General features: G+C 45.1%; 1 protein-coding gene across 1 annotated transcript; it reads left to right on the top strand.

Moving 5' to 3' along the window:
• Nucleotides 1-17,992: 17,992 nt before the first annotated feature.
• On the top strand, nucleotides 17,993-52,974 carry LOC132830230 (multidrug and toxin extrusion protein 1-like). The gene is made up of 17 exons (XM_060847764.1): nucleotides 17,993-18,124; nucleotides 20,847-20,948; nucleotides 23,005-23,073; nucleotides 23,873-24,021; nucleotides 24,510-24,552; nucleotides 25,906-25,950; nucleotides 26,597-26,694; nucleotides 26,815-26,912; nucleotides 27,116-27,229; nucleotides 33,111-33,178; nucleotides 35,222-35,330; nucleotides 44,308-44,383; nucleotides 44,491-44,560; nucleotides 46,703-46,835; nucleotides 49,031-49,125; nucleotides 51,599-51,680; nucleotides 52,736-52,974. The coding sequence occupies exons 1-17, from the start codon at nucleotides 18,056-18,058 to the stop codon at nucleotides 52,972-52,974; spliced, it is 1,659 nt and encodes a 552-aa protein (XP_060703747.1). The 5' UTR covers nucleotides 17,993-18,055.
• Nucleotides 52,975-72,089: the final 19,115 nt, after the last annotated feature.

The following is a 72,089-nucleotide window of genomic DNA, read 5'->3' as shown; positions in this document are numbered from 1 at the left end:
CACCGTAGCCTGTTCCCTGGCCAACATCTCTGTCTCAGGCTTGCTACAGTGCTCCAGTGAAGGTCAGCATCTCATTGTCCACTTGGGGACCCTGCAGCCTTCAGGACTCAATATTGAGTTCAATCATTTTGGAACCTTAACGCCTCCTTCTATGTCCATTGGCCACCCCCACGTTCCCAGCCCTTGTCATGACATGGTCCTCATTCTCAGCTTTTCTTCTCTGGTTTAAGACCATCTGCCTGAATGTCTTCCTGTCTCTCTGGGTTCCATCTCCACCTATCGATCAGGATGTGTACCATCTTCTCTTAGATACAATCAGTTCTGAAGAAGGGTCACCTGACTCAAACATTAACTCTTGTTTTTCTCTGTCCACTGATGCTGCCGGACCTGCTGAGTTTCTCCAGCAATTTCTATTTTTGGCCAGGAATGCGGTGGACACCCTCAACTGGGGGTAACGGCACCTGCCAAAAGCACATGTCCAGACCCACTACATCAACACGTAAACTTTATGTGTGACGCCATATGCAAAAGCCGCACTGAGCATGCACAGAGAAGAAGCACATTTCTAAAATGGGGTTCAGTGACAGGGAGTGACGATCCAGGATGGGGGGGGGGGGACGGGGAGGGGAGGGACAGAGAAGGACAATAAGGGACGAGAGGGGAATGGGGACAGGGAGGGGACTTTACAACCCCCTCTCCTGAGCCCCTCCCCATTCTCAGGGCCCCCTTCCCCCTGAGCTGGTTCAATGTGCATGTGCTATTATCAGCAAACACAGCCTTGCAGGAATACCAACGTAAACAGGAGGAACATTTTATTCCGTTTGAGATGAGACTTCTGATTACTCTTCTCATACAACAGAAACCATTGTCCCCCTTCACATTGGGATTCTTGTAAACCATCCTGATGAGCACAAGATGAAAAACTTTGACAAAATGACTCCTTTTTCAGTAATACTCAGCCTTGATCATAGCTACTAAATGGTTGATACGTTTGTGATATTATGAAGATATACAACTGAAGGGTACTGTTTGATTAAACCCTAAAAGACCTGGGATACAGGAGGAGGAAGCAGCCTATATTCTGTAAATAAGTCTATTAGCAAGAAAAAAATGAGTGTTTACTGGAGCGTCAAATTTAATACTTCATCACCTCACTTTGGATGGAAGTAACAGGAAGGTGCCAAGAATAGACCTGTGAAGGACCCCAGAGGTAACCATCCAGTAACTGGGAGAGAAGCCATTGAGGATGGGTGTCTTGCTCTGATGAGATCCGTATGAATGGCACTGACTGAGGTTGGGTCCACATGACCAGGTTGGTAAAGATTACAGGAGGCTTTGACATACGAACTGGCACTGTTGTTTTATTTAACTGTGGTAAACACTAACTACATATGGGTTAAGACCCCGCATCTATGATGAGGTTGCTAAAGAATCAGCTCCCACTGATTATGTGATCATACATCATTTGCGAATACTGATTTGTTCCATATTCATGTAAACCCATCCCACTGCATCTCCATCCTGAATGAATGCTCTCTACCTCCAAAAGTGCCCCTCAAGAGGACATTAAATTCCACCCTGGGAATGGAGGTAGTTTCAGCTCAATGACTACCAACTGTCACCGGGAATGTCATGTTAACTTGTTCAGTGTTTGATTATGTTTGTCTGTTGTGTGTTCTCTCTATGAGTGATTTGTTGGGCCTGGGATGGTGACAGGAAGAAAACTATGGGTGAGCAGACATTTGAAAGCATTAAGTAAAATGTCTTGTGCTCACATAGAACCTGGAGGGCCTCGTCCCTGCAGGTCTCTGAGGAAGGTAACAGGAACTGTGACAATGCACTGTCAAGAGAAGCAGTGAATCACTGAGAACACGTTCTGGAGGTTGGTGTGTAGCTGCACATGTCACTGTCACATTCAGAGGGGCAATGGGAGCAGATACTGATCACTCAGGGTGGTTTAAAATGAGCAAAGGGGAAACTAGTCATCGTTTTCACTCCTAATTCCATTAACAAGAGTTGGGATAAGGGGATGTTTTCAGGATAATGACCTGTGACTAGTGGAATACTACAGGGATCAATGGGCCACAGTTAGTTACCAGATAGATCATATAACACAAGAACCTATCGAGGAAATGGTCAGGTAGGTGGGACAATTACAACATTTAAAAGGTTGGTTATATGTATAGGAAGGGTTTAGAGGGATATGGGTCAAATACTGGCAAATGGGACTAGGTTAACGTAGGTCAGCATGGACATGTTAGACCAAGGGCTCTGTTTCTGGTCTGTACAACGCTGTGAGTCTGTGAGTGAACTGAAGCTTGCCAGATGGAATGTATTGTGTGAAACTGGGAGGTTCTGCACTTCAGCAGGAAGAATAGAACAGCGAAATATTTTTATTTTAAACTTGGAAATACTGGAGAAAGCTGCAGCTGAGTGAGATTTTGGGGTTCTAGAGCATCACTTTGGCAGGTGATAGTGAAGGTAAGTGGAATGTTGGCCTTGAATTCAAAGGGAATGGAGTGTAAAAATAAGAATGTTAAAACTCTACAAGGCACTGGCCAGACCACAGCTGGAACACTGAGAACAGATCTAGTTCCCTTCCCGAAGGAACGTTGGACTGGTATTGGAGGCAGTCCAGGAAAGGTTCAGTCAGTAAGTAGTTATCAAGTTAAAACAGAGATGAGGATGAAGTTCTTCTCTCAGAGAGGAGTGAATCCATGCAATTCTTTACCACAGTCGGGGTGGGGAGTTACGTATTATCAAGGCTGAGATGGAGGGCATTTAATCAATGAGGGAACTGAGGGTAATGGGGAAAAGGCAAGAAAGTGGCGATGTGGATTATCCGATCAGCTACAATCTCATTGAATGTTGGTTTGGACTTGATGTGCTGGATGTTGTATTTCTACTCGTACATCTTATGGTCTTATAAATAAAGCAGACGGAATACAGATGGTTTGACAAAAATATTCTGAGTTGAAAAAGGAAGACAGGGAAAGTGATTTCTGTGGATCATTCATCCAGGCACCAGAGTAGGGAGGTGTTTCTGGTAGTTTTTTGATCTCAGCAACGATGACATGCTGTTACCCTTTTACTCAATAACAGCTCAGTGGGAAATAGGGCTCCTTTTTAATTAGTATTCTTTCTTTTGAGCCCCTTTGTTTTCACGTGCACAGAGAGATGGGGGGAGAGAGCTGGGTTCTGTCTGCTGAGTCTGGCTGCACTGCACTAACATTTCTAGTAAACTGTAGCTGGACCAATCCGAGAGTTATCATCAGGCAGTTTTTCCTTAACTCTAACACCTGAGCTGCTCTGTCTCTGTAACACAACAATCTCATTGCTCCAATAGCAACATTGCCTTGTACAGCGAAAAATGTGCGCCACTTTATTTTTCAAGTTACCAAGCTCCTTTGATATTTTAGTGATATATACGGTGACTGATCTCCTATAAACTCCAATCTATTAAGCAAGAAGATGAAGTTCCTTACATTACTTTGTAAACCACGTGCAGCTGAGGTTTAAAGGCTTGTAGAAATTTTTTAAATCCTCAGCTTCAAGTGTTGCATAAAGCACCAACGCACGGAACAAATAATTGGCATGCTTCAGGCTCACTACCTTTATTCCTGATGAAGGGCTTTTGCCCGAAACGTCGATTTCGCTGCTCGTTGGATGCTGCCTGAACTGCTGTGCTCTTCCAGCACCACTGATCCAGAATCTGGTTTCCAGCATCTGCAGCCATTGTTTTTACCAAATGTACAAAACATTCTGACCAAATAAACTGTTATAAATTCCACAAAATCCACCTAAAAAGAGAGCCAGCAATTCATTGATGTATAGAGTAGGTATGGTACAGAATCCAAAGTGCTCTCAATATTTGATTTGATTTGATCTATTATTGTCACATGAACCTAAGTACAGTGAGAAGTTTTGTTTTACATGCTGTCCAGGCAGATTATACCAGACAAAGATCATAAAGTGAACAGAGTGAGGAATACAATGTTATGGTTGCAAAGAAGGTGCACAAAAAGCAAGAACAACATTTGATTTGAGATTTGCGAGGTGCATTCAGAAATCTAATATCAGCGGGGAAGAAGCTGCTCTTGAACCTGTTGGTTTGTGTGTCTGAGCTTTTATACCTTCTACCTGACGGAAGACAGTGGGTGAGATTATAACTGGGGTGGGAGGGCTCTTTGATGAAGAAGACCTGCACAGGTTCACAATCTACATCTTGAGAATAATTCACCATCCCCAAACTTTTCTCCACTATCCATGTCAGTCTACACCTCCTCCCACCCTGCCCCCTGTACTACACCTCCTCCCACCCTGCCCCCTGTACTACACCTCCTCCCACCCTGCCCCCTGTAAAAACGCCATCCCATATTCCCAATTCCTTCGTCTCCGCCGCATCTGCTCCCAGGAGGACCAATTCCAACACCGCACAACCCAGATGGCCTCCTTCTTCAAGGACCGCAGATTCCCCCCAGACGTGATCGACGATGCCCTCCACCGCATCTCCTCCACTTCCCGCTCCTCCGCCCTTGAGCCCCGCTCCTCCAACCGCCACCAAGACAGAACCCCACTGGTTCTCACCTACCACCCCACCAACCTGCGCATACAACGTATTATCCGCCGCCATTTCCGCCACCTCCAAACGGACCCCACCACCAAGGATATATTTCCCTCCCCTCCCCTATCAGCGTTCCGCAAGGACCACTCCCTTCGTGACTCCCTTGTCAGATCCACACCCCCCACCAACCCAACCTCCACCCCCGGCACCTTCCCCTGCAACCGCAGGAAATGTAAAACTTGCGCCCACACCTCCACACTCACTTCCCTCCAAGGCCCCAAGGGATCCTTCCATATCCGCCACAAGTTCACCTGTACCTCCACACACATCATCTATTGCATCCGCTGCACCCGATGTGGCCTCCTCTATATTGGTGAGACAGGCCGCTTACTTGCGGAACGCTTCAGAGAACACCTCTGGGCCGCCCGAACCAACCAACCCAATCACCCCGTGGCTCAACACTTTAACTCCCCCTCCCACTCCACCGAGGACATGCAGGTCCTTGGACTCCTCCACCGGCAGAACACAACTACACGACGGCTGGAGGAGGAGCGCCTCATCTTCCGCCTGGGAACCCTCCAACCACAAGGTATGAATTCAGATTTCTCCAGCTTCCTCATTTCCCCTCCCCCCACCTGGTCTCAGTCGGTTCCCTCAACTCAGCACCGCCCTCCTAACCTGCAATCCTCTTCCTGACCTCTCCGCCCCCACCCCACTCCGGCCTATCACCCTCACCTTGACCTCCTTCCACCTATCCCACCTCCATCGCCCCTCCCCCTAGTCCCTCCTCCCTACCTTTTATCTTAGCCGGCTTGGCTCTCTCTCTCTTATTCCTGATGAAGGGCTTATGCTCGAAACGTCGAGTTCTCTATTCCTGAGATGCTGCCTAACCTGCTGTGCTTTGACCAGCAACACATTTGCAGCTGTGATCTCCAGCATCTGCAGACCTCATTTTTTACTCGAACAGTTTAGAATATAATCCAGGCAGACACTCCAGCCCAGTCTGTAGGGAATGCTGGAATGTTGTAGGCAGCAAGGAACTCACTCCTGACTCCCCAAAGCCAACGGTGTTACCATCACTAACTCCCCCACTGTCAACATCCTGGAGGTCATCATTGAGCTGAAACTTAACTGGACTTGCCATATAAATACAATGCCTACACAAGCAGGTCAGAGATGAGGAAGACTTTAGTGAGTAGCTCATTTCCTGACTCCCCAAAGCCTGTCTGTTATCTACAAGGCACAAGTCAGGAATGTGATGGAATACTCCCCACTTGCCAGGATGGGTGCAGTCATAACAACACTCAAGAAACATGGCACCGTCCAGGACAAAGCAGCCACTTTGTTTGGCACAACTTTCAACATCCATTCCCTCCAGCTCTGACACACAGTAGGGGAGTGTGTACCACTGGTGGGATACACTGAAGCAACTCACTCTGACTGTTTCAACAACATATTCCAAACTTGCAGCTTCCACCAATAAGAAGGACAAGGGAGCTGGCATTCCTAATGTTATTAAACTGGAAAGGGGCCAGAAGAGACTTACCAGGATGTTGCCAGAAATGGAGGACTTGAGTTATAAGGAGAGGCTGAATAGGCTGGGACATGTTTCTCTGGAGCGTAGGAGGTTGAGGGGTGACCTCATAGAGGTTTATAAAATTGTAAGAGGTATAGATAAGGTGTCTTTTTCCTAGGGTGGGGGATTTCAAGACTGGGGGCATATTTTTAAGGTGAGAGGAGGAAGATTCAAAAAGATGTGAGGGATAATTTTTACACAGAGTAAGAAATGCTTGGAAGGATAGGGGCCAAGTGCAGGCAGGTTTGACTAGTATAGTTCGGGATTCTCGTTAGCATGGACTGCTTAGACCGATAGGTCTGTTTCCATGTTGTATGACTCTATAACTTTCCAACACCACCACAAGCATGTTCCCCTCCAAGCTCCACATCACCCTGATTTGGAATTCCATCATCATTCCTTAAGGTCAGGAGATCAAACTCCTGCACACCCCCTCCCTAACAGAACTGTGGGTGCTCTGACACCAGGTTGGACTGCAGCAACTCAAGAGGGTCAATTCACCCGACTTTCTGAGGGTAACTGCGGATGAGCTATGGATGCTGGCCCAGCCAGTGGACACCCACACCTTCTGAATGAATAAATAAAATGTCATCTTTGAACGGAGATGTTCACCCGAGACCCTAGGCTCTCTCAAATGCACACAAAGTCGCAAGGGAGAGGTTAGATTCTGTACAGTTTGGAAACAGGCCATTTGGCCCATCAAGTCCACACTGACCCACTGAGAAGTAACCCACCCAGATCCATTTCCCTCTGACTAATGCACCTATCACTAGACAATTTAGCATGGCCAATTCACCTGACCTGCACATCTTTGGATTGTGGGAGGAAACTGGAGCACCCAGAGGAAACGCTCGTCGACATGGGGAGAATGTGCAAACTCCACACAGACAGTTGCCCCAGGATGGAATTGAACCCGGGTCCCTGGCGCTGTGAGGCAGCAGTGCCAATCACGGAGGCACCATGCCAGCCCTTGACCTTGGTTCCCTGGCCAATACTCATCCCTCAGTCCACAACCCCCATAACAAATGAATCCCACATCATGAGCGTGCTGTGTGGGATCTGGCTGTGCAGTCATTGGCGGCTGCATCTCAATAGTAACTGCACGTCTGAGAGAGAAAAAAACAGCACCAGTTTATTGGCGAGCCTTTCTGTTATTTACATGTTGGCTTCAGGACTGATTAAACAATAAGTTAGATCATGCATTTCGTGGCAGAGGTTAAAATTCAATCGATAACAAGAAACGGTTAACTATGCGTGACACTGGACACCGTTTGAATACTCTGAGGACTGAGTTGGCTTCTCAAGCGATTAGTTGATAGGAATCGAGTAACTCAGGATCATAAGTGATCACTTTCCAATCCAGCTGCTCCCCCACTGTGCCCACAGACAGCAATACATCTGCTGCTGCAGTTGTAACTTTGGACAGTCCCAGGCATCTCCAATTACTGCTCCTAAATATATCGAGCTGGAGGGATACAGGAACCTGCTGAACTCAGGAGCAAGGAAAAGGTAAATTGCAAGCAGGGTGGTGTATAATGCACAATGGAGAGGCAGAGCTGATGGCCGGGTGGAGACACAGATGGAGGGGACCAGTATGCTGGGGAATTCCTGCAGAATCAAGAGGAAAAGTTCCACTTGTGCCTGCCCTTGGACGCCGCGCCCGAGATTCCTCCACGTTTGTCCCCTTTCCTTAACAGACCGGGTCAGTGCGAATTTCCTGCACTTACCCTTGAGCGGGGGACCGGCGGAAACTTGCGCCTGAAATTTGCACACACTGCTCATCCCTCAATTTCGGCGGCACTCACCTGGGAGCAGCAATGCACTGGGTAGATGAGGACACAATTAATTCAAGATTTAAATGCAACTGCGTCGTATTATTTCATGCATTGTATTTCAGATGTCTATTCACGAAATCGCGGGTTTCTGAAGGTGATGTAGATTTGGAAATCCCTGAGTAAAACGCTGAAACGAGTCATTGTTTCACTGTTAACACTGCAATTTGTTTATTGCCTTGGCTTTGAGGTTCAGTAAAGGATACCCAGTGCTTAGCGTAACATGCATTGTTCCAATTCACAATTTCCTCACTGCTTTAGGCTCACGGACAGTTCGCCCAAGTGAGGGATTTGAGTCTGAGTTGAGCCACACGCTGAAGGTGCTGTGGACAATTTCACCCAGCACAGAAGTTCCAGTCACGGCTAGTTAGAGCCCAGAGTGTCCTTACAAAAACTTGGACACTCTCTGGGAGGGGAGGGGGTCCAGTTAGTGTCTGCACTAACTCTCTGACTTATTTTTCTGTTTATGCCAACACAGATTCCTTGTCCATGTAACCTGGAACAAGCACAGAGAATGCTGGAGAAACTCAGAAGGTTTGGCAGCGTCTGTGGAGGAAGAAAGTTAGGGCTAATCAGAAAGAGAAACAGGGTTAAGCAGAGAGAGAGAGAGAGAGAAACAGTTAATCAGAGAGAGAGAGAGAGAGAAATGGGGTTAAATCAGAGAGAGAGAAATAGGGTTAATCAGAGAGAGAGAGAGAAAAACAGGGTTAATCAGAGAGAGAGAGAGAGAAACAGGGTTAATCAGAGAGAGAGAGAAACAGGGTTAATCAGAGAGAGAGAGACAAAAAAGGGTTAATCAGAGAGAGAGAGAAATGGGGTTAATCAGAGAGGAAGAAACAGGATTAATCAGGGAGAGAGGGAGAAACAGGGTTAATCAGGGAGAGAGAGAGACAGAGAGAAACAGGGTTAATCAGAGAGAGAGAGAGACAGGGTTAATCAGAGAGAGAGAGAGAAACAGGGTTAATCAGAAAGAGAGACAGACAAACAGGGTTAATCAGAGAGAGACAGACAGACAGAGTTAATCAGAGAGAGAGAGAGAAACAGGGTTAATCAAAGAGAGAGAAATGGGGTTAATCAAAGAAAGAGAGAGAAACAGGGTTAATCAGAGAGAGAGAGAGAGAGAGACAGGGTTAATCAAAAAGAGAGAGAGAGAGAGACAGGGTTAATCAGAGAGAGAGAGAGACAGGGTTAATCAGAGAGAGAGAGAGGCAGGGTTAATCAGAGAGAGAGAGAGAAACAGGGTTAATCAGAGAGAGAGAGAGAGAGAAAAACAGGGTTAATCACTGAGAGAGAAACAGGGTTAATCACTGAGAGAGAAACAGAGTTAATCAGAGAGAGAGAAACAGGGTTAATCAGAGAGAGAGAAATGGGGTTAATCAGAGAGAGAGAGAGACAGGGTTAATCAGAGAGAGAGAGAGAGACAGGGTTAATCAGAGAGAGAGAGAAACAGGGTTAATCAGAGAGAGAGAGACAGGGTTAATCAGAGAGAGAGAGAGAGAGAGACGGTTAATCAGAGAGAGAGAGAGAGACGGTTAATCAGAGAGAGAGAGAGAGACAGGGTTAATCAGAGAGAGAGAGAGAGAGATAGGGTTAATCAGAGAGAGAGAGAGGCAGGGTTAATCACTGAGAGAGAAACAGGGTTAATCACTGAGAGAGAAACAGGGTTAATCACTGAGAGAGAAACGGTTAATCAGAGAGAGAGAGAGAGAGAAATGGGGTTAAATCAGAGAGAGAGAAATAGGGTTAATCAGAGAGAGAGAGAGAAACAGGGTTAATCAGAGAGAGAGAGAGAGAAACAGGGTTAATCAGAGAGAGAGAGAAACAGGGTTAATCAGAGAGAGAGAGACAAAAAAGGGTTAATCAGAGAGAGAGAGAGAAATGGGGTTAATCAGAGAGGAAGAAATGGGGTTAATCAGGGAGAGAGGGAGAAACAGGGTTAATCAGGGAGAGAGAGAGAGAAAAACAGGGTTAATCAGGGAGAGAGAGAGACAGAGAGAAACAGGGTTAATCAGAGAGAGAGAGAGACAGGGTTAATCAGAGAGAGAGAGAGAGAAACAGGGTTAATCAGAAAGAGAGACAGACAAACAGGGTTAATCAGAGAGAGACAGACAGACAGAGTTAATCAGAGAGAGAGAGAGAAACAGGGTTAATCAAAGAGAGAGAAATGGGGTTAATCAAAGAAAGAGAGAGAAACAGGGTTAATCAGAGAGAGAGAGAGAGAGAGACAGGGTTAATCAGAGAGAGAGAGAGGCAGGGTTAATCAGAGAGAGAGAGAGAGAGAGAAACAGGGTTAATCAGAGAGAGAGAGAGAGAGAAAAACAGGGTTAATCAGAGAGAGAGAAACAGGGTTAATCACTGAGAGAGAAACAGGGTTAATCACTGAGAGAGAAACAGGGTTAATCAGAGAGAGAGAAACAGGGTTAATCAGAGAGAGAGAAATGGGGTTAATCAGAGAGAGAGAGAGAGACAGGGTTAATCAGAGAGAGAGAGAGAGACAGGGTTAATCAGAGAGAGAGAGAAACAGGGTTAATCAGAGAGAGAGAGACAGGGTTAATCAGAGAGAGAGAGAGAGAGAGAGACAGGGTTAATCAGAGAGAGAGAGAGAGACGGTTAATCAGAGAGAGAGAGACAGGGTTAATCAGAGAGAGAGAGAGAGAGAGAGGCAGGGTTAATCACTGAGAGAGAAACAGGGTTAATCACTGAGAGAGAAACAGGGTTAATCACTGAGAGAGAAACGGTTAATCAGAGAGAGAGAGAGAGAGAGAAAAACAGGGTTAATCAGAGAGAGAGAAACAGGGTTAATCAGAGAGAGAGAAACAGGGTTAATCAGAGAGAGAGAGAAATGGGGTTAATCAGAGAGAGAGAGAGAGAAACAGGGTTAATCAGATAAAGAGAGAAACAGGGTTAATCAGAGGGAGAGAGAGAGAGACAGGGTTAATCAGAGAGAGAGACAGGGTTAATCAGAGAGCGAGAAACAGGGTTAATCACTGAGAGAGAAACAGGGTTAATCAGAGAGAGAGAGTGAAAAACAGGGTTAATCAGAGAGAGAGACAGGGTTAATCAGAGAGAGAGAAACAGGGTTAATCAGAGAGAGAGAGAGACAGAGTTAATCAGAGAGAGAGAGAGAGAGAGACAGGGTTAATCGGAGAGAGAGTGAGAGAGACAGGGTTAATCAGAGAGAGAGAGAGAGTGAGAGAGACAGGGTTAATCAGAGAGAGAGAGAGAGACAGGGTTAATCAGAGAGAGAGTGAGAGAGACAGAGTTAATTAGAGAGAGAGAGAGAGAGAGAGACAGGGTTAATCAGAGAGAGAGAGAGACAGGGTTAATCAGAGAGAGAGAGAAACAGGGTTAATCAGAGAGAGAGAGAGAAACAGGGTTAATCAGAGAGAGAGAGAGAGAGAGAAAAATGGTTAACCAGAGAGAGAGGAAGAGGGAGACACAGTGTTAATCAGAGAGAGAGAGAGAAAAACTGGGTTAATCAGAGAGAGAGAGAAAAACAGGGTTAATCAGAGAGAGAAACAGGGTTAATCAGAGAGAGAGAGAAAAACAGGGTTAATCAGAGAGAGAGAGAAAAACAGGGTTAATCAGAGAGAGAAACAAGGTTAATCAGAGAGAGAGGGATACAGGGTTAATCAGAGAGAGAGAGAGAAACTGGGTTAATCAGAGAGAGAGAGAGAAACAAGGTTAATCAGAGAGAGAGAGATACAGGGTTAATCAGAGAGAGAGAGAGAAACTGGGTTAATCAGAGAGAGAGAGAGAGAGAAACAGGGTTAATCAGAGAGAGAGAGAGAAAACCAGGGTTAATGAGGGAGCAAGAAATAGAAATAGGGTTAATCAGAGAGAGATAGAGAGTGAAAACAGGGTTAATCAGATGCTGCCAGGTGCTATGTTCATGTTTTTCCCTCACAATCTGCCCTGGTACATTCAAAAATCTTGTGAAAAGTATCCACCACTTTCTCTGCTTTCTCCCCCGGCCCAGTCTCCCTCAGCTCTTGTACACTTGTACATGCCTCCCATCAAGTGGATATTCACTCCTCCCTTGTGGACAGTGAGCAGAGTGAGTGTTTGCACATCTTCATGCGGGATGTCTGAACTTGGTTGCCATGGTGATGGGTTGGTGCACCATGCCAAGCTCAGGGCAAGATCAGAAATCAAGGCCAAGCCATGTTATTGAAGAGAGTAGCTGCTGTGACCAACCCTCCATCACTGACATGTAATACAGTGCTTCAATGTTCCTGAATGCAGGCATGAATCTATGAGATTAGCTTTCGTAACTGTGGGTGCTTTCCCCTGTGACAGAAGGTGACATTGTTTTCAACTTAGCAAAAAAAAAGTTCCTTTGAAACCAAAGATCATCTCAATTGCTGAGTATGGAAATTAAGCTGCTTAGACCTGTTTGAACATACCAAGGGGGAATGGGGGAAAGGGGGGAAGTATTTGAACCCAGACTTCCCGAGGCCATGATCCCAAAAGAACTCTCACTTCAAAGTTTGTGCGAAGATTTGTAGCTCGGGTGCTTGTTGTAGTGGTCTGTTCGCCGAGCTGGAAGTTTTAGTTGCAAACGTTTCGTCCCCTGGCTAGGAGACATCATCAGTGCTGTGGAGCCTCCTGCGAAGCGCTTCTTTGATGTTTCTTCTGGTATTTATAGTGGTCTGTCCTTGCCGCTTCCGGGTGTCAGTTTCAGCTGTCCGCTGTAGTGGTTGGTATATTGGGTCCATCAACAAACACATCGACCTGGACCCAATATACCAACCACTACAGCGGACAGCTGAAACTGACACCCGGAAGCGGCAAGGACAGACCACTATAAATACCGGAAGAAACATCAAAGAAGCGCTTCGCAGGAGGCTCCACAGCACTGATGATGTCTCCCAGCCAGGGGATGAAACGTTTGCAACTAAAACTTCCAGCTCGGCGAACAGAACCACTACAATAGAACTCTCACTTGCTGAGTGGATACTGTTGAGCAATGTGCAATATTGTTTCTCCCTCCCCACAAACACACAAGGGATTTGATCTGAGATCCCAGTCGTGAAGGGGCCGCAGGGATCTGTCCCTGACTCTGTCCTGAACTGATTTAGCACGGAACACTCGCACTGCGATGGCTCAAGACCTGACATTGGACTGTTGGAGCTTGTCACAAGAAACTTATGACTTCACATGTTTCACACTTCAAGGCTCGAAGATGTCTGCTGCTCCATTCGGGGCACTGAATTGAAATGTACTCATTCATGGAGATGTAGGTGTCACTGGCCGGTCAAGCATTTAGTGCCCATCCCTACTTAGCCCTTGAGAGGATGGGGGTGAGCTACCTTCCTGAACCACTGCAGTCCCCCTGCTGTGGGTGGACCCACAATACCCTTAGGGAGGGAATTCCAGGATTTTGACCCAGCGACAGTGAAAGGACAGTGATGTATTTCCAAGTCAGGATGGGGAGTGGCTTGGAGGGGAACTTGCAGGTGGTGGTGTTCCCATGTATCTGCTACCCTTGTCTTTCTGAATGTAAGTGACGGTGCTATCTATGGAGCCTTGGTGAATTTCTGTGTGCATCTGCTACTGTCGTGCTGCGGTGGAGGGAGGGTATACTTGAGAATGTGGGACCATGTAGGCTGCTTTGTCCTGGATGGTGTCAAACTTCTTGAGTGTTGTTGGAGGTGCACCCATCCAGGCAAGTGGGGAGTACTCCATCACACTCCTGACTTGTGCCTTGTAGGGAGTTTGAAGGTGAGATACTCACGAGAGAATGCTTAGCTTTTGAATTGCTCTTGTAGCCACTGTATTTATTTTAGCAATTTTTGAGAAGATTTGTAGGTCAAGTTGATGATAAGTATGTAAGTTTGCTCACTGAGCTGGAAGGTTCATTTTCAGACGTTTCGTCACCATACTAGGTAACATCAGTGAGAATCTCTGGCGATGCACTGGTGGCATGGCCCGCCTCTCTACTTATAGTCTTAGTTTCTTAAGGTGGGTGATGTTATTTCTGGTTTTTTTTTCAAAGGAAGGTAGATCGGGTCTAAATTGATGTGTTTAATGATGGAGTTCTGGTTAGAATGCCATGCCTCTAGGAATCCTCGTACTTGCCTTTGTTTCACCTGTCCTCAGAAATGCGTGTTGTCCCAGTCAAAATGGTGTCCTTCCTTGTCTGTACGTATGGAAACTAATTAGAGTGGGTCATGTCTTTTGGTGGCCAGTTGGTGTCCATGTATCCTGGTGGCAAGTTTCCTGCTAGTTTGGCCGATTAGTGTTTTTTACAGTTCTTGCATGGTATCTTGTCAATGATGTTTGTTTTGCCGGCAGTATCTAAAGGATCCGTAAGTGCGTTGGTAGGTTTGTGGGCTATCATGATGCCAAAAAAAAGAAAAAACCCAGAAATGACATCACCCACCTTAAGAAACCAAGACCTATAAATACAGAGGCGGGACATATCACCAGCATTTCACCAGAGACTCTGACTGATGAGGTTACCTAGTATGGTGATGATATGTCTGAAAACAAACCTTTGAGCTCAGCGAGTTAGCTTACATACTGTATTTGTATGGGGAAACCACTTCAGTTTCTAGTCAATGGTAAACCCCAGGAATTGGACTGTGTGGTGTTCAGTAATGGTAATGTAAATGAATGTCAAGAGCTCTTGGTTAGATTCTCTTTTTTTTTGGAGATGGTCATTGCCTGGAACTTGTGTGGCGTGAATGTTACTTGCCACTTGTCAGCCCAAGCCTGGATATTGTCCAGGTCTTTTTGTATTTGAGCATGGACTGCTGCAGTATCTGAGGAGTCATGAATGACACTGGACCTTTGAGTCATCAGCAAACACCCCACTTCTGACTTAATGATGGAGGGAAGGTCATTAACAGAGCAGCTGAAGATGGTTGGGCCTAGGACTCTACCCTGAGGAGCTCCTGCAGAGGTGTCCTGGAGCTGAGATGACTGACCTCCAACAACCACGACCATCTTCCTATGTGCCAGGTATGGTACTGGAACAGTTTGCTACAGGAATGACACAATCTGGATCACAGGGTCTTCAGTGCTACTGCCAGAATGTTGTCAGGAGCTAAAGCCTTTGCACAATTCAGTGGCTTTAACCATTCCTTGATATCGCTTGGTTGCAGGCTGATATCTGCGATGCTGGGGAAGAGGCTGAGATGGATCATCCACTCAGCACTTCTGGCTGAAGATTGCTGTGAATGCTTCTGCCTTACCTGTTTCAGTGATGTCTTCAGCTTGTCGAACATTGACGATGGGGATATTTGTGATCCTTCCCATTCTGTGAATAGTTTAGTTGTCCTCCAATATTCACAACTGGACGTGACAGAACTGCAACTCTCAGATCTGATCCATTCGTTGTGTGGTCACTTAGCCCTGTCTATTGGTAACTGCCGATGCTGACTGGTATGCAAGCAGTCCACTTTGGCAGCTTTACCAGATTGGTACTTGTTGCTTCAGTCAGGCCCTCCTGCATTCTTGATCCCCTGGCTTAATGGTAGAGATGGAACAGGGGATGTGCCAAGCCGTTAGGGTGCAGACTGTGTTTGAATACATTTCTGCTGCTGCTGTTGGCTCCCACATCTGATTTAAGGCCAGTCTTGAGTTGCTAGATCTGTTTGAAATGTATTCCATTTAGCAAGGTGCCACACAACACACTGGAGGGCATCCTCCACGGGAAGGTGGGACTTTGCTTCTGCAAGGACAATGCAGTAGTCACTCTTTCCAAACCTGTCACGGGCAGATGCACTGGGGAGTGAGGCAGATTGGAGAGGGTAAGGCCAAGCATTTTTATCTATCCTGTTGTTCCCCATACCACCTACTGCAGACCAAGGCGAGACAGCAGTATGTGGGTTGACCTGGTCACAAGGGTACGGTTAGTGAGGGAATGCACGGATATTCACAAGCACCTTGTGAGTTTTGTCAGCCAGTGGATCTGGTGGAAAGATGTTGTTTGCTAAGATAGGAAAGCAGGAGAGGGGTGTTGAGCAGGTGTGGTGCATATTGTCACATTCATTTTGTGTGTGATGTGAATGTGACATGAAGTGTGTGTGCTGAATGTTGCCAGTGATGAAAGTTGCCAGAAAGTTGCAGTGTATGATAGGATATGTGCTGAATCCATGAGGCAATAACACTCCATGTAGATTAGCTGGCAGCTGTGGAATAGCTCTTAAGACAAGTGTTCACTTACGACCCACAGCTTCTCTGCTTTATTAAACTGGTTCACTTAAAATGTACTTGAATTCATGGACAAGATGTTTCAGTTTGAAAAGCTGCTATTACCAAAGTGCCACCCACCCACTGACAATACCAGTTACTTATTAAATCTTCGGCTCTTTAGCTCACTAATGCATCACCTAAAGTGTTGTTTGAAGTGTTTAATTCATGACTAAATCGTCTTTTTCCTCATGCGGGGGAGTCCAAAACTAAAGAGCATAGGTATAAGGTGAGAGGGGAAAGATTTAGAAGGGACCTGAGGAGTAACTTGCTCACGCAGAGAAAGTGGTGGAGGCTGTTGCAATGACAAAATTTAAAAGGCATGTGGCTGGGTATATGAATAGGAAGGATCTAGAGGGATATGGACTAAATGCTGGCAAATGGGACTGGGTCAGATTCGCATATTTATTCGGTGCAGGTGAGCTGGACCTAAGCGAGTTTCCATGCTGTATAACTCTATGACTTTATAGTTCAACAAGAACATTTTTTTAAAAACTCTGGTCAATGTACTTTTTAAATTGTAGTCCCTATTGACATGTGGTAATTGTATTCTGGATTAGTGGTGCTGGAAGAGCATAGCAGTTCGGGCAGCATCTGAGGAGCAGCAAAATCGACGTTTCGGGCAAAAGTTCTTCAGTGTTCCTTGGATGCTGCCTGAACTGCTGTGCTCTTCCAGCACCACTAATCCAGCATCTGGTTTCCAGCATCTGCAGTCATTGTTTTTACCTATGTGGTAAATGTAGCAATCAGTTTCTGTCCAGCAAGATCCCACTATAGCAATGTTATGATGAGAGATAATCAGTTTTTGGGCTGTTGATTGAGAGAGACACAGTTGCTAGGGAACTGAGATATTCCCCTGCCCTTCTCCCACTTGCTTGCCACACCCACCATCACCTGCTTTGAAATGGTGCATCTCTTCCTTTGACCAGAGAGAGATGTAACATCATAGCTGAAAGACTGCACTTAAAGCAATGCAGCACTCCTTGGGTGCCTCACCAGATTGTCGAGACAAATAAACTGCAGATGCTGGATTCCAGGGTAGACAAGCAAGAGGCAGGAAGGACACAGCATCAGGAGGTGGAGGAATCAATCCTGAAGAAGGGTCACACTGAAATGTTGACTTCTCCACCTCCTGATGCTGCCTGGCTTGCTGTGTCCTTCCAGCGTCCTGCTTGTCTCACTGGATTGTCAGCCAGGATTTTGTATTCAATTCACATGGACCTTGGACAAAGACAGGAAAACAAGAGAGATAAGACGTAAAGTCTTTGCTAGGAAATCAAATAGGGCAATAGCTCTAAAACAATGTTTTGCACATTGCGAGAGGATCTATGAGGAATTACAAGATTTTGCAAAATATGGCCATCAAACCTTGCATCCCTTGAACAGATATAATGCAATAGCTCGGCTTCTCAGTGCAGTTGACATGCTATATCCTTCACCTTGATTGTACCTCAAAGCAGACACAAGTCAAAAATACAGCATTAAAGGATCGATCATTGATTAAGTTTTAATATCTATTGTGATGAAAATTTCACAAAATGACATAATTAATATGCAATCATTTACATGAGCAGTTCTGCAAAAATATTAAACCCTAAATGTTGACAGTGCAACTCCTGGGCAGTGAAGGGAAAGTCGATAAAAATTAATCGATGAACAAAAGTCAAAGGGTGGAAATCAATTTGTTTGTAGCCATATGTTACAGAAGGGGCTGGTTCAACTCAATGGAGAGGGGCAGTGGAGGAAGTTATATGAGAAACCTAAGAGAAATGATTTACTCTTCCTTTGCAGTGAAGGTTTTGAAAAATGGAGAATTCAGTCCAATTTAACTCTGACAATGCTGCCCTGGCACATGGAAGCTGCAGTAACCGATTTCTCAGGAAGATGAGGGGATTGAAACCCAACAACTTCTGGCAGGAAGCAAAGCGTATTTCCAGACTGGCTGGCCCGCTGGTGAGTTTACACCCACCTAATGGCCTCATATTTTGATGGTCAGGGAGTTGTTGGAGCATCATAGACTGGATTGTGCGTTGGATCTATGCAGGACCCCAGACACAGAGGACTCTGTGAGAGTTGCTTGGGCCACTGAAGATTCCAATGAGCTATTGCCATCCATCTGAAACCATCCAGAAGAGTCCATCTAAGATGGAAAATTTGGACGCCCCACTTTTGTTCGTTAATAAACAAACCTAGTCTGATTCCTGAGGAGCTACTACGTTGACCTCCGAACTTAACAATCTACCTCATCTTACCCTCCCAACATCTGACACCCCAGTACCTTATATCCCCTCTAACCCAATATGATTCACTCTGCTGGCCCCAATAGACCCTTTGGCTGCAACTGGTTATGGAACCTCCCCCCACCACCCACCCATCACCTGCTCCACAAGAACATAAGAACCAGGAGCAGGAGTAGGCCATTTGGCCCCTCGAGCCTGCCCCACCATTCAATAAGATCATGGCTGACCTTTTAATGGACTCAGCTGCTTATACCCACCCGTTCACCATAACCCTTAATTCCTTTACTGTTCTCAACTCTATCTTTGCCTTAAAAACATTCAACGAGGTAGCCTCAACTGCTTCACTGGGCAGGGAATTCACAGATTCACAACCCTTTGGGTGAAAACGTTTCTCCTCAATTCAGTCCTAAATCTGCTCCCACTTATATTGAGGCTATGCCCCCTAGTTCTAGTTTCACCAGCCAGTGGAAACAACCTCTCTGCTTCTACCTCATCCATTTCCTTCATAATTTTATATGTTTCTATAAAACTGCCTTCCCCACCCCCCAATTCTTCTAAATTCCAATGAGTATAGTCCCAGTTCACTCAATCTCTCGTCTTAAGCTAACCCTCTCAACTCCAGGACCAATCTAGTGAATCTCCTCCGCATCCCCTCCAGTGCCAGTATGACTTTTCTCAAGTAAGGAGACCAGAGCAGTGCATGGTACTGTAGGTGTGGTCTCACCAGCAGCCTATACAGCTGCAGCATAACCTTCCTGTTTTTAAATTCCATCTCTCCAGCAAGTAAGGACAATATTCCATTTGCCTTCTTCACTACCTGCTGCACCTGCAAAACAATTTTTTGTGACGCATGCACAAGGACACCCAGGTGCTTCTGCACAGCAACATGCTGCATTTTTTCACCATTTAAATAGCAGCCCATTTTGCTATCATTCCTACCCAAATCCACTCACATCCACCTACCCAACTCCACCCACATCCACCCACATCCACCTACCCAAATCCACTCCCATCCACCTACCCAACTCCACCCACATCCACCCACATCCACCCACATCCACCTACATCCACCTACCCAACTGCACCCACATCCACCTACCCACATCCACCCACATCCACCTACCCACATCCACCCAACTCCACCCACATTCACCCACATTCACCTACCCAACTCCACCTACATCCACCTACCCAACTCCACCCACATCCACCTACCCAACTCCACCCACATCCACCTACCCAACTCCACCCACATCCACCCACATCCACCTACCCAACTCCACCTACATCCACCTACCCAACTCCACCCACATCCACCTACCCACATCCACCCACATCCACCTACCCAACTCCACCCACATCCACCCACATCCACCTACCCAACTCCACCCACATCCACCTACCCACCTCCACCCACATCCACCTACCCACATCCACCTACCCACATCCACCCACATCCACCTACCCACATCCACCCACATCCACCTACCCACATCCACCCACATCCACCCACATCCACCTACCCACATCCACCCACATCCACCTACCCACATCCACCCACATCCACCTACATCCACCTACCCACATCCACCCACATCCACCTACCCAACTCCACCCACATCCACCTACCCAACTCCACCCACATTCACCTACCCAACTCCACCCAAATCCACCCACATCCACCTACCCACATCCACCTACCCAACTCCACCCACCCACATCCACCTACCCAACTCCACCCACATTCACCTACCCAACTCCACCCAAATCCACCCACATCCACCTACCCACATCCACCTACCCAACTCCACCCACCCACATCCACCTACCCAACTCCACCCAAATCCACCCACATCCACCTACCCACATCCACCTACCCAACTCCACCCACCCACATCCACCTACCCAACTCCACCCACATCCACCTACCCAAATCCACTCACATCCACCTACCCAACTCCACCCACATCCACCTACCCAACTCCACCCACATCCACCTACCCAAATCCACTCACATCCACCTACCCAAATCCACCCACATCCACCTACCCAACTCCACCCACATTCACCTACCCAACTCCACCCAAATCCACCCACATCCACCTACCCAGAGTAACCTTGTCTGCTGATGTATTCTATACCTCTCTATCTTAAAAGTGACAATCCGCTGCTTAACCTTGTCTGATTACCTCAAAGACCATTATTTTGCATTCATAAATCGTGATGTTCGAATCCTTCATCAATGCATGAGATTCCTCATCATCCTGAAACGCTCGATGAAACACTTCTGTTACTATTATGGAGAAATGTGATTATTGTTTTCAATAAGAAATTTGATCTGTTGAACTAGTTTATAAGTAATTTTCAATGTTTAAGACCATGATAAACATTCATTTGCCAGTGTAAACTATTTCTCATTCATTTCTCTTTGACAGTTTTTGTCACAGCTGATGATTCTCCTAATAAATATTGTCAGCTCTGTGTTCTGTGGACATTTAGGGAAAGTTGAATTGGGCGCTGTCAGTCTTGCCATAGCGGTAAGTTTTGTGTTGAGAATGTGCACATTTATTGATGCTAACATCTCCTGTATAAAATCGTGATGAAGGTGCATTGCTTCCTATCAGTGTCAAGCTCAGAGCCGTTACCAGCTGATGAGCTGCTCCTTGTGAAAAAGCCTGGTCTTTACCTGCTGCTCTCAATGGAAGGGCAACTGGAGCCCAGCAGCTGCTTCAGTGCAAAGACCAGGAACATCAGCTCGGCATTCCAGCTCATCACTGTTCTCCATGAGCCATCCTGGGAGTCCCATGGGTGTTGGGGTCATTGGGTGAGGGTGAGATTGGGCTCCATCTTAATGCCCTCCATGGGGAGATCACCCTCTGGCAGTCACTTGGCTGACACAGGAGGATGGGTCACTTGTAAACTGTGCAGATTATCATGGTCTGCTGAACACCGTGGAGCTATATCAACATTAAATTTTCCTAACATCTTTAACATAATGTAACGTCCCCAATGTCCCAAATATTAAAACATATTATTTACATCTAGCTTTGTGAAGCTTGAATGCCACCCAATTTAGCTGAGGCCCTATTGATATACACAGAAGATGTACTTTACGTTTGACAATTATGACCAACTGTGCAATATCTGAGCATATTTTGATAGATCACACCAGCTTTGGCACTGTGACTAAACCTGTGCACCAGCTTTTTGGTTCTGTCACAGGTGAAAGATCCTTTATTTCAACAGAGTCCATTTCCTTCTTTACCTTTAGCAGGAATGGATGAGGAAATGTTCTGGTTTTAACCAGACACTCTGGCTATATTTCAAGACCTGGAATGATGTGGTCTTCTCTCTCCAGCTTTCTTAACCTGTGAACGAGCTGTTGAATGATCATCTCAGCTTTCTAGTTACTGTAGTCTGCAAGGATTGTGTTCAGTTGCCTCTTAATTAGATTAGATTAGATTAGATTAGATTTCTTACAGTGTAAGTAACAACAAGTCCACACCAACCCGCCGAAGTGCAACCCACCCACACCCCTACATTTACCCCTTACCTAACACTACGGGCAATTTAGCATGGCCAATTCACCTGACCCACACATCTTTGGACTGTGGGAGGAAACCGGAGCACCCGGAGGAAACCCACGCAGACACGGGGAGAACGTGCAAACTCCACACAGTCAGTCGCCTGAGTCGGGAATTGAACCTGGGTCTCAGGCGCTGTGAGACAGCAGTGCTAACCACTGTGCCACCGTGCCGCCCATACTCTGTGACCTTGAGTTCTGTATCTCCTGGCCCATTTGGTCTTTTGTATAATGATAGAATGGAATAATATGTGAATGGCTATTACCCAACTGCACACATCCAACCTGCAAAATGTGCCACCTACTGTGCAATATTAGATCAAATGCTGCAATTGGAAATCGTTGCTGGATAACCCCAAGTGTGTTAAGAAGTAGTCCGACAATCGATTTAGGATTGTCCGTTAGACTTACAGTGTGTCACATCTACATGTATTGAAAGTTGTATATAGTAACACATGGGATCATGTTCTTTACACACAGAAAGAACTGATACACACACTGTGACTATTTTAATACAACCAAAAAAGTGACAGCTGTTTGTTAGTCCATTTCTCAGGGAAATGGTCAGAGTTTAGGATTGAAACAATCCATTAGTATCATCAACTGAGCTTTCTCCTTGGTTCACAAGTCCACCTCCAATCAGCATTCTCAGCACAGTATAAATGTTGATTCTCCCCGAAATTGATGTTCTTGCAAATTGTCCTGATGAGACCAAAATGGCAAGCTTCACCAAAATGTACCTTTTCTCAGCAACACTCAAATTCTTGGTCTTGTTGTGATAGTGCAGAATGTTTATGGAGTCTGCTGAGGTAAGGCACACACTGAATTGGTTAAGGAACACCTTACAGTGGGTTCATCTTGTCAGCAGGCTTTTCAAAAGACAGCAAGATCATGTGACATTGCATCACTTCCTGTGCAGTTTTATTAGCATATTACAAAGTTAGAATTAACTCCTCTGATCACAGGATGATATTTCTAAAGGTCTCCTATTTCTTATTTCTTTTGGACAGGTAATAACTGTATCAGGTATCTCCATAGGTATGGGCCTGTCGACAGCATGTGACACTCTTATATCTCAGGTGGGTGCAGAAAACTGCAGTCTGTATAAGGAACAGTAGATATTGTTCCATCAAAGGAATAAATCTTTCATCAAGCTGCATTGAAAAACACAGGACATTGTGTGAATATGAGCCAGGCAGAAATGCTAGATCCAATTCCTGAATTAGCTGTTCTCAGCTAGCACCAGGCAGCTATAATTTGCCTCAGGAGTTGAGGATAGGAACTGGGATTTAGTGATTGTGAAGAGACAAGAGTTTTGGATATGAATTTCACTTGGAAGGAAACATAGAATAAATTTCACTGAAATAACACTGGGAGAAACATTAACCTGCGTTCTGAAAGGTTCAGCGGAATAGATGCGGCAAACACCAGCACATTATTTAACTAAACTGTGAACTGAAAGTTAAAGGTATTGAAATCAACAAGACTTGTTTTAAAACTAGCTCTCCCACCCTGCATTGGAGAGAGTATCCAGAATAGATTCTCATTTAAGTTGTTCATAGTTTGTGGGTTGACAGCTTTGGAAAAGAGTCTGATGTGTCGATTGATAATTGAATATCAAAGTACCTGTCACGATAAGTAAAATCTCTGATCAGTGTGATCGTGGGTAAGAAATAACTAGTTCATACGCACTTGTGATTTGAACATGTCCAATGCTAAGCATAAATGGTATCCCATCATGATGCATTTATTATGAGAGAGAAATATTACATTTTTTTTATAAGTTGTGGCAATTATATCTTTATAAAGAGACAATGGAATAGAATGCACTGGTCAATATTGATCCAAATCATTTAAACATTTTGTCCTGATTTCCAGACGTATGGCAGTAAGAACCTGAAGCGAATTGGAGTGATTCTCCAAAGAGGGATTCTCATTCTCCTGATCGCCTGCTTTCCCTGCTGGACTATCTTCATCAACATTGAGCACATTTTATTGGCTTTCAAACAGTCTCCTGCAGTAGCCAAGTGAGAACCTTATCCATTTCCTTTTGCCATTTTATTCCAACATGGAGGTGCACTGGGTCGTCACACTGAAAGGGATCTCCACTCCTTAATGTATCAATGAGACAGTGAAATTAATGTTGATTTCCTGCATGTATGAATGTTATACCAGACCAGAAATTAATAGAAACATCAGAGTTGCCTGGGGCGAGCAACTCTATGATACAGTGTATTTTTTATATTACGTTCCCATATGAGTTTGATAGACTTTGTTATGTGTCAGGTCTTAAACACCAGCCTTCATTGAGTCAGAGAGATCTACAGGACAGAAAAAGGCCCCTATGCCCATTGTGTCTGCGCCAGTGGAAAACAACCACCTGACTATCTGCATGGTGTGGTATGTTTGCATATCACTGTATTTTATATCATTGCTACTGCAGTTTGGGTTTAACCTTTGTATTCAGGTAATGATGTCCTCTGCCATTAAGAGCATTGTATTTTTTTTCTTGCAGATTAACACAACTCTATGTGAAGATATTTATTCCTGCTCTTCCTGTAAGTAAATTATTATAGGTAGCGTTGATGCATACAGACAGGTTGTTAGACAGCTGAAGTCATTCATTAGCTGAAACGTAGACAGACCAAAAGGATTCAGTCTGCAAAATTTGCATTGGATCCACCTGTGTGTGACCTTATAAATCCAACAAAACGCTCTGATCAAGTAATGCATTTGAAGTGTGCTTTAGTTTTTAATGTAGGTAACAGAGCAGGCAATTTATACGCAGTGGAATTCAACAAAGGCTATTGAGAAAAATTGCTACTTTACCTTTCTTTCAATTGTTCTGATTTTGTCCTTTAATATGACGTGCACCCAGCAGTTACAATAATCCCGAGTTAGCCCTGAGAAGGTGGTGGTGAGCCACGTTTTTGAACCACTACAGTTCATGTGGTGCAAGGACATTCAGGCTATTGCTGTGATGTTGATTCCCAGCACTTTGACCCCATGAGGGTGAGATCTTGGTAAAATCTTGGTGAGATCTTGAGATCTTGCAGGTGACACCGTGGCTCATTGGTTAGTATTGCTGTCTCAAGTGCCCAGGACCCAGGTTCAGATCCAGCCTAGGGTGACTGTCTGTGTGGAATTTGCACATTCTTCTCATGTCTATGCAGGTTTCCTCCGGGTGCTCTGGTTTCCTCCCAGAGTCCAAAGATTTGGAGGTTAGGTGAATTGGCCATGCTAACATTGCCCATAGTGTTCAGGGATGTGTAGGTGCATTAGTCAGGGGTAAATGTAGAGTAGTAGGGGAATGGGTCTGGGTGGGTTACTCTTCAGAGAGTCAGTATGGACTTATTGGGCCGAATGGCCTGTTTTCACACTGTAGGGATTCCATGAAGGATAACTTGGAAGGAATGATGATTCTCCCTTGTGTCTGTCGGCCTTATCCTTCTAGATGCAGGTTTAGAAGGTGCTAGGGAAACACCTTGGTGATTTTCTGCTGTGGTACACATTGCTGCCACGATGCACTGTGGTGGTGGAAGACAACATGAAAATTGGCGGAAGAGACACTGAACAGCTTTCTCCTGGATAGTGCCAAGTTTCTTGGGTATTGGAGCAGCACTCTTCCAGTTTCCCATAACATTCTTTACTTGTGGAAGGAGGACAAGCTTTGGAGAGTGAGGGGTTGAGAAACCTGAACGGAATTCCTAGCCTCGAACCTGCTTTTGTAGATGCTGTTCAGGACAGTCAAAGCTTGGGTCGTACAGCGTCTGAGTAAATTGTCTCTAGTTATGTTGGACAGAACTAAACAGCAGCTGTGGTTCAAACATTTTAAGGGCTGTATGAATGCAATTCCTTCTTCTATTTCAGCAGTGATTGCTTCCCTAATTATTTTCAATATTTTCTCTTAGGCAGCATTTCTTTATGACTTAGAGGTCCGATACCTTCAGAACCAGGTAAAGTCACTGAATGTTGGAGTGTGCATGAGATTCAATACAATATTATTTTTACAATGAGATATAGTTCCTTATTGCATGTCCTTATTTTAATGGTCAGCGGCAATTGGGTATTAGAGTCGAGGGTGTGTTGCTGGAAAAGCACAGCAGGTCAGGCAGCATCTGAGGAGCAGGAGAATCGACATTTCAGGCAAAAGCCCTTCATTAGGAATGAGGCTTTTGCCCAAAGCATCAATTTTCCTGCTTCTTGGATGCTGCCTGACCTGCTGTGCTTTTCCAGCACCACACTCTTGACTCTAACCTCCAGCACCTGCAGTCCTCACGTTAGCCCTGCAGTCCTCACGTTAGCCCTGCAGTCCTCACGTTAGCCCTGCAGTTGGGTTTTAATAACTATTGCAGGGATTAATTTGTGAAATGTGGAGAGCAAACCCGAAATTACATTTGATGATCCAATTGCAAAAGTGGGCAAGTCATCCACACCTCCAGTCAGGAAATCTCCAGCAGTGAACCTGATCCAAGTGAGGAGAAAGGAGTCCCCAAATGGGCATTGTGAGAGTGGTTACACCTTATCTTCCCTCCACCTCAGCACTGTGCTTGATTGACGGACAATGCCAGGAATGACTCTATTGCTTTGTTCCCATCATAGGGGATCATCATGCCTCAGGTTTTTGCTGGTTTTATTGCCAACATCTTCAACGCTGTCGTCAATTACCTCTTGCTCTACGTGCTGACGCTGGGAGTGCCGTAAGTAGTCCACTACATTTAAACATTCTCAATGTATAATTTGGTACTAGTTCTGAGAAATGGACAGTAACCCAGGATTTCTGCAAAGCCACATTTAATTTGCAGACTTTTGTTTTCCAGGGGCTCGGCTGCTGCCAATGTTGCTTCTCAGTACTGTCAGCTTCTCCTCCTGTTCGGGTACATTCGATGGAAGAAGTTACATGTTCAGACCTGGGGAGGTAGGTTTCAGGGAGGGTCACTTACACTTTGGGTCATGGTGTGAAACGGATGATGTCTAATTGGACAAAGAACCCAGAGGGAACCCCTGCTCCAGGATGAAAGAGGAGGTGATCTGGATGATCAGATGGTTTTCAGACTGTCCTCACTTTTGATACATTCTCTGTAATGCGTTAATCACTTGTTTGTTTGGTCTTTTCTGCAGGTTGGTCCACTGAATGCCTGCAGGAGTGGGGGAGCTTTGTACGCCTGGCGATTCCCAGCATGTTCATGCTCTGTATTGAATGGTGGGCATTTCATATTGGAACGTTCCTCGTAGGTAAATAAACTAGCACACTGCTATGAAAAACACACCTTCCAGTGATGCTATGTCAGTGACACGCTGAAAGGAGCTGGTCATCAAAATATACAACAAATGAGTGCAGCAAAGATAGGTCACTCTCCTTATGGCAATGGAGTTTACAATGCTTCATAGACACATGTACAATATGGCAGTGGGGTGAGCTTTATCTTGATAGGAATTGATTTGGAGGTGCTGGTGTTGGCCTGGGGTAGACAACATTAAAAAGCACACAACACCAGGTTATAGCAGCGCCTCGAAAGCCAGTGCTTCCAAATAAACCTGTTGGACTATAACCTGGTGTTGTGTGATTTTTAACTTCGATAGGAATTATAAACCAGGCATGAGTCAGTCCACACAACTGTCTTTTCTCATAGAGTCATACAGCACGGAAACAGACCCTTCGGGCCAACCAGTTCATGCTGTTACGAAATTGTGGGTGTACTGTATCTTTAAGAGAGTTGCAAGGACTTAGCAAGTACACAGAGTACTGGAAAATTTAAAATGTAACATTTGGTCGAACAGCTAGCAGTAGCTGGGTTGCTATGAGACAAAAATAAATTCAAATTCGACCAATCAATTTAAATTATGCCCCAAGATACCAAACTCCAATCAAGTTTGAAGTTAGTATTTTGATCATATTAAAACCAATAAAATGATCCGATGTTTTGGGGTATAAATATAAGACATTTTGGGCTTTTAGCCAGAATGGGAGAACTGCGAAGCCACCAAGCAGTACCGACTGCCAGTGGAATAGTCCAAAGATGTGTAGGTCAGGTGAACCAGCCATTCTAAACTGCCCATAGTGTTAGGTGCATTAGTCAGCGGGAAATGGGTTACCCTTCGGAGGGTCGGTGTGGACTTGTTGGGCCGTAGGGCCTGTTTCCACACTGGAGGGAATCTAATCTTTCAGAATAACTCTCCGAGAGGTATCTGTCTATGAGTTTGTGCAGCAGAACATTGAGGCCAACCCGGGAGAGAGAATCTACAGAGGAACAGCTACAGAGGACACTCAGCAAAGCTGACTGGTCTTGAAACATGATTTTCCTTTTTGTAAATTGTAATCAGGATTTTTTATCGGACTAGAATTGTAGAGTGGGGAGGTAAAAGGTTTAAGAGAAAGGAGTTATAAATAGTTGTTAGTTAATATTCTCTGTTAGACTTAAAGAATAAAGTTCTTAAATTTTTATTTTAAAGTAGTGATTTTTGAGGATAGTTCTGTGCCTGTCGAATTTTAACAGATTACAGCATTGAGTGAATTGTGTCTGTGTGGCTGGCATAAATTAACAGAGGGTTTTACCCCGTGTCGTAGCAATACTGGACATCATCCCAACTAAACTAGTCCCACCTGCCTGCTCCTGGCTCACATCCCTCCAAACCTTTCCTGTTCATGTACTTATCTCAGTGTCGTTTAAATGTTGTAACTGTACCCCCATCCCCCACTTCCTCAGAAAGTTCATTCCGCACGTGAACCGCTCCCTGTGTAAGAAAATTGTGTTTCATGTCTTTTCTAAATTTCTATCCTCTCAACCTTAAACATGTGCCCTCCTTTCTTGAAATCCACCACCCTAGGAAAAGACACCTACCATTAACACTATCTTTACTCTCCCATAAATTTATAAACCTCTATAAGGTCACCTTTCAACCTCCTATGCTGCACTGGAAAAATGTCCCAGCCTATCCAGCCTTCCTGTATAACTCAAATCTTCCATACCCAGCAGCATCCTGGTAAGTATCTTTTGAGCCTATAACAGGATGGCTGGAACTGGACACAGTGCTCAGAGGACGCCTCACCAATGATCTGCATAATCTCAACATGACATCCTGACTCCTATACTCAAAAGGGCTAAGCAACGAAGGCAAGCCTGCTAAATGCCTTTTTAACCACCTCCTGGGGATGTAAAGTGTGCTATTGGATCATTCTCATGCTTTCCGTGAAATCACAAGATAAATTCTGTCTCTGCTGCAGTTGAATCACAATTCTCCGTATGTATCGCTGTACAAAGTGATAGATCACAGCAAAACAATATCAAAGGACCTCTACATCAGTTAAGAGGAAATAACCAGGGAGACTGAGACTGAACTGCAGCTATGAACTCATACAATGTCTCTTTTGTGGAATTTAAGTTAGTCATAAATACAGGAATGATCAAAGGTACAAACAAATCAATATGGAGTTTAATGCCACTGAACTCATTAGTAAAACATGTCGTGAATCATATAGAGTTTTACAATATATTAAGAAGCCTTTCTGCCTATCTTGTTCACGCTGGTCAGAAAGCACCATTTTCTAGCACTTGGCCTCTAGCCTCGTTTCTTATAGCATTTCAAGCAGTCACCGAAATACTTCCTCAATGTTGCCAGGTCCCCCCTTGTACCATCCTTACAGGCAGTGAGTTCCAAATGCCTCCATCCTCTCGTTTTCTCTCAACTCACCCCTAAACCTTTTCATCTGTTAACCTCATGGACCCCGCTACAAAGGAGAAAATAATTCTTCCCCTCGATCCTATCTATGCCCCTCATGATTTTGTACTCCTCATTCAGATCCCCTCTCTGACTTTGTTTTAAAAAAAGACTGTCCCAGCCCATCTTGTCTTCCTTCAGAGCTGAATCACTCCAGCCCAGGTAATATCCTGTTCAAACTCCTCTGCACACTCTCCAGCGAAATCACATCCTTCCTAGAATAAAACTGCACACACAGTCCTCCAGCTGTGGCCTAACTAACATTAAATACAACTCATTCATAATCTCCCTGCTCTGAATTGAATACCTTGACAAGTGAAGGGAAATATCTCAGTTGACCTCTTAACCACCTTAAAAATGTGTTGCTGGAAAAGTGCAGCAGATCAGGCAGCATCAAAGGAACAGGAGCATCGACGTTTCAGGCATAAGCCCTTCTTCATGAAATTGCTTTGATGCTGCCTGACCTGCTGCGCTTTTCCAGCAACACATTTTTAAGCTTTGATCTCCAGCATCTGCAGTCCGCACTTTCTGCTCTTAACCACCTTGTCTACCTGTCCTGTCACCTTCAAAGACCCAGTGGATATACACACCAAGGTCCCTCTGATCGTCTGAAATTTCTTGTGCCCTACCATTCATTGTGTATTTTATTGCCGTGTGAGCCTTCCCATAACATACTCAGAATCAGAAACAAAGTAACGTCAAAACTAGAAGCAGGAGTAGACCATTTGACCCTTTTAGCATGGCCAGTTCACCCTAACCTGCATGTCTTTGGACTGTGGGAAAAAACTGGAGCACCCAGAGCAAACCCACGCAGACACGGGGAGAATGTGCAAACTCCACACAGATCCTATTGAGGTGGAGCATCAGCCATGATCTTATTGAATAACGGAGGAGGCCGGAAGGGCCAAATGGTCTACTCCTGTTCCTATTTCTTATATTCTCCCCATTCATAATGATCATGGCTAATGCTCTATCTCAATGTCAAATTCCTCCTTTCTCCTCAAACCCCTTGATGCCTTTAAAATCTAAAATGTACCCATCTCAAATTAAGTTGCATTTGTACTGGTTTGCCTCTGAGCAGTTGCCTATATTTTCCTGTAGTCTATGGCTTTCCTCCTCCCTATTTACCACATCACCAATTTCATGTTGTCTGTGAATGTTTTGATCATACCTCCTACAGTCATGTCTAGATCATTAATGCACGCCACTAACCGCAAGTTGACCTTGTCAGTTGTCTCATTGGAGTCCGTTTACACTATATCAACTGCACTACCCTCATCTACCTACCCCTAACAACCTCAAAAACCTCTGTCAGAATTATTAGATGTGATCTCCCCCTGACAAACACATGCTGCTCAGTCCTGATTAATCCTCACCTCTCCAAGTGAAGATGAATTCTCTGCCTCAGACTTCTTTCCAGTAGTTTCCCTTCCACTAATGTTAGACTCACTGGTCTGCAGTTTCCTATTTTATCCCTCGCAACCTTCTTGAATAATTAGCTGCCCTCCAGTCTGATGATACCCCTCTTGTGGCCAGAGAGGATTTGTAAATGAAAATCATAGCCCCAGCAATCACCTTCCTTACTTCCCACAACAATAGCTCATCTGAGCCTGGGGATTTAACCAGTTTTAAGTCTGCTAATAGCTCCTTGCTCTCTCCCGATTGTAATTTGTTCGAATATACCTTCCTGATTTCTAAACCTACATCATTCATTTCTGTGGTGAATACAGATGCAACATACTCATTTAAAACCTCACCACGTCCTCCACACTCCACACACAGACTGCCACTTTAGTCTATAATAGTGCTTACGCTTTCCCTAATAATCTTCTTGCCCTTAATATACTTGCAAAACACTTTTTGATTTTACTTGTTTTCTTATCCCTTCATTCAACATCTTTATACAATCTCTTCTATAAGCAACCTTCTGCACTTTCTATACTACTCAAAGGCCTCCAATGTTTCAAGCCCTCAGAACCTGCCATAAGCATCCCATTATTCCTTATCCTTGTACATCCCTCAACATCTATTTGGGAAGTCAAGGATTCTATTATGCCATCACTTTCAAGATTGTAAGTCCACACTGAACATTAAAATTTAGTAAGTGATATGATACAATAATTAGTGTGTCCAATAATTCATGTAACCTCATTGCGAAATGGTTACCCTGACCAGTGTGGGTGGCTATTTAACTCCCTTTTGTCAAAATTGACTCATCCTCAATTTCTCCCCACCTTTAGTCAATGGGAGACATGACATAGAGAACCTAAAGATGAACTGGTGATAACATTCCTTCTCAATTGATTTTGATTCCTATGTTACTGCACTGCACTGTATTCTAGATTGCGTCCGTCATAAGTCAAATAAATCTTAAATAAACATCCTTTTCAGAAGATTGTACTAGAGAGTTCAGATCATTTTTTTATTTAGCTGAGCACCAGGGATCCGGGTTTGATTCCAGCCTTGGATGACTGTCTGTGTAGAGTCTGCACCATCTCACCATGTCTGTGTGGGTTTCCTCTGGGCGCACCAGTTTCCCCCCACATTCCAAAGATATACAGATCAGGTGGATTGGCCATGGGAAATTGCCCCATAGTGTCTATGGATGTTCAGGTTAGGATTAGCCATGGGAAATGCAGGGTTACAGGGTTAAGATGGTGGGTATGGGTGGGATAGTCTTCAGAGAGTCGGTGTGAACTCAATGGGCCGAAAAGCCTGATTTCACACTGTAGGGCTTCCATGATTCTATACGACTACCTCTTCCACTCGACTACGTTGACACAGCTTGACTCAATGCCTGACCTAAGAGTAACTCTCCCGAATATCCGGTTACCTTCCCAACATCACCCAATTAACCTTGATCCAACCTGACTAACACCATGAACCTACTACCCACTAACCTCTAACTACTTATCAATTTCCACCACCTTGCCATTTATGCACTAAAGAACATCATTAACCTCATCTACCTCACCCACCTACACCACTCGCCCCCCCACTTGACCACCTCACCTTCCTACTCGCTCGACCCACTGTCCCACCAACCCATCTACTTAGCTATTCGCTCACTTGCCCACTTCCTCTGCCCACTGACATTCAAATTGCATCTTTAAACTTAACATATACTGCAAGACATTGGCCATGTCTTAAACCAACTGTATCCTGCTGTGATGAGTAGATCCACAGGAGCAGTTGCAACTGGAGGATCATTCTTCCTTAGAAATAATTTCCTTCAGTAAAGATTGATTTCCTTTTTGGATCACTTGACCTCAAACATGTATTATTTATCCTTCTCCACAGGTACTGCCAGCCAGACCTGCTCAATAGTGCCAGCCGTTTCTGTTTTACTTTGCCTCCAGTCTCTGTAATAGTTTGCTTTTCATTTACTTGTTCACAGGGTTACTTAATGAAGTTCAACTTGGAGCCCAGACCATCATATTTCAGATTATTACTGTACCATACAGGGTAAGGCTAAAGATTCAATAAAAGTACAGTATTTACATAAATACATGTCTCAGCAAAGAATAAAAGTTCTAAGAAAACAAAAAACACAAGCTACTTAACTGTTGGGATTTTAGCATCAAATGAAAATTAAGATTCTCCTCTTCCTACTGCAGTCAAACTGAGGTGTTCAGACTGAATGCAATATTTCAATCGTAACCTAACTGGTGTTGTTCAGAAATTTAACATTAATCCCTAGCTTTTGTGTAAAACTCACAAGTTCGTTTTAAAGCCTTTTACCATACACTGATTTTTCTTTTCTCTCTGAAATATTCAATGGCCATCTTTTGCAGCATTAAACTGCATTTGCCACAGCTCTGCCCAGACTCCCGTGCCATTCTCTATCTCCTTCCTCAATTTGCCATGTCTCTTAACCTGGGTACCCTGAGTGTCAATGTTATTTGATGAAACTACATACCTCTGCCCTCTCATTTAGATAAATTATAAAAACACAAAGAGCATTGATGTCTCTGACAACCATGGTAACTCCAGCTCCTGGCAACAAGCGAACTGTTTATCTCACATGGAGGACTTTTGCAGCCGTTGAAATGCATCGTAAATTTGTTCCAAAGCGGCTTTCAAGTACTTCATTTAGAATCCCCACTGTTTGGAAGCAGGCCATTCAGCACATCGAGTTCACACTGATCCTCTGAAGAACATCCCACCCTGCATTTCCCAGGGCTAACCCACCTAGCCTGCATCACTGGACACTGTGGGCAATTGTGGCCAGTTCCCCCAACCCATGCATCTTTGGACTGTGGGAGGACACAAGAGAGAACATGCAAACTCCACACAGACAGTCAGTCTGAGGCTAGTATTGAACCCAGGTCTCCAGCACTGTGAGGCAGAAGTTCTAACCACTGAGACACCACGTCGCCCAGTCATTGCACAGCAATTGCAACACACTACTACAGCACTTCAATCCTGGTATAGTATCACGAGTTGGTCCCACTAGAGTGTTGCCAGACAAAATTCATGAAGGAGATACCAGGATAGTTGACCAAAAAAGCTTGTTTACAGAGAGAAGCATTAAGGAGAACTTAAAAGGATAGAGAAGTCATAGGATTGAAATTAATGAGTTTCAGACACCTATGTAGCTATGCTGGAGGACTGAACATCGGGAATGTTCAGCAAAGGAATCAGCGGAGTGCAGGAATTTTGGAGGGTTTAATTTAGATGAGGTTGCATAGACAAGAGGAGTTCAGGCCAAGGAGTGATGAGTGTCATAAGGCAGTTTGAAGACACGAGTGGGGACACGAAAGAATAGAATAACAACCAACATGGATCCTGTACACCATTGACATCCGTGCTTGGGACATTCTGTTAACAGTCAGAATTTAAAAACAGAAACTCAAGATATTTTTACTCCTCCCAGAAGCCCTGAGGATGATGAGGGGAGCTGGGGTTGGGGGCTGGTGGCTAATGAGGTTAGTTGTAAAATCAACCAATTGGCAAACTGAATTCACTGTAACTCAGCACCAATACAGCACGAAACCTTTAACCTTACTGATCTGTTTGTAGATATGTCAATATGTTGCATAATACAATGAAGGGGTAAATGATCATGTTACGTTGGCTCCACCCATTCTATTAATCCCACACACGGTCTGATGTTAGAGGAAAGGGGTTCTACTCTAACTTTCAGCAGGAGCAGATACCAACTCTCCAATGCCCTCTTATTTATGCCTGACCAGATATAATTGTACTTACTGCTATCATGCAGTAAATCTTCTCATTAACTCAGAACAGTGTCTCTTCTATAGGTAATCTTATGGTGGTGTATTCTTTCATCACTAGATAGACAAAGCAAAGATAAAGGATGATTTCTTTAAACAGCCCTTATCCAGTATCACATAGTGGTACAGATATTAAATGGCACAAGACACCAGCAGTGGAAAAGTATCTCACCAACACTGCTAGAACAGTAATTTGCAGCAACAGGTAAAAAGGGGAGAAGAAAGTAGAGAATAATGCACACATAACTGTTTATCTTTATTTCTCCTGCAGATTGCTATAGGATACAGTGTGGCTGCAACTTTTTATGTAGGTAATGCGCTGGGTGCCAGAAATCCTCAGCAGGCTGTAAACTTTGCCAAAGTCGCTATATATTGCATTGGTAAGTCCAATTCTTTCACCTCATTAACCAAAACTGTGATCATTCTCTCAAACATTCACCCCTTTTAAAACTCCTGAGCAGTTTGACTTCTCATTGGGATACAGTTTCCTGGATATCAGCATCCTCCATGACCTTCCCAATTGGTAATTCTTTGATTGTGAGACTAGATACATGCACAAGAATTCCTAGAAGCATGACATTCCAACCGGAACTCTGTCAACAAACACACTGACTTGGATCCCTGAGAAAAAAAAACAGAAAATGACATCACCATAAGAATTGATGTCACCACAAGAAATGACATCACCAACCCAAATAAACCCAAGCATATAAATTGAAAGTGGGCTACATCACCACTGCTTCATCCGGAGGCTCACTGATGATGTTACCTAGTATGGTGACGAAAGTCTGAAAATGAAGCTTCCAGCTCAGCGAGCAAACCTAAGTCCAAGACTTCAATCTGAGCAACAAATCTTCTCAAAATAGATGGTGATTTTTGCTAGGCTATTTGACTGCAGGAGTTATAATAGCTGACCTTGATTCTGTCCGAGCCTGATGTCTGCACACTAAACACTTCCACTGAGGTTTTGAAATCAATCCTGTTATTTTAGGATTTGTGGATTCCATTAATGTTGTATCTATTGCCTATTCCTAGTGTCCCTGAGAAGGTGTTTTTGGTGGTGGGTGCCCTTATTTCAGTTCCTCTGGTGCTGGCCCTTCCACAATGGTGACAGGAATTCTGATCCAGTGTGCACTTTGGAAAAGCAAATATTAGCAGGACTTATACACTTAATGGTAAGGTCATAGAGAGTGTTCCTGAACAAAGAGACCTTGGAGTGCAGGTTAATAGCTCCTTGAAAATAGAGTCGCAGATAGATGGGATAGTAAAGAAGGCATTTAGTATGCTTTCCTTTATTGATCCGAGCATTGAGTACAGGAGTTGGGAGGTTATGTTGCAGCTGTACAGGACATTGGTTAGGCCATTGTCAGAATATTGCATGCAATTCTGGTCTCCTTCCTATTGGAAAGATGTTGTGAAACTTGAAAGGGTTCAGAAAAGATTTACAAAGATGTTGCCAGAGTTGGAGAATTTGAGCTACAGGGAGAGGCTGAACAGGCTGGGGCTGTTTTCCCTGGAATGACGGAGGCTGAGGAGTGACCTTATAGAGGTTTATAAAATCATGAGGGGCATGGATAGGATAAATAGATGAAGTCTTTTCCCTGGGGTTGGGGAGTCCAGAACTAGAGGGCATAGGTTTAGGGTGAGAGGGGAAAGATATAAAAGGGATCTAAGGGGCAACTTTTTCATGCAGAGGGTGACATATGTATGGAATGAGCTGCCAGAGGAAGTGGTGGAGGCTGGTACAATTGCAATAATTTAAAAGGCATCTGGATGGGTATATGAATAGGAAGGGTTTGGAGGGATATGGGCCAAGTGCTGGCAGGTGGGACTAGATTGGGTTGGGATATCTGGTTGGCATGGATGAGTTGGACCGAAGAGTCTGTTTCCGTGCTGTATATCTCTATGACTCTATGACCATGATGACATGATGATTGATGTTCAAGGTAAGATGGTGTAGGAGATGGATGGCCATTTTCAACATTGTCCCCAGTCTCTCTCTGTGGGAGCAGGTAAAGCCGACAGCCTGTGAATGTCCATGACATTCTTGATTTGAGATATTAGATAATAGAGAGGCTCTGGGTGATCAGGCTGCCCATTCTCTGCTCTGTTCTTGGAGCCAAGGGGGTGCCATAGTTATGTTTTCAGGCAACTGTGATTCCCCAGGAATGCTTGGACTATTTGAACTCAGTGGTTAAATGCTCTCTTTGAAATAGTGATTAATCTTTTTAATTCATTTGTGGGACTTGGGTGTAGCAGACTGGCCAGCGTTGATAGCCCATCTGTATTTGCCCTTGAGAAGATGGTGGTGAGCTGCCTTCTCGAATTGCTGCAGTCCACTTGCTGTGGGTTGCTGTAGGAAGGGAATTCCGGGATTTTGAACCAACAACTATGAAGAAACAGTGGTATATTTCCAAGTTAGGGTAGTGAGTGGCTTGAAGGGGAAATTGCGGGGAGTGGTGTACCCATGTATCTGCTGCCCTTGTCCTTCTAGAAGGAAGTGGTCGTGGGTTTGAAAGGTGCTGTCTAAGGATCTTTGGTAAATTTCTGCGGTGCATCTTGGAGATGCTACTGAGTGCCGATGGTGGAGGGAATGGATGTTTGTGGAACAAGCGGGCACAGATGGCACAGAGATGGTGCAAATATCATCTGTTATTTACCATCACAAGACTGGAAATTAGCAAGATCCTCGTTACTCTGCTTTGTTATTGGAGGACATAGAAATGGAACTGTAAACTGTAAAAATAATTAGCAAAGAGTTCCCGTTTGGTTAGAGGGAAGGCTGTCAGTGAAGCAAATAAGGATGCCTGGATTACAATCACTGTGTAAGGATCAGGAGGTGAAACTCTGGAAGTTTTTCCCTCCCTCACCTAAGGGTGCTGAGACCAATGTTATAATTTTATAAAAAGCACAAGAACTGCAGATGCTGGAAATCAGAAACAAAACCAGAGATTGCTGCAGAAGCTCAGCAGATCGGGCAGCGTTTGCGCAGAGAAATCAGAGTTAACGTTTTGAATCAAGTAACCCTTCCTCAGAAATGTTAACTCTGATTTTTCTCTGCAGATGCTACCAGACCTGCTGAGCTTTTCCAGCAATTTCTGTTTTTGTTATAATTATAAACCCCATTTCGTATCACACACCGTACCCCAGAGCCCAGCTGGGATTAGCTAATTCAGAGCAGGCGGGAATGGAAGCTGAACCATTCCTTCTTTTTGCAGCTGGTTCCTGTTATTCTGAGGAGGTGGTGTAAATCCTGCCTCATCATGCCTGAACTGTCAGTGTGCGTTGTTCTCTGATCAGCACATTATGTTCGGAACTTCTGTCCCAATCCCTTTATGAAATTTGACAGCTTTATGAAGTTTTTCGGAACAGCTTGTCCCACAAGGGAGCAGGCTATTCTGGACCCAGTGCTATGTAATGAACCAGACTTTATAAAAGATCTTAAAGTAAGGGAACACTTGGGAAGCAGCGATCATAATATGGTAGAGTTCAGTCTGCAGTTCGAAAGAGAGAAGGCAAAATCGGATGTAATGGTGTTACAGTTAAGTAAAGGTAATTATAAGGGCATGAGAGAGGAACTGATGAAAATAGACTGGAAGCAGAGCCTAGAGGGGAAGACAGTAGAGCAAAAATGGCAGGAGTTTGTGGGTATAATTGAGGACACTGTACAGAGGGTCATCCCCAAGAAAAGAAAGATTATCCGGGGAGGGATTAGACAGCCATGGCTGACAAAAGAAGTCAGGAAATGTATTAAAGAAAAAGAGAGATCCTATAAAGTGGCCAAGAGCACTGGGAAATCAGAAGATTGGGAAGGCTACAAAAACAAACAGAGGATAACAAAGAGAGAAATAAGGAAGGAGAGGATCAAATATGAAGGTAGGTGAGCCAGTAATATTAGAAATGATAGTAAAAGTTTCTTTCAATACATAAGAAACAAACGACAGGCAAAAGTTGACATCGGGCCACTTCAAACTGATGCTGGAAGCCTAATGATGGGAGATAAGGAAATAGCTGGAGAACTTAACAAGTACTTTGCGTTAGTCTTCACAGTAGAAGACTTGAATAATATCCCAACAATTAAAGGGAGTCAGGGGGCTGAGTGGAGTATGGTTGCCATTACAAAAGAGAAAGTGCTAGAAAAGCTAAAAGGTCTTAAAATTGATAAATCTCCTGGCCCTGATGGGCTACATCCTAGAGTTCTGAGAGAGGTGGCTGAGGAAATAGTGGAGGTATTGGTTGAGATCTTTCAAAAGTCACTGGAGTCAGGGAAAGTCCCGGATGATTGGAAGATCGTTGTTGTAACCCCATTGTTCGAGAAAGGATCAAGACAAAAGATGGAAAATTATAGGCCAATTAGCCTAACCTCGGTTGTTGGTAAAATTCTAGAATCCATCATTAAGGATGAGGTTTCTAAATTCTTGGAAGAGCAGGGTCGGATTAGAACAAGTCAACATGGATTTAGTAAGGGGAGGTCGTGCCTGACAAACCTGTTGGAATTCTTTGAAGAGGTGACAAGTAGATTAGACCAGGGAAACTCAGTGGATGTTGTCTATCTAGACTTCCAAAAGGCCTTTGATAAGGTGCCACACGGGAGGCTGCTGAGCAAGGTGAGGGCCCATGGTGTTCAAGGTGAGCTACTGGGATGGATTGAGAATTGGCTGTCTGACAGAAGGCAGAGAGTTCTTTTTCGGAATGGCAGCCGGTGACAAGCGGTGTCCTGCAGGGTTCAGTGTTGGGGCCGCAGCTGTTCACGTTATATATTAATGATCTGTTGTGGTTCTTCTCGCCGAGCTGGAAGTTTTTGCTGCAAACGTTTCGTTCCCTGGCTAGGGAACATCATCAGTGCTGTTGGAGCCTCGTGTGAAGCGCTGCTTTGATGTTTCTTCCGGTATTTATATTGGTTTGTTCTTGCCGCTTCCGGGTGTCAGTTTCAGCTGCAGTGATTTGTATGTGGGGTCCAGGTCGATGTGTCTGTTGATGGATGTTCTTGCCGTTTCCGGGTGTCAGTTTCAGCTGTAGTGGTTTGTATATGGTGTCCAGGTCAATGTGTCTGTTGATGGAGTTTGGGGATGAATGCCATGCTTCTAGGAATTCTCTGGCTGTTCTCTGTCTGGCTTGTCCTATGATAGTGGTGTTTTCCCAGTCAAATTCATGTTGCTGGTTGGCTGAGTGTATGGCTACTAGAGATAGCTGGTCGTGTCGTTTTGTGGCTAGCTGATGTTCATGGATGCGGATTGTTAGCTGTCTTCCTGTTTGTCCTATATAGTGTTTTGTGCAGTCCTTGCATGGTATTTTGTAAACTACGTTAGTTTGGCTCATGCTGGGTATTGGGTCCTTTGTTCTAGTGAGTTGTTGTCTGAGCGTGGATGTTGGCTTGTGTGCTGTTATGAGTCCTAAGGGTCGCAGTAGTCTGGCTGTCAGTTCTGAGACGCTCCTGACGTATGGTAGAGTGGCTAGTCCTTTTGGTTGTGGCATGTCCTCGTTCCTCGGTCTATCTCTTAGGCATCTGGTGATAAAGTTGCGTGGGTATCCGTTTTTGGCGAATACCTTGTATAGATGTTCCTCTTCCTCTTTTCGCAGTTCTGGTGTACTGCAGTGTGTTGTGGCCCTTTTGAATAGTGTCCTGATGCAGCTTCGTTTGTGTGTGTTGGGGTGGTTACTTTCATAGTTTAAGACTTGGTCTGTGTGTGTTGGTTTCCTGTGTACCCTTGTGGTGAATTCTCCATTGGGTGTTCTCTCTACTAACACGTCTAGGAATGGGAGTTGGCTATCCTTTTCCTCTTCTCGTGTGAATCGGATTCCTGTGAGTGTGGCGTTGATGATTCGGTGTGTTTTTTCTATATCTGTGTTTTTGATGATTACAAAGGTGTCATCAACATATCTGATCCAGAGTTTGGGTTGGATTTGTGGTATGGCTGTATGTTCTAACCTTTGCATAACTGCCTCTGCTAAGAGTCCCGAGATTGGTGATCCCATGGGTGTTCCGTTGATTTGTTCGTATATCTGATTGTTGAATGTAAAGTGTGTGGTGAGGCACAGGTCCAGTAGTTTAAGTATGCCGTCCTTGATGCCGGAAGAAACATCAAAGCAGCGCTTCACACGAGGCTCCAACAGCACTGATGATGTTCCCTAGCCAGGGAACGAAACGTTTGCAGCAAAAACTTCCAGCTCGGCGAGCAGAACCACAACAACGGATACCCGAGCTACAAATCTTCAATCAGATTTTAAACATTAATGATCTTGATGAAGGGACTGGGGGCATTCTAGCGAAGTTTGCTGATGATACGAAGTTAGGTGGACAGGCAGGTAGTACTGAGGAAGTGGGGAGGCTGCAGAAGGATCTAGACAGTTTGGGAGAGTGGTCCAGGAAATGGCTGATGGAATTCAATGTGAGCAAATGCGAGGTCTTGCACTTTGGAAAAAAGTATGGACTGCTTTCTAAACAGTGAGAAAATTCATAAAGCCAAAGTACAAAGGGATCTGGGAGTGCTAGTCAAGGATTCTCTAAAGGTAAACATGCAGGTTGAGTCCGTGATTAAGAAAGCGATTGCAATGTTGTCATTTATCTCAAGAGGGTTGGAATATAAAAGCACCGTTGTGCTATTGAGGCTTTATAAAGCTCTAGTTAGGCCCCATTTGGAGTACTGTGTCCAGTTTTGGTCCCCACACCTCAGGAAGGACATTCTGGCACTGGAGCGTGTCCAGCGGAGATTCACACGGCTGATCCCTGGAATGGTAGGTCTAACATACGAGGAACGGCTGAGGATCCTGGGATTGTATTCATTGGAGTTTAGAAGATTAAGGGGAGATCTAATAGAAACTTATAGGTAATACATGGCTTGGAAAGGGTGGGCGCTAGGAAATTGTTTCCATTAGGCGAGGAGACTAGGACCCGTGGGCACAGCCTTAGAATTAGAGGGGGTAAATTCAGAACAGAAATGCGGAGACATTTCTTCAGCCAGAGAGTGGTGGGCCTGTGGAATTCATTGCCGCAGAGTGCAGCAATGCTAAATGTCTTCAAGGCAGAGATTGATAAATTCTTGATGTCACAAGGAATTAAGGGCTACGGGGAGAATGAGGGTAAGTGGAGTTGAAATGCCCGTCAGCCATGATTGAATGGCGGAGTGGACTCGATGGGCTGAATGGCCTTACTTCCACTCCCATGTCTTATGGTCTTATGGTCTTAAGTTCGAGAAATAGCACCTCAGCATTCATCTTGGCACTCCACAGCCATCCAATCCCTAACCATCGTGTTCAGCAACTTAGATCATAATCACTGCTTCCATTTTCTTCCTGCTGTCAGTTGACTCTTTCACAGCTTGTCAAGGGTAACCTCTTCAGTCATTACTTGTTCTGATATCACCTATTCTTTTCACTTGCCCCATCGACAGTATTGAAATATTGCGTGCAATTCTGGTCCCCTTCCTATTGGAAAGATGTTGTGAAACTTGAAAGGGTTCAGAAAAGATTTACAAGGATGTTGCCAGGGTTGGAGGATTTGAGCTACAGGGAGAGGCTGAACAGGCTGGGGCTGTTTTCCCTGGAGTGTCAGAGGCTGAGCGGTGACTTTATAGAGGTTTACAAAATTATGAGGGGCATGGATAGGATAAATAGGCAAAGTCTTTTCCCTGGGTCCAGAACTAGAGGGCATAGGTTTAGGGTGAGAGGGGAAAGATATAAAAGAGACCTAAGGGGCAACCTTTTCACACAGAGGGTGGTACGTGTATGGAATGAGCTGCCAGAGGAAGTAGTGGAGGCTGGTACAATTGCAACATTTAAGAGGCATTTGGATGGGTATATGAATAGGAAGGGTTTGGAGGGATATGGGCCGGGTGCTGGCAGGTGGGACTAGATTGGGTTGGGTTATCTAGTCAGCATGGACAGGTTGGACCGAAGGGTCTGTTTCCATGCTGTACATCTCTATGACCCTTAAACATAATTGAATCACTCCTGGCCTTGCATGATATGACAGACCTTCTTGTGCGTTGCATCCACTCCACTCACCTCCCCCACCCTCCACCCCCATCTTGTTCCCCAGCTTTTCAAATCTTTCCACCTTTAATTTTCACCAGACCTGACCGTAGGTCAATGACCCCGAAAGATTGGCTCCATTTCACACTCCGGAGTTGTTTCCACGTTCTGCTGTTCTTATTTTGTAAAGTTTTGTCCACATCGGGCTGTAGCTGAGGTCATTCCAGTGATGATACAAGTCAGGTGGATCGGCCTTGGTGAATTGCCCCATAGTGTCCAGAGAGGTGTCGGCTAGTCGTCTAGGCATGGGAAATCATTCCTTCATCGGCAGTCTCTCACAGACACGGATGACTCTCTCCTACTCTCAGGGGGAGTCTGTAGGCAGCTGGACAGACCAATGGGGCTCCCACAGGATCTGTTACACTTGGGGTAGGTGGTGGTCGTGGGAAGGGGTGGGTGGGCCATTGGTGTGGCAGTGTGCTCCTCACACTGATTTCTCCCCCTGCCAGCTTCTGCTCTTTCCTAACAGCAAGTCTCAAGGTGATTGACACTTTGCTGGATGCTCCTCCTCCACTTTGGACGGCCTCAGGCCAATGGTTCCCAGGTGTCGGTGGGAATGCTGCACTTCACCCAGTGAGGCCTTGAAGGTATCTAGGATAGGGTAGGGATCTGTGTGGAACACTCTCCAGAGAGTCAGCGCAGACTCAATGGACTGAGTGGACCTCTCTCTGCACTGTAGCTTTGAATTAGTAATACTCTTGCCTCTGCTTCCAAAGGTTCTTGGTTGAAGCTTCACTCCAAGATTTGAGCACAAGTAATCCCAGTTGGACACTCAAGTGATTGTGCGCCACACGGTCAAAAGTGCCAGCTTTCAGATGGGACGTTAAATCAGTTACCTCACCTGCTTGATGTAAAAGATACCACAGAATTATATTGAAGACAAGCTGGGACATTGTCACAGTGAGCTGGCCAGTATTAATCTGTCAATTGGCCTCATTAATACAGATAGCTGGTCATGGTTGTATTGCGTTTATGGGAGCTTACTGTGCTGCCATTTGCTGCCATTACATTCCATCGATGACAACACTTCATAATGTGTTTGTTGTTAAGTGCTTTAATACCTTCTCCACCATACTCAGTGAGGCGATATTCACTTAACCAGGAGGATGGTTCCTGGAGGGAATGGTGTGAAGTGTGGTTGAGTCCATCAGATTGTATTCAGGCGGGGAATTGACAGCCTGTACACCAGGGGGCGATGACAGGAATGGATTTGAAAAGAGCACATAACACAGTAACAATGAATGGCAACTTCCTTCAAAAGGTTGTCAGAAACTTTGATGAGATTATTTGATGGGAATTCTTCACATTTTAAATTTGCTTCTGCAGGTTGCATCTCCTTAATAAATGCTGTGATAATTGGAGCAATAAGGAACGTGGTGGGTTATATCTTCACCAGTGACAGGCCAGTAAAACATAAGTTCGACAAGCATGAAAACTTCATAAAACCCATTTACAAAATGGATTCTGAATCATGTGAAAGCTCGCTCATGTCCCTCTTTCATTTTGCAGAGAAATTCTCAAATTGGTTATTGAAGTAGTTCCATTATGTTCTGCTTTTCATATCTTCGATGCCACAGCGGTGAGTATTTTGGTATCTGTGATATCAGTGCAGGGTCATGTGATTATTTCTGCTTTAAATGTTTACTTTAGACTTACTCTCTCATTTCAATTCAAGTGTCTTATCCAACAGAAAGCTGTCAAATAACATTATTGTCACTGAGTGTCTACTTTTAACTTCTTTCGGAGTCACCATTGAACAAAAGGTGAACTGGACTGATTATATAAACACTGTGGCTGCAAGAGCAGGACAGAAGCTGGAGATTGTGTAATAAGTAATTCAGCTGCTGACACCTCACAGCTTGTCCACCAACTATAAGGTAAAAACAATGACTGCAGATGCTGGAAACCAGATTCTGGATCAGTGGTGCTGGAAGAGCACAGCAGTTCAGGCAGCATCCGAGGAGCAGTAAAATCGACGTTTCGGGCAAAAGCCCTTCATCAGGAATAAAGGCAGAGAGCCTGAAGGGTGGAGAGATAAGCTAGAGGAGGGTGGGGGTGGGGAGAAAGTAGCATAGAGTACAATGGGTGAGTGGGGGAGGGGATGAAGGTGATAGGTCAGGGAGGAGAGGGTGGAGTGGATAGGTGGAAAAGGAGATAGGCAGGTAGGACAAGTCCGGACAAGTCATGGTGATAGTGCTGAGCTGGAAGTTAGGAACTAGGGTGAGGTGGGGGAAGGGGAGATGAGGAAACTGTTGAAGTCCACATTGATGCCCTGGGGTTGAAGTGTTCCGAGGCGGAAAATGAGGCGTTCTTCTTCCAGGCGTCTGGTGGTGAGGGAGCGGCGGTGAAGGAGGCTCAGGACCTCCATGTCCACGGCAGAGTGGGAGGGGGAGTTGAAATGTTGTGCCACGGGGCAGTGTGGTTGATTGGTGCGGGTGTCTCGGAGATGTTCCCTAAAGCGCTCTGCTAGGAGGCGCCCAGTCTCCCCAATGTAGAGGAGACCGCATCGGGAGCAACGGATACAATAAATGATATTAGTGGATGTGCAGGTAAAACTTTGATGGATCTGGAAGGCTCCAGGCCCTAAAAGACTACACCGCCCCTCTTACTCCCTTGTTCCAAAGTATTTTTTGTAACTAGGTTCCTCGGTACCTAAGATGGTGATATTATACTCTGTACTTCTGTGACAATAAAATGTAAAATCAAATCAAATCAAATACAAACTGGTCATTTAGGACTGAGATGAAGAAACATATATGAGGAGAGCTTGAGTAGATGGGACTATATTCATTCGAATTTAGAAGATTGAGGGGGGATCTTATAGAAACAGATAAAATTAGGAAGGGAGTGGATAAGATTGAAGCAGGGAGGTTATTTCCGCTGGCGGGTGAAACTAGAGCTAGGGGGAGCATAGTTCTGTCCCTGCTCCTTGTTCTTATGTTCTAATGCCTTCACCCGGAGAGTGGGGAGCCTGTGGAGTTCTCTGCGACAGGAAATGGTTGAAGCCAAAACATTCTTGAGAAGGAGACTGACACACTTCTAAAGGCTAAAGAAATCAAAACTTCTGAAGAGAAAGTGGAAGCAGGTACTGCAATTAGGGGATCAGACATCGTTGTATTGAATGGTGGAGTGGGCTCGAGGGGCTGAATGGCCTACTGCTATTCCTGTTTCCTACATCTCCATGATGTCGCTGAATGATTTATATGTTTCTGTTTTGGGGTCCCTGTGACTTCAGGAGTAATGAATTTCTTTAAGCTGGAGTTTTATGAAAGATGTTGAGAACAGAGTGAACCATGCAGCCTGCAACAGAGAAACACGGCTCTCATGGGGAAAAGGTGCCACCATCTTATCACATTCTAATGGAGTCTGCAGCCAGAGAGTCAACAGCCTCATCAGTTTGGATCATAGGAGCAGGAGGAGACCATTCAGCCCCTACAGAACTACTCTGCCAACCAGTTAGATCATGGGGCTGACATTTGGACTGCAGACATGGCTTGATATCATTAGTTCATTACCATTTGGTAAGTTTACGCCAACTCTGCAAGAAAGCAGCTTCATCGCGCGACCTGTTCCCTAAATGACATTGATGACCATTTCCAAAATGTCCTCCATTAATTGTGAACTATTTGAGAAATGGCAGTTTGCTAGGTTTTGTTTCTCATCTGTAGAAGCCAAGTGTGGTATGATCACTGTGATTATGTTCTGTGTGTCTATTTTGCAGGGTGTATGTGGTGGAGTGTTAAGAGGAGCTGGGAAGCAAAAGCTAGGAGCTATCGGTAACCTGATTGGCTACTATCTAATTGGGTTTCCCATTGGAATCTCTTTGATGTTTGCTGGAAAACTCGGTGTATTTGGTATGAATTTCATTCGTTTTCTCCTTTGTTTTTCTCTGTCAATTATCCACCCACTCTGATAAGGCATGAGGAATGCTGTTCTATCACAAGGTCAATACTGGACAGTACCTGTGAATGGAAGTTCTACCTTTGACATGGAGCACAAGTGAATACAATGCACATAAGTTTTGGATTGCCTTCAGCACTTTACTAATGATTGGCTGACCTCGGGTTTATCATCTTTGTGGTTGCAAATTTTCAGTTAAAGCCAGTATCATAGTTGGACTAAAACAATATGAACATAGGAGGGAGGGTTAGTAAGTTTGCAGATGATGCCAAAGTTGGAGGTGTAGTGGATAGTAAAGAAGATTACCTCAAAGTACAATGAGATCTTGATTAGATGGGCCAATGGGCTGAGGAGTGGCAGATGGAGTTTAATTTAGATCAATACGAGGTGCTGCATTTTGGAAAGGCAATTCAGGGCAGGATTTATACACTTAATGATAAGGTCCTGGGGAGTGTGGCTGAACAAAGAGACTTTGGAGTGCAGGTTCATAGTTCCTTGAAAGTGGAGATGCAGAAAGATAGGATAGTGAAGAAGGTGTTTGGTATGCTTCCCTTTTTGTTCAGTGCATTGAAGTGCAGGAGTTGGGAGGTCATGTTTTAGCTGTCAGAATGTTGGTTAGGAACTTATGGAATACTGTGTGCAATTCTGCTCTTCCTGCTATAGGAAGGACGTTATTAAACTTGAAAGGGTTCAGAAAAGATTTACAAGAATGTTGCCAGGGTTGGAGAATTTGAACTATAGGGAGAGGCTGAATAGGCTGGGGCTGTTTTCCCTGGAGCATCAGAGGCTGAGGGATGACCTTATAGAGCTTTACAAAATCATAAGGGGCATGGATAGGGTGAGTAGACTAAGTCTTTCCCTGGGGTTGGGGAGTCCAGAACTTGAGGGTATGAGGTTAGGGTGAGAGGGGAAGATTTTGAAAGGGACAACTTTTTCATGCAGAGGGTGGTGTGTGTATGGAATAAGTTGCCAAAGGAAGTGGTGGAGGCTGGTACAATTACAACATTTAAAAGGCATCTGGATGGGTATATGAATAGGAAGGGTTTAGAGGGATGTGGGCCAAATGCTGGCAAATGGGACTAGATTAATTTTGGATATCTGGTCAGCATGGACGATTGGACCGAAGGGTTTGTTTCCATACTGTACAGCTCTATAAGTCAGAAAATTCTGTAATTGAGTTGGGGATGGTGAGTACAGATCTTCAGGACTGGAGGGCCTCAATTGTATCCCATTTTAATATGTGTATGTTTGAGGCCAATTCCAATCACTCTGTCCCAATATACATGGTACTTTGTGTCAAATTCACATGCAATACCAACGAACAACAACATGTGATTGGGAAATGCATTTTTAGGAAGCGCTTAAGAGTCAGAGAATCCGGAACTCTATCAATAAACACATCAAGTTAGACCCCATCTACCACCCCCTGAGGAAAGGAACAAGATGTGACTTCACCACAGGAAATACCATCACCACAGGAAATGACATCATCAACCCAAAGTAACCCCAATATATAAATGGAAAGCATGACTTTTCAGCAGTGTTTCACCTGAGGCCCACTGAAGATGTTACCTAGAAATCAACCTTCCAGCTCAGCGAGCAAACCTACATCCACTCTATGACTCTATATGGTTTATTGCATGGTAGCAACTGAGTACAAGTTGCATTAGTAAGTTCAACGTTATTACTAAAGCTATCAAGAAACACATGGTAACAGGTCTAATCCCCTCAGAATCTTGAGGTATTCTGCCTTTCCACACCCAAGTCTTTGATATTATTAGTTTGGGTAAAATTTAAATATAATCTTCAGCATTGACCCTTTCAGAGCAACACCTTGATCCCGAAAGCATTTTTCACTGAAACTGTAGACACTGGAATATCGACAGGAGGTGAGTGTCACAGCTCACCCAATCTGCACACACGTACATTTCCATCACAGAACTGTTAGATATTCATTAGGAGTGAGATCTCTGGCTGAATTCCTCATGTCCCGAATTGAGCAGTGCTGACGCCAAATGAGAGCAAAATAATGTCACACAGACTGACACCAGCCATCTGATGCAGGCAGAGGGTTTGTTAAAAGAGTAGAATTGAAAGGGAATCCCAGCTGCATTCTCTCGGTACTGACTGCACCACTATTATTTTGCAGGTCTCTGGTGTGGAATATTGCTTTGTGCGTCTGTACAATCCATTATTTTTTTGACGGTGATTTGCTGGATCAACTGGAAGAAAACTGCCAATCAGGTAAGAGTAGGGAGTACAGTCATTGCGCCATTTTCTTTGGTAGAATTTTCATTTCTCCCACCGCCCCTTCTTTCCTCAGACCATGCCATGAGCCCATTTAGCAGAATGATCAGAACAATGTTCAACTTACTAATGCAACTTGTACCCTTTTGCTATCATGCAATAAACCATATAGAGTCATAGAGATATCAGTGCCCCATGCAATGCCCAGGAACTCGCAAAACACTGTGCCATCTCCTCAGGTGATAAAGTTGGCATATCTATTATAGAGCTTTCATAATTTCAACTGAGATCAGACCAAGATTTGATTGACTTGTTCACCTTTACAACTTGCTTTTGAAGATATCTTGAACTGTTGGGACAAGAGACTTCTGTCGCTAAATTGAATGATGAATTGTACCGATCTCCAAACTGCTGTGAATCATCACTTTCTGTTAAAATAAAGAATTCCCTCCAATCTGCTTGGAGCTTTGCATAATAGATCACTACTGAAAATGTGTTGCTGGAAAAGCGCAGCAGGTCAGGCAGCATCCAAGGAACAGGAGATTCGACGTTTCGGGCATAAGCCCTTCTTCAGGAATGAGGAAAGTGTGTCCAGCAGGCTAAGATAAAAGGTAGGGAGGAGGGACTTGGGTGAGGGGCAATGGAGATGTGAAAGGTGGAAGGAGGTCAATGTGAGGGTGATAGGCCGGAGTGCGGTGGGGGCGGAGAGGTCAGGAAGAAGATTGCAGGTTAGGAAGGCGGTGCTGAGTTCAAGGGATTTGACTGAGACAAGGTGGGGGGAGGGGAAATGAGGAAACTGGAGAAATCTGAGTTCATCCCTTGTGGTTGGAGGGTTCCGAGGCGGAAGATGAGGTGCTCTTCCTCCAACCGTCGTGTTGTAATGGTCTGGCGATGGAGGAGTCCAAGGACCTGCATGTCCTTGGTGGAGTGGGAGGGGGAGTTGAAGTGTTGAGTCACGGGGTGGTTGGGTTGGTTGTTCCGGGTGTCCCAGAGGTGTTCTCTGAAACGTTCCGCAAGTAGATGGCCTGTCTCCCCAATATAGAGGAGGCCACATCGGGTGCAGCGGATGCAATATATGATGTGTGTGGATGTGCAGGTGAATTTGTGGCGGATATGGAAGGATCCCTTGGGGTTTTGGAGAGAAGTAAGGGAGGAGGTGTGGGCACAAGTTTTGGATTTCTTGCGATTGCAGGGGAAGGTGCCGGGAGTGGAGGTTGGGTTGGTGGGGGGTGTGGACCTGACAAGGGAGTCACAGAGGGAATGGTCTTTTCGGAACGCTGATAAGGGAGGGGAGGGAAATATATCCCTGGTGGTGTGGTCCGTTTGGAGGTGGCGGAAATGACGGCGGATGAAACGCTGTTTATGGAGGTTGGTGGGGTGGTAGGTGAGAACCAGTGGGGTTCTGTCGTGGTGGCAGTTGGAGGGGCGGGGCTCAAGGGCGGAGGAGCGGGAAGTGGAGGAGATGCGGTGGAGGGCATCGTCGATCACGTCTGAGGGGAATCTGCGGTCCTTGAAGAAGGAGGCCATCTGGGCTGTACGGTATTGGAACTGGTCCTCCTGGGAGCAGATGCGGCGGAGACAAAGGAATTGGGATATGGGATGACGTTTTTACAGGGGGCAGGGTGGGAGGAGGTGTAGTCTAGGTGGCTGTGGGAGTCAGTCGGTTTATAGTAGTTGTCCGTGTTGATTCGGTCGCCTGAGATAGAAATGGAATGGTCTAGGAAGGGAGGGAGGAGTCTGAGACGATCCAGGTGAATTTGAGGTCGGGGTGGAAGGTGTTGGTAAAGTGGGTAAACTGTTCAACCTCCTCGTTGGAGCACGAGGCAGCGCCCGTGGAAGTCCGCCTCTTCCGCCTAGGAACCCTCCAACCACAAGGGATGAACTCAGATTTCTCCAGTTTCCTCATTTCCCCTCCCCCCACCTTGTCTCAGTCAAATCCCTCGAACTCAGCACCGCCCTCCTAACCTGCAATCTTCTTCCTGACCTCTCCGCCCCCACCCCACTCCGGCCTGTCACCCTCACCTTGACCTCCTTCCACCTATCACATCTCCATCGCCCCTCCCCCAAGTCCCTCCTCCCTACCTTTTATCTTAGCCTGCTGGACACACTTTCCTCATTCCTGAAGAAGGGCTCATGCCCGAAACGTCGAATCTCCTGTTCCTTGGATGCTGCCTGACCTGCTGCGCTTTTCCATCAATACATTTTCAGCTCTGATCTCCAGCATCTGCAGACCTCACTTTCTCCTCCATAATAGATCACTACAATGGGTAGCTCATGAAGCAAGGCTCAAAGATCTCTAGAGAGGGCTAAATATACAATTAATACGACACGGAATTCTAATAACTGGCATGAATGTCATGTTTAAAGCTATTTGTAAATCTACAGATTGAAGAGTGTTTTGATAAAGGAAGAATTCTCTCTGTTGCATCCATCCTTCACTGTCTATGACAATTTTTTGTTTCGTTCAAAGGCCCAGGTTAATGCAGGGATGATGGGAGGACTGAGTATCTCAAACAGCACCTCTGGTGGTCAAACCAGGGATCTCTCAACCGGTAAGAAAGGAATGATGCTTCGTAAAAGTTGATTGAGAAGATTCTTGGATACTTTTCATTCAATTAATCAAAGTTAGTAATTAGCACACCTATCAACCTTAATGGAATAAAACATTTACTATCATTAAGTCCTGATTCACTGCCAAACTTAAAGTTCAATCCGTATTGGAGATCACTGAAGATAGTGAAAACTTTAACTAAATGATCTGTGATTTACACAGAGATCATGTGGAGGTGCCAGTATTGGACTGGAGTGGACAAAGTCAAAAGTCACATGACACCAGGTTATCGTGCAACAGGTTTATTTGAAATCATAAGCTTTCAGAGCACGACTCCTTCATTAGGTGAAGTCAGGTGAACACAGAGATATAAGGGAGTGAACATTGTATAATCTGTAGAAAACTGGCAACTGTGACATATAAGTGAGGTGAGAGGCTATTTCTGGTTTGCTGCTGTCTCACAGAATTGACTATTGGTTAGAATTGACTAAGGAGAAAGTCCACCACCTTCTCAGGGCAAGCATTGGTGGGCAGTAATGACTAATTTGCCAGATTGCTCAATCCCTGAGGACAAATGAGACAAAAAACCGGAAATTTCTGTTCAGGTGTCAATAATCCACCAGCGATGTGGTCTCTGAACATTGGGTAGACCTTGCTCTGCATGTGGCTGCATGGTTTTGTGGTGATAGTCCTCAGTTAACATCCTCCTTGAGGCAAAAATTGAAGATGAATTAACAGTCGGTAGAAATCCAGAGGAAGGCTGTGTCTTTGTGTATTTTGGTTAATCTACTGGGTTGGGCTGGTTCCTTTGACTATCTCAGAAGGGCTGTAGAGCCGTCGGTCTCTCTAGGCAGTGAGAAGGTGGACTCTTTGTTGAAGGAGTCAAAAACAAGAAGGTTGGGCGTTAAGGTGAGTCCCTATGCTTTTGACAGGACGGTTCCTTTTATGTAGATCATGTGGCATTAGCAACAGAAGATCAATGGGGTGCTCCTCAGAAAATGGACTAAACAGTGCCATCATGTGCTTACAATGTCTCACTGTGAGTTTCCTTCACAGGGGAGGACACAGCAAACAACACAGTGGCTCTGATGTCCAACGTTTCACAATTGGAACCAAATGTGGACAAGGACCGGGTGACGGATGAATCCTTATTTTTGGAAACTGGAGTTACCACAGTCGGAGAAATCTTGTCGACAAAACAACTGATCATTCGCCGTGGGCTAGTCTTCCTCTCAGGACCCCTGATCCTGGGCATTGGACTGGTCGTACACTTCACTCTCTCAATAGGCTCATAGACCCCAGGGAACCATGGAGAGACAGAGCACTGCAGGAGGAATAGTGAAAATGTGACCAAAGGTCAATGAAAGCCAGAGTTCAGATAAATTCTAACAGCCACTAACAAGAAAATTCACTCATCCAGAAAATAATAATAAATACTATCTTAATAGCATAATGATATGACTATAATTAATTGGACATACAATAAAGAAAGCGGATTAATGCTGAGTAGTTTGAATTGATTTACAATTTTTTCCCAGTCAGTGGTTTTCTCTATTGGATATTGTAAAGCTATAGGGTTGGAGAAGATCGTTTCCAATTTCTATCTCCAGAAATGCTAGGTGATACATTTTGGGAAAGCAAATATTAGCAGGACTTATACACTTAATGGTAAGGTCCTAGGGAGTGTTGCTGAGCAAAGAGACCTTGGAGAGCAGGTTCATAGCTCCTTGAAAATGGAGTCGCAGATAGATAGGATAGTGAAGGCATTTGGTATGCTTTCCTTTATTGATCAGAGTACTGAGTACAAGAGTTGGGAGGCCATATTGCGGCTGTACAGGACATTGGTTTGGCCACTGTTGGAATATTGAATGCAATTCTGGTTTCCTTCCTATTGGAAAGATGTTGTGAAACTTGAAAGGGTTCAGAAAAGATTTACAAGGATGTTGCCAGGGTTGGAGGATTGGAGCTATAGGGAGAGGCTGAACAGGCTGGGGCTGTATTCCCTGGAGCGTCGGAGGCTGACAGGGGACCTTATAGAGGTTTACAAAATTATGAGAGGTAATGGATAGAGTAAAGAGACAAAGTCTTTCTCCTGGGTGAGGGAGTCCAGAACTAGATGGCCTAGATTTAGGGTGAGAGGGTAAAGATATAAAAGAGACGTAAGGAGCAACTTTTTCACGCTGAGGGTGGTACATGTATGGAATGAGCTGCCAGAGGATGTGGTGGAGGCTGGTACAATTGCAACATTTAAGAGGCATTTGGATGGGTATATGAATAGGAAGGGTTTGGAGAGTTATGGGCAGGGTTGTGGCAGGTGGGACTAGATTGGGTTGGGATATCTGGTCGGCATGGACGGGTTGGACCGAAGGGTCTGTTTTCGTGCTCTACATCTCTATGACTCTATGACTTGAGGCTGTTTTCACTAGAGAGAAGGTTTAGAGGTGACTTATTTGAGACATATGAGTTACTCAGAGGGTTCAATAGGGTGAACAGTGAGAGCCTTTTTTCCTTGGATGGTGATGGCTAACACAAGAGGACACTGCTTTAAACTGAGGGGTGATAGATATAGGACAGATGTCTTTACTCAGAGAGTAGTAGGGGCGTGGAACACACTGCCTGTAACAGTAGTAGACTCGTCAATTTTAAGGGCATTTAAGTGGTAACTGGATAAACGTCTGGATGAAAATGGAAAAGTGTAGGATAGATGGGCTTCAAATTGGTTCCACAGGTCGGCACAAGATCAAAGACCAAAGGGCCTGACTGCGCTGTAATGTTTAATGTTCGATTGGGCTAGATAGAAGCAGCCCGATTTATTCAGACTAATGAGTTAATATCCTTGACTTGTTGATCACTCTCATTGGAAATGTTTTGTTCCACCAGAGGAGAAATCCTACAGAGGCGAGGTTATGATCAGTGGGTGTGCTGTCCTTGGGAGTATTTAGCAATATCTCTAACCCCATGATATGTCCTAGTTTCTGGTGAAGTCTAATCAAGGAAATACCCCACTGATTCCCATTGACCACAAAGTGTGGCTCAGTGGTTAGCACTGCTGCCTCACAGGGCCAGGGACCCAGCTTCGATTCCTACCTCGGGTGATTGACTGTGTGGAGTTTGCACATTCTCCCCGTGCCTGAGTGGGCTTCCTCCAGGTGCTCCGGTTTCCTCCACAGTCCAAAGATGTGCAGTCAGGTGGATTGGCCATGCTAAATTGCCCATAGTGTCCAGGGATGTGTAGGTTAGTTGCATTAGATAGGGGAATGGGTCTGGGTGGGTTACTATTCAGAGGGTCGGTATGGAATAGTTGGGCCAAAGGGCCTGTTTCCATAGTGTAGAGATTCTGTATGATTTTGTGGAAGGTTTCAATGCCAAGAGCTTATTGGTACTGCCATTGATTAAACCAACTGTGTCCTGAAGGATGTAGCTGGAATGCAGTCTAGAATGGAATGATTTGGAAATGCCGATGTTGAACTGGGGTGTACAAAGTTAAAAATCACACAACACCAGGTTATAGTCCAACAGGTTTAATTGGAAGTACACTAGCTTTCGGAGCGACGCTCCTTCATCAGGTGATAGTGGAGGGCTCCATCCTAACACACAGAATTTATAGCAAAAATTTACAGTGTGATGTAACTGAAATTATACATTGGAAAATTGATTGTCTGTTAAGCCTTTCATCTGTTAGAATACAGTGATAGTTTCACTTCTTTCATGTGTAAATCATAAAACCTTTTTTAAAAATGGTTGCATTTTGGGTTAGCTGTTAACAATGGTGATAGCTAGACAATATGTTGAAGGTGTTGGCCCCCTGTGTTCTCAGTATATGCCATGATATTTTGATTGGCAGATTCTCACTTTTTAGATTAGAATCAATCTCCAAACACCATGCTACAACTCATCTGCTTTATCTTTATCACAACATCTTCACCTTTGACAACCAGTTCTTCATCCAGACACACTGAACAGCCTTGGGGACCAAATTTGCGCCCCAATATGCCAACATTTTCATGCACAGGTTCGAACAAGACTTCTTCTGTATGCAAGCTCTCCAACCAGTATTATACACCAGGTACATTGACGACATTTTCTTCCTCTGGACCCATGGCGAGGAATCACTGATAAAACTACACGGTGACATCAACAAGTTTCATCCCACCATCAAACTCACCATGGACTACTCTCGACTGTCTGTTTCATTCTTGGACACATGCGTCTCCATCAAGGATGGACACCTCAGCACCACACTCTACCGCAAACCCACAGACAATCTCACAATGCTACACTTCTCCAGCTTCCACCCAAAACATATTAAAACAGCCATCCCCTATGGACAAGCCCTACGCATACACCGGATCTGCTCAGATGAGGAGGAACGTGATGGACACCTGGAAATACTCAGGGATGCCCTCACAAGAACGGGGTATGATGCTCAATTCATTGACTGCCAGTTCCGACGTGCCACAGCAAGGAACCGTAATGACCTCCTCAGGAGACAGACACATGCTGCAACCAACAGGGTATCCTTCGTTGTTCAGTATTTCCCAGGAGCTGAAAAATGATGCCATGTTCTTCGAGACCTGCAACACATTATCAATGAGGATGAGCACCTCACCAAGACCTTCCCCACACCTCCACTACTTTCCTTTAAACAACCGCCAAACCTCAAACAGATCGTTGTTCGTAGCAAGCTGCCTGGCTCTCAGGACAACTCCATACAACCCTGTCATGGTAGGCGCTGCAAGACCTGTCAGAGTGTGGACATAGATACCACCATTACACGTGGGGACACCTCCCACCTTGTACATGGCAGGTTCTCATGTGACTCAGCCAACGTTGTCTATCTTATATGTTGCGGGCAAGGATGCCCGGAGGTATGGTACATTGCAGAAACCGAGCAAAAGCTACGACAATGGATGAATGGGCACCGCACAACAATCAACAGACAGGAGGGTTCCCTCCCAGTTGGGGAACACTTCAGTGGTCCAGGACATTCAGCCTCGGACCTTCGGGTGACCATCCTCCAAGGTGGGCTTCGGGACAGGCAGCAGAGAAACGTGGCCGAGCAGAGGCTGATAGCTAAGTTCCATACCCATAGGGAGGGCCTTAACCGGGACCTTGGGTTCATGCCACATTACAGGTGACCACCATTGCACTCTACAAACACACAGATACTCCTATACACACACATACACACACACACAGACACACACACAGGCACTCCTATACACACATACACACGGACACACATACACACAGACAGCAACACGGACACACATACACACCCTTACAGATACACACACTCCCACATGCACCCCCTCACAGACTTAAGACACTGCACTCACTACACACACACACATACACGTTCTTACACTCACAACCCCCAACCCAGAGAGACACACACACACACACACAGACAGACAAAGACCCACATACACATATATTTTGTGGGGTGAATTTGTACTTGCAGGGTTAAATTGTACTTTGCTCAAAAACTACATGAATTCATGTAAAACTCCGTTATCTCACTTTTTAGATTAGGATCAATCTAAACATCATGACATAGACAGAGAACACAGGGGGCCAACACCTTCAACATATTGTCTAGCTGTCACCATTGTTAACAGCTAACTCGAGAATGCAACTTTTAAAAAAAGGTTTTGTGATTTACACATGAAAGAAGTGAAACTACCACTGTATTCTAACAGATGAAAGGCTTAACAGACAATCAATTTTTCAATGTATAATTTCAGTTACATCACACTGTAAATTTTTGCTATAAATTCTGTGTGTTAGGATGGAGCCCTCCACTATCACCTGATGAAGGAGCGTCGCTCCGAAAGCTAGTGTGCTTCCAATTAAACCTGTTGGACTATAACCTGGTGTTGTGTGATTTTTAAGTTTGGAATGGAATGAGTTGAGAACAGTTCCATCCAGTAGGTAACAGTGAAGAGAATTGTCTGACCAAACTTGTCAAATGAAAGATGAGGAGCTACTGTTTCCTTCAATCGTAATAATCTAGGACATTACTTGGAATGCGTTGCCAGCAGCAGTTGTGGAAGCAAGGTCATTGGGGACATTTAAGAGAAGCGCAGCAGGTCAGGCAGCATCCAAGGCACAGGAAATTCAATGTTTCGGGCATAAGCCCTTCTTCAGGAATTTCTGCAGACCTCACTTTCTCCTCGACATTTAAGAGACTCCTGGACATGCATACGGTCACAGAAATTTGAGGGTTCATACATGAGGATCAGTGGTCGGCACAATATCGTGGGCTGAAGGGCCTGTTCTGTGCTGTACTGTTCTATGTTCTATGTTCTATATTCTACTTGTGTCTCTGCTAAGGGCTGTTTCAGTACTGTTGCTGGACAGAAACCTGATTGGAGGGGTATAAATGAATCCTTCCTGGCAATATTGGCACCAAATTTGGAGGTGACCACACATTCAAGGTTCAGAGGTAAATCACGGAGGCTATCTTACAAGGAAGCAGAGTTTACTGATTATTGTTTGGGGGGGGTGGGGTTCAACAATGACAGATTTGAAGAAAGGCAAGTTGGTATCTGACGAGGGAGAACAATTAACAATATACAGAGGAACCTTGTTTATCTGGCATTCGATTATCTGGACAAGATCACAAGGTCCCAATGTTTGCCTATCCACGTTATCCGACACTTGGTTATCCAGCATTCGATAAACTGAATGAAATACTCCCTGTCCATGTCCTTCGGATAAATGAGGTTCCTCTGTAGACTAAACTGGAAGTCAAGACAGTTGGTTATTGACAGATTTAGTGAAAGTTGATTACTAAATTAAATCTAGTGATGTACCACTATACATATGGATACACTATCTGCAAACATAAACATAGAATAATATAGCATAGAAACAGACCCATCACATCTATATCACCAGCAAACACTAAACTACACCTACATTTACCTGCACTTAGTCCTGAGCTTAGTATGCCCTGACATTTCAAATGCTTATCCAGATGCTACTTAAATGTTGTGAGAGTATCTGGCTCCATCACTCTTTTAGGCAGCTCGTTCCGTATTTCTACCACCCTCTTGAGGAAAACATCTTTGCACCTTGCAGCTTTTTCGAATTGCACAGCGTCTTGGGGACCCTTTAGTTTCCTATTGTTTTCTGAATAGCAATGCTTTAACCAACCAAAGTCAACTTTTGAATCAATTGGCCCTTTTCTATAAATTGTTGGAATTGTTTGGAATTAGGCATTCTTCTATGTGTCCTGATGAGTGCAAGATGAAAAGCATCCCTCTCTTCATCAATGTTCAAACCTATAAATCCAGTATTTGTTTTTGCTAAGCTGTGGTGAAGATGGTGAACCAGCCCACAGCCCTTACAGCTGCCAACATCATAGAAATGACTAAAGCTCAGGACTTCGTTTGAGTGAACAGATAAAAAATTATTTTTGGAAGTTCGATATACAAATAGTTCTGCCCAATTTCTCTATTATAAATTAAGTGAGCATCATTACCTTGCCATGATGACTCAACAACCACCTGATGAACGAGCAGCGCTCCGAAAGCTAGTGCTTCCAAATAAACCTGTTGGACTATAACCTGGTGTTGTGTGATTTTTAACATTGTCCACCCCAGTCCAACACTGGCACCTCCAAATCATGACTACCATCATTACCTTTTGCCATTCTTCTATCTTTCTTTCCTCATTCCCTTATATGTTATTTTTATCCAAATAATCATTCAATGCCTCTTGAATTCCTCCGTTGAACCTGCCTCCACCACATTTCCATTACAAAGAACAAAGAAAAGTTACAGCCCAGGAACAGGCCCTTCGGCCCTCCAAGCTTGAGCTGATCCAAATGTACTCTCTACTGTTAGTCAATTCCTAAGCATCTGTATCCCTCTGCTCCCCACTTACTCATGCATCTGTCCTCATGCACCTTAAATGAATCTACCGTACCTGCCTCTATCACCTCTGCTGGCAATGTGTTCCAAATGCCCACCACCCTCTGTATGAAGTACTTGCCGCGTGTATCCCCCTTAAACTTTCCCCCCATAAGCGTGACCTCTGGTTATTGAATCCTTCACCCTGGGAAAAAGCTTGTCTCTATCCACCCTGGCTATACCCTTCATGATTTTGTAAACCTTAATCAGGTCCCCCCTCAATCTCCTTTTTTCTAGTGAAAATAAACCTAACCTACTCAGCCCCTCTTCAGAGCTAGCACCTTCCATACCAGGCAACATTCTCATAAACCTTCTCTGCATCCTCTCCAAAGCGTCCACATCCTTTTGGTAATGTGGTGACCAGAACTGTATACAATATGCTAAATGTGGCCAAACCAATGTCTTGTACAATTTTAACATGACTTGCCAGCTCTTATACTCAATACCCCGTCCAATGAAGGTTAACATACTATATGCCTTCTTGATCACTCTATCCATCTGTGCAGCAACCTTCCGGGTACAATGGACCTGCACTCCCAGATCTCTCTACTCATCAACTTTTCCCATGGCCTTTCCATTCATTGTATAATTCACTCTAGAATTAGACTTGCTTAAATGCATCACCTCACATTTGTCTGGATTGAAAACCACCTGCTACTTTTCCGCCCAACTCTCCAGTCTATCTATATCCTCTTGTATTCTCTGACAGTCCCTTATGCTTTCTGCTACTCCACCAATCTTTGTGTCATCTGCAAACTTGCTGATCATACCAACAGTGCCCTCTTCCAGATCATTTATGTATATTACAAACAACAGTGCATTCCACACCCTAATTACCTGCTGAGAGAAAATATTTCTTTTTCTCCCATCACCCTTGCTTATTTTGCAAATCTATGCAAAACCTATGGCTTCTCATTCTCATTCTTTTACAAGTTTGAACAGTTTCTCTCGGCCGACTCCATTTGTGCTTTTGCATTTGTGGAATGAACTGCCAGAGGAAGGGGTAGATGTAGGTGAGTGGCAACATTTAAAAGACTTATGGATAGGGATATAAATAGGAAAGATTAAGAAGGATATGGGCCAAATTCAGACAAATGGGACTAGTTTATTTTAGGAATCTTGGTTGTCATGGATGGGTTGGACCAAAGGGTCTGTTTCCATACTGTATGACTCGATGATTCTATGGCACTGGAAAATAATTAGCATTTCATTGTCTATTTTCTTTCCCCATTTTTCCATCATCCAACAGGCTTGAACTTATCATTCAGGCTCACAATCCTGTGCGACACAGATAGTACGTTGCATTGTCAGAGACGCTGTCTTTCAGGTTAGACAATGGACTGACATCCCATTTGCTCTCTGAAGTGGAATTCAAGATCCATCACTGTTTCCTGATCAATATTTATCCCTTGATCCAAGTGACCAAAAGCAGTTCCCGTCATTTTCACGTTGTTGAATGTGAGATCTTGCTGTGCTGAAATCACACATGATAGTTTTGCCATTAAATTAAAGGCAAATTCACCATAGTCTTAGCAGACCACATTAGAGAGGGATGGCTGGTGGGGGTTTAACCTGAGGGTCACCATGTCTCAGGCAAGGGGAGAGGTTCAGGAGGAAGGGTCCCTTCATAGTAACCTCAACTGGTGCAGGAACTAAACCCATACTGTCAGCACAAACCAGCCATCCAGCCAACTGAGCTACACTAGCCCTCGTACAGCTAGTCTTACTACTGTGACTGCACTTTGAAAACAGTTTGTTGGGCACCTTTCACTGACTGAATCAACTTCTGAATATAAATTTAAACATCACCTATTAGATTGTGTACTAGTGAAGTCCAACGTTTAATTAATAACAGGCAAACCTCAGAGTGTAAAACGATATTCGTTTATGCAATTAAACAGTTGAAGTTTCACAAATATTAAAATCATAAGCAGACGTTAGGTTATCCTTTTACCTGGAATTCTTATGTTAAGGGCAACCAGGGTTTTGTGGGATGGAAAAGCTAAGGGCCCTTATTTTTCCGAACAGCTATTCCAGCTTTAATCTCCACAAAGGTTGTTAAATATTGTCTAATGGCTGTGAGTTTGGAAGGTCCTAACCACCTACAGTTACTGATCGAGACGGAGGGACGCAGGAGGCTGCTGACCTTCATATCCAGGATCAAAGAAAAGGTAAATTGAAACTTTTGGGGGGTGGGGGGTGGTGGCAGGTAAAGAAGGTGGGAAAACCCATGACTGTAAATCCTCTGTTTCAAAGTTTTTGGAACAGCTGGGGAGATTAGAGTTTTGGAGGAATGAAGAATTAAATCGGAAGCATGGATATAAAATAAAACGAAACTAATGTTAACAAAAGCATAACTTTCCATATCATTCAACAACAAAAAACAAGATAATTGAAGGACGTTGCTGGTTGCTTTCTTGCTGTTCCTCATTTACCCAGAGTCTTCACCGTGCCTGAACAATGGACAATGTGCATTAAATGATTTAGGGCCGCTGTTTGTTGTGTGGAATGCATTATTGCTTTGATGCGATGTTAAAAGAAAGGACTCCTATACAGAGGAGCATCAATTATCTGAACAACATGGGGCAAGCACTGTTTCATTTGGATAATTGATTATTTGGATAATTGATTTGACCTGAAACAAGGGAAGCCACATTGATATAATGCTGTGCTCTACTGCAGAGTTTGTTTAAATATATAGTTTTAATGAGTATGCTACTTAAACAAAGTAATCTTTGCATTCTGCAAATTACAGATTAAACTGAGAAGGACTAAACCCTTAACAAAACATAAATACTGTGTATGAAATCCCAGCAGGCAGGGACAAAACAGAGAACAAAATAGGACTGATAAGTTAACCTGCATTTATTTCAATGCAAGAGGCTGAACAGGGAAGGCAGATGACCTCAGGGCATGTTTGGGAACATGGGACTGGGATGTCATAGCAATTACAGAAACACAGCTCAGGGATGGACAGGACTGGCAGCTTAATGCTCCAGGATACAAATGCTACAGGAAGGATAGAAAGAGAGGCAAGATGGAGGGGGAGTGGCTTTTTTGATAAGGGATAGCATTACAGCTGTGCTGAGGGAGGATATTCCTGGAAATACATCCAGGGAAGTTATTTGGGTGGAACTGAGAATTACGAAATGGATGATCACCTTATTGGGATTGTATTATTGTTGGAGAAATTAGCCTAATAAAGGAGAGACCACACAAACCAGATCAGGAGAAATTGACAAGCTGTTTATTACAAGTGATGTGGCTAGAAGAGGAATTGACGAGGCTGACACAGAACTGATGGTCTGTGCAGCTAGATCAAAGGTTCTCTTCCTCGAGCTGAGGAAGAAGCCATCTTTTATAATAATCCTGTACAATGCGGCTAATTAGAAATGGGGAAAATGCAATGTATCTGGAAATGGAGTAATCCAGTTACAATGATGCTAATCAGAAATCAGTTACCGGATGAATGTCCTCATTCTCGATACAATACAACATCCCGACAGTATCAACGGGTTCGGAGCCTCCATTCCTCTCCTCAGGTAGGTGCTAATATCTCCTCTAAAACAGTGAGGTGCTTCCATTGTCTTGTCCTGGGAGCAATGCTCTTGGTGGTGTCTCTCTGTCTGACCTGCTCTTTGTGTGGCTTTGGTGTTGCTGGGCTTTGGGACAGCTGTGTTGCTCTGCCATTGTTAGTGGGTGCTGGGAAGCGTATTCCCTTGTCTGTGGGTGCTGTCTAGTTTCACTTGTCAGCCTGCTTGGTCCCTGCTGAGGCATTCTGGGTGTTTTTGGTACAGTTTGGTCAAGTTTGCTTCCTATGTTCTGTGTGAGCCTATTATGGGTTGGCAGGGTGGCAGATCTTATCCCACAATTATAGACCCTCGAATAGTCAGAGCGAAATTGAGAAACAAATTTGTAACGAGATTTCAATTATCTGTAAGAATAATAGGGTAGTTGTGGTTAGGTATTTTAACTTTCCAAACATAGACTGGGACTGCCATAGTGTTAAGGGTTTAGATGGAGAGGAATTTGTTAAGTGCGTACAAGAAAAGTTTCTGATTCAGTATGTGGATGTACCTACTAGAGAAGGTGCAAAACCTGATCTACTCTTAGGAAATAAGGCAGGGCAGGTGACTGAGGTGTCAGTGGGGGAGAACTTTGGGGCTAGCGACCATAATTCTATTAGTTTTAAAATAGTGGAAGAGGTGGAACAGTTACAGGAAAACATCCCCGGTATTTTTCCTTTGTGCATAGTGACCAGTGCAATGGTTAAGGAAAGGAGAAAGTGAGGACTGCAGATGCTGGAGATCAGAGCTGAAAATGTGTTGCTGGAAAAGCGTAGCAGGTCAGGCAGCATCCAAGGAGCAGGAGAATCGACGATTCAGGCATGAGCCCTTCTTCAGGAATAGGGTTCATGTCTGAAACATCGATTCTCCTGCTCCTTGGATGCTGCCTGACCTGCTGCGCTTTTCCAGCAACACAATTTCAGCAATGGTTAAGGAAAGTAATGAGTGAAAGTAATACCCCAAGCAGGCATTAGGGGCGTCAAACGTTTTCTTGGAAGTTGTGAATAGTGCAACAGAAATGTTTAGTAAGCCCTTTTGAATTGAAGCCCTCCAGCAGATATGGAATTGAACAAATCCCCAGGAAATTCACAACAATATGCAAAAACCTGTCGAACTGGGTAAGTACCCAGGAAGAGAATCAGTCCACACTGAAACTGAGGCAGGGGAGATCTGGAGGATTATTATTTTTAAGGTGGAGTTTTGAAGTGGATGTGGAGATCACCTCATGAACCTGCAGTATCCATCGGATCATAGGAATAAATTATAAAAATACAGAAATGACAATGTCAGAATAACAGCCCTTCCAACCCAGGCCACGCCCGCACCCAGCCTCCAGTCTCCTCTGGGTCTTGACTCCCGACTGTGACACCTCAAGGCTCTTCAGGCCAGGAAACTGCTCTAGAACCATCTCGAGACCGAAGGCCACGCTGAGGCCACGCCAGACTGCCGAGAGACTGCCACGCGTTGCAGCGTCTATCCTGCTGTTGGATTGGCAGGATGTTTGCGGAGGCATCACTGGTGATATTTCTCAACTCTCTGCTGCATGTCTCTGTCGTCCACATCTCTGATGCAAGGTTTGAAGACGAGCCATGCCAGACTCTAAGTGCTAACTCTGTTTCTGATTCCTCACTTGCTGAGTTCCTCCAGCATTCTGTGTGTTTGCCTCCAGTACATGCACTGCTATCCTGTAGACGATGGGTTTGGTGATGGGTTTTGAGGTCTTTGTCATTAAACACTGTGTTCCTCAGTCAGCTGAAGACTGTATTGGCCAATGGGGACAAAGGTGAATTTCATTGTCCATAGCTGCCTTAATCAAGAGAAAGCTCCAAATGCAATGGAAATTGATTGACATTGTCCAGTGGCTTCTGTGAATCTTAATAGTTGGAGGACAGTTTTGTGTGATGGGAAATGTCTGCAGACAACCTTTCGCTTTCAAATGTTTGACCTATGTACCCCCCGACCTCTCTCTTTCTATGCAGGTTGGATGCTATAACTATCTCTCCCCCACACAGAACTTCCATGTCTTTTTGGAACAAGAAGGTTTTAATTCTGTTTCTGATTTTCAAGAGCTCTAATGTTCTTATTTCAATGACCCCATGTTATTTTAATGTACAAGATGCCCCTGTGAATGCATTGACACTAGTTTGGATGTCAGTCTCTTGAGTGTGTGCATAGACCAACTCGCCCACACAATGGATCTATGGTGGATCTGCTGGTGAGGATCACAGCTTGCATGCCATCATGTACCAGGCAGAGGATGGTGATGAACAGGCAGCTACATTTCAGAAGGACAGTCCTATGTCCCTCCTCGTTGATCGAGTCAAAGACCTGTATGAAGTCAAAAAATGTCATTAGTGGAGATTGTTTCTGCTCTCTCTTCTTGTTGATGACTGAGGCACAGTTGAGGAGATCCTCAAAGTGCTCCTTCCAATGAGCACTAACTGGCTTCATTTTTAGCTCAGTCAGGTAGGTCCTTGGGGGATTGGGTGACACTTGTATTAAAGAATCCACACACCTCATGACTATTGTCAAGTTTCTAGTTTTCCTGTACACTTTCTACCCAAGACCTGCTCTTTAGGTCATGTGTTCTTTTACTAGACCTCGGCCTGTGGACCTCTTTTCTTTCCCTTGAGATCTGGTGCTGTTTCCAGATCAGGAAGGCCTCACCTTTGTGGTTTAGAGTCATAGAGTCATAGAGATGTACAGCATGGAAACAGACCATTCGGTCCAACTTGTCTATGCCGACCAGATATCCCAACCTAATCTAGTCCCACCTGCCAGCACCCAGCCCATATCCATCCAAACCCTTCCTATTCATATACCCATCCAGACGCCTTTTGAATGTTGCAATTGTACCAGCCTCCACCACTTCCTCTAGCAACTCATTCCATACACACGTCACCCTCTACATGAAAATGTTGCCCCTTTGGTCTCTTTTAGATCTTTCCCCTCTCACCCTAAATCTATGCCCCCTAGTTCTGGACTCCCCAACCCCAGGGAAAAGACTTTGTCTTTCTACCCTATCCATGCTCCTCATGATTTTATAAACCTCTATAAGGTCACCCTCAGCCTCTGACACTCCAGGGAAAACAGCCCCAGCCTATTGAACCTCTCCCTATACCTCAAACCCTCCAATCCTGGCAACATCCTTGTAAATCTTTTCTGAACCCTTTCAAGTTTCACAATATCTTTCCGATAGGAAGGAGACCAGAATTGCATGCAATATTCCAACAATGGTACAACCAATGTCCTGTACAGCCGCAACATGACCTCCCAACTCCTGTACTGAATACTCTGACCAATAAAGGAAAGTATACCAAACGCCGCCTTCACTATCCTATCCAACTGCAACTCCACTTTCAAGGTGCTATGAACCTGCACTCCAAGGTCTCTTTGTTCAGCAACACTCCCCAGTACCTTACCATTAAGTGTATAAGTCCAGCTAAGATTTGCTTTCCCAAATTGCAGCACCTCACATTTATCTAAATTAAACTCCATCTGCCACTCCTCAACCCATTGGCCCATCTGATCCAGATCCTGTTGTAATCTGAGGTAACCTTTTTCGCTGTCCACTCCATCTCCACTTTTAGTGTAATCTGCAAACTTACTAACTGTACCTCTTATGCTCACATTCAAATCATTTATATAAATGATGAAAAATAGTGGACCCAGCACCGATCCTTGTGGCATTGCACTGGTCACAGGCCTCCAGTCTGAAAAATAACCCTCCACCATCACCCTCTGTCTTCTACCAGACAGTAGAAGAGCAAGTTCTGTATCTAAATGGCTAGTTCTCCCTGTATTCTATGAGGTCTAACCTTGCTAATCAATCTCCCATGGGGAACCTTGTCGAACGCCTTACTGAAGTCCATATAGATCACATCTGTCGCTCTGCCCTCATCAATCGTCTTTGTTACTTCTTCAAAAAAACTCAGTCAAGTTTGTGAGACATGATTCCCCACGCATAAAGTCCTATTGACTATCCCTAATCAGTCCTTGCCTTTCCAAATACATGTATATCCTGTCCCTCAGGATTCCCAAGAACAACATGCCCACCACCAAGGTCAGGCTCACCGGTCTATTGTTCCCTGGCTTGTCTTTACCGCCCTTCTTAAACAGTGGTACCACGTTAGCCAACTTCCAGTCTTCTGACATCTCACCTGTGACTATCGATGATACAAATATCTCAGCAAGAGGCCCAGCAATCACTTCCCCAGCTTCCCACAGAGTTCTCGGGTACATCTGATCAGGTCCTGGGGAATTATCCATTTGTAAGCATTTCAAAACATCCAGCACTTCCTCCTCTGTAATATGGACATTTTGCAAGATGTCATCACCTATTTCCCTACAGTCTATATCTTCTATGTCCTTTTCCACTCAAACAAAATACTTGCTTAGTATCTCCCCCATCTCTTGTGGCTCCACATGCAGGCCACCTTGTTGATCTTTGAGGGGTCCTATTCTTTCCTTAGTTACCCTTTTGTCCTTAACGTATTTGTAAAAACCCTTTGGATTACCCTTAACTCTATTTGCCAAAGCTATCTCGTCCCCTTTTTTGCCCTCCTGATTATACTCCGACTGCCTTTATACTCTTTTCAGGATTCACTCAATCTTTCCTGTCTATTCCTGATACAGAGGAACTTTGATTATCCGAATACCAATTATCCAAAAAATTGGATTATCTGAAGAAGATCTCAAGGTCTCGGTGGAAGCTTTCCATCAAAGATGTGTTTCCAGCAGTGATTACGTCTTTTGTTAACAGTGGTTAAACAGGTACTGTCTCCAAATGACTGACCTCCCGCCTTCTCTCTCTTTCCATACACTTTTCCAGGAGTTGTACACAGGGGTGTACACTAAACCCCCCTCCCCCCATCTTCCCCAGATAATCTCTCCAACAGTGTCCTGTACAGGGCAAAGGTAGAACCTGTCAAATATGTTGCAGCAAAACGTTGTGTGTGGGGCTGTGGCTGCGTGTGCGTGTGTGTGTGTGTGCGCTATTCAGAGACTTACCCTACAATGGCAGCTGCAGCAGTCTTCCTGTCCAGCTGCCCCTGAGAGGGGGCGGTTGGGGGGGTGGTGGTGGGCAGGGAAAGATGTTGGGGGAGGTGGGGAGGTGTTGGGGGTGGCGGGAGATGTTGGGGATCGGGGTGAGGTGTTGGGGGTAGGTAGGTGTTGGGGGTGGGAGAGAGGTGTTGCGAGTGTGGGGAGGTTTTGGGGGTGGGGGATAGGTGTTGGGAGTGGGGGAGGTGTTAGGGGCTGGGGATAGGTGTTGGGGGTGGAGGGAGGTGTTGGGGCTGGGGGAGGTGCTGGGAGGGATAGGTGTTGGAGGTGGAGGGAGGTGTTGGGGCTGGGGGAGGTTTTAGGGGCGGGAGTGAGGTGTTGGGGATGGGGCGAGGTGTTAGGGGTGGGGGTGAGGTGTTGAGGGTGGGGGCAGGTGTTGGGGGGGAGAGGTGGTGCATGGTGTTGCGGGGGGAGGTGTTGGGATGGGGGTGAAGTGTTGGGGCGGCGGAGGTGTTCGACGGGTTTGGGAGGTGGTGGGTGTTGTTAGATGGGTTTGGGAGGTGAGGGGGCGGTGTTAGATGAGTTTGGAGGTGGGGGGCGGTGTTAGACGGGTTTGGGGGACGGGGGCGGTGTTAGATGGGTTTGGGAGATGAGGGGGCGATGTTAGATGAGTTTGGAGGTGGGGGGCGGTGTTAGACAGGTTTGGGGGACGGGGGTGGTGTTAGATGGGTTTGGGAGATGAGGGGGCGATGTTAGATGAGTTTGGAGGTGGGGGGCGGTGTTAGACGGATTTGGGGGACGGGGGCGGTGTTAGATGGGTTTGGGAGGTGTGGGGGCGGTGTTGGATGGGTTTGAGGGTGGGGGGGCCGGTGTTAGACGGGTTTGGGGGTGGGGCGGTGTTAGACAGGTTTGGGGGTAGGGGGCGACGTTAGACGAGTTTGGGAGGTGGGGGGCAGTGTTAGATGGGTTTGGGGGACGGGGCGGTGTTAGATGGGTTTGGGAGGTGTGGGGGCGGTGTTGGATGGGTTTGAGGGTGGGGGGGCCGGTGTTAGACGGGTTTAGGGGTGAGGGGTGGTGATAGACGAGTTTGGGGATGGGGGCCGGTGTTAGATGGGTTTGGGGGATGGGGCGGTGTTAGACAGGATTGGGGGGCGGGGGTCGCTGTTAGACGTGTTTGGGTGTGGGGACGGTGTTAATTGGGTTTGTGGGTGGGGGGTCGGTGTTAGACGGGTTTGGGGGTCGGGAGGCAGTGTTAGTTGGGTTTGGGTGGGCGGTGTTAGACAGGTTTGGAGGGTGGGGGAGCAGTGTTAGACGGGTTTGGGGGTGGGGGGGCGGTGTTAGATGGGTTTGGGGCGGGGGCAGTGTAGAAGGGTTTGGGGGTGGGGGTGGTGTTAGTTGGGTTTGGGGGTGGGGGGGCAGTGTTAGTTGGGTTTGGGGGTGGGGGGCGGTGTTAGTTGGATTTGGGGTGTGGGGGTGTGGTGTTAGACAGGTTTGGGGGTGGGGCGATGTTAATTGGGGTTGGGGCGGGGGGCGTTGTTAGTTGGGTTTGGGCGGTGGGGGGGCGGTGTTAGATGGGTTTGGGGGTGGGTGGGCAGTGTTAGATGGGTTTGGGGGTGGGGCGGTGTTAGTTGGGTTTGGGGGGGCGGTGTTAGAGGGGTTTGGAGGGTGGGGGGCGATGTTAGATAGGTTTAAGGGGTGGGGGCGGTGTTAGACAGGTTTGGAGGGTGGGGGGCAGTGTTAGACGGGTTTGAGGGGCGGGGGTGCGGTGTACGACGGGTTTGGGGATGGGTGGTGGCGTTAGTTGGGTTTGGGGGGTGCAGGGGTGGTGTTAGATGGGTTTGGGGCGGAGCGGTGTTAGTTGGGTTTTGGGGGTGGGGGCGGTGTTTGACGGTTTGGGGGTGCAGGAGGGGTGTTAAATGGGTTTGGGGCGGGGGCAGGGGTGGTGTTAGTTGGGTTTGGGGTTGGGGGGGCGGTGTTAGTTGGGTTTGGGGGTGGGGGCGGTGTTAGTTGGGTTTGGGGGCAAGGGGCGATGTTCGTTGGATTTGGGGTGTGGGGGTGTGGTGTTAGACGGGTTTGGGGGTGGGATGGTATTAGTTGGGGTTGGGGTGGGGGCAGTGTTAGTTGGGCTTGGGAGTAGGGGGCGGTATTAATTAGATTTTGGGATGGGGGGCAGTGTTAGTTGGGTTTGAGTGTGGGGGAGCGGTATTAGACGGGTTTGGGGATGGGGGAGTGTTGTTAGTTGGGTTTGGGGTGGGGGGCGGTGTTAGTTGGGTTTGGGTGTGGGGGGGCGGTGTTAGGTTTGGGGATGGGGGCGGTATTAGACAGGTTCGGGGATGGGGGAGTGTTGTTAGTTGGGTTTGGGGGCAGGGGGCGGTGTTAGACAGGGTTAGGGGTGGGGGTCGGTGTTAGACGGCAGGTGGGCAGAGAGGTGTGTTGCACAGCATTGGGGGCGGGGGTGTGTTTGGGGGTGGGGCCTCACTCACTGTGTGCTGCTGCTGTCTCCTGAACAGGGAGCAGACTTTAAAAACTCAGAGCCCCAGCGGAAAGGCATTTAATCGATTAACCAAATAATTGATTATCTGAACGAAATAGGACCCGCCCATCATGTTGGGATAATCAAAGTTCCCCTGTTTATGCTTCCTTCTTTTTCTTAACCAAACCCTCAATTTCTTTAGTCATCCAGCATTCCCTATACCTACCAGCCTTCCCTTTCACCCTGACAGGAATATACTTTCTCTGGATTCTCGTTATCTCATTTCTGAAGGTTTCCCATTTTCCAGCCGTCCATTTACCTGCAAATATCTGCCCCCAATCACCTTTCGAAAGTTCTTGCCTAATACTGTCAAAATTAGCTTTTCTCCAATTTAGAACTTTAACTTTTAGATCTGGTCTATCCTTTTTCAGCACTATTTTAAATCTAATCGAATTATGGTCGCTGGCCACAAAGTGCTCCCCCACTGACACCTCAGTCACCTTATTTCCCAAGAGTAGGTGAAGTTTTGCACCTTCTCTAGTAGGTCCATCCACATACCGTCTTGTACACACTTAAATTCCTCTCCATCTAAACCCTTAACACTATGGCAGCCCCAGTCTGATTGGAAAGTTAAAATCACCTACCACAACCACCCTTTTATTCTTACAGATAACAGATAACTGAAATCTCCTTATAAATTTGTTTTTCAATTTTCCTCTGACTATTAGCGGGTGTATAATCCAACACTATAAGGTGAACATCGCTTTCTTATTTGTGAGTTCCACCTAAATAACTTCCCTGAATATATTTCCAGGAATATCCTCCCTCAGTACAGCTATAATTGCTATCCTTTATCAAAAACACCCTCCCCACCACCAAACCTTCCTCTCTATCCTTCCTGTAGCATTTGTATCCTGGAACATTAAGCTGCCAGTCCTGCCCATCCCTGAGCCATGTTTCTGTAATTGCTATGATATCCCAGTCCCATGTTCCTAACCATGAGTTCATCTGCCTTCCCTGTTAGGCCCCTTGCATTAGAATAAATGCAGTTTAAGTTGGTAGTCCTGCATTGTCCCTGCGTGCCCTGGCTGTTTGACTCGCTTCTGTTTTTGACTGTACCAGTCTCAGATTGATCTCTTTCCTCACTACCTCCAACTTTTCTCCCTTCCTATAACTACAATCCATCACATCCCCTTGTTCTTGTAAATTCCTCATTGCTTCTCCAACAGATCCACTTGATCTGACAGTAGCTCCTGGACCTCCTAGTCATTCACACCAAACTCCAACCTTTGGGTTTCTCTACCTTGAATATCAGGACTGATGAGTCAGCAATTTCCCCGCAGAATTGGTTGTGCCAAGATTTACAAAGAAAATGATGACTGAACCTCAAACCACTGCATTATGGGAGACCAGTAGGTCACTTATTACAGAGGGCACAGAGTCCATCCTTC

Source organism: Hemiscyllium ocellatum, chromosome 31 (genome assembly GCF_020745735.1).
Source record: "Hemiscyllium ocellatum isolate sHemOce1 chromosome 31, sHemOce1.pat.X.cur, whole genome shotgun sequence".
In the NCBI taxonomy this organism is placed as follows: Eukaryota; Metazoa; Chordata; class Chondrichthyes; order Orectolobiformes; family Hemiscylliidae; genus Hemiscyllium; species Hemiscyllium ocellatum.
This window is presented reverse-complemented; position numbering and strand designations above follow the sequence as displayed.

Bases quoted from the DNA above. Each gene is read 5' to 3' on its own strand.
- LOC132830230 (XM_060847764.1), top strand. From the start codon at position 18,056: ATGAGGGGATTGAAACCCAACAACTTCTGGCAGGAAGCAAAGCGTATT. The intron at 18,125-20,846 runs GTGAGTTTACAC...TCTCTTTGACAG, and splicing joins CCAGACTGGCTGGCCCGCTG to TTTTTGTCACAGCTGATGAT. The intron at 44,384-44,490 runs GCCAGTAAAACA...TTCATTTTGCAG, and splicing joins TATATCTTCACCAGTGACAG to AGAAATTCTCAAATTGGTTA.